The sequence below is a fragment of the Lolium rigidum genome, chromosome 2, assembly GCF_022539505.1.
Source record: "Lolium rigidum isolate FL_2022 chromosome 2, APGP_CSIRO_Lrig_0.1, whole genome shotgun sequence".
Lineage (NCBI taxonomy): Eukaryota > Viridiplantae > Streptophyta > Magnoliopsida > Poales > Poaceae > Lolium > Lolium rigidum.
This window is the reverse complement of record NC_061509.1, coordinates 130,724,395-130,792,547: the sequence shown is the minus strand read 5'-3', so window position 1 is coordinate 130,792,547 and position 68,153 is coordinate 130,724,395. Positions and strand designations below refer to the sequence as shown.

Here is a 68,153-nt window from a genome sequence, read left to right as displayed (position 1 = left end):
ACAAGATCTTATAAAGAATCTCAACATGACATTTCTAACAACAACACATGAATGATTGATTCAACTATAAATCTAAGAACACAAAAGAAACTACTTTTTACTTATCTTTTCCATGTCTTTTACTAAATAAATATTCCTACCATTATTCATATGGTATATCTGTTCAACTACAAGAATTGAATCCATGTCAAGGACATTCATATTCATTCTTCATCAACCCTTGACTATTCAATCTTGTACATGCAAACCTTTTCCTATTAAACCTCAGAGAAAGTAGAGAATTATCTATATATATTTACACCATCCATTGAGAAGAACTATAGGTTAATATTCAAATCCTATCTTAGTGAGATAAGTCCTTGATATTAATTAATGCTATAAGAAGTATAGGTCAAGTACTAAACCCTACTTGACCTAGTCAACACTTGATGGTAAGTGAGAACCTATTTTACTATTGATCCAAGAGAAGCAAGTGTTGTGATCATTACAACTTGGTAATGATCATAAACCCTAAAGGAACCTTACTTATCCCAAGATCTCAAGCTACATGTGCACACTCAAGTATATGGACTAATATTTGATCTTGAAGAGGAGAACCATGTTTCACCAATGAACCATTATAGGACCAATAATTTGATCATTACAAATTGGGTGATGATCATAAACCCTAAGAATCTAAGTGAGTATCGGCAATAGGATATATAATACCGGCTTCAAGAAGTCGTAATACCTCATTTCTTACCACATCTTTCATCTTGGGAATTAGACGACGGCGAGGTTCAACAACGAGGCTTCGCATCATCTTCCATATTAATGGCGTGTTGGCAAATAGAGGGAGAAATCCCCTTCAAGTCATCAAGAGTATAGCCAATAGCACCTCGGTGTTTCTTCAATATTTGCAATAATCTTTCTTCTTCAAACTCTGTAAGCTTAGAACTAATAATAACAGGATATATTTTCTTATCATCAATATGAGCATATTTAAGATTAGGAGTGAAGCTCGATGAACATGGGGGTACGTGAGCACCCCCTGACTGGCTGCCACGTGTCTAACACCGTTTACTATCCGTTGGAGATCACCCGCGTTCGTTCCTCCGCATCGCTCGCCTGACACGCATCCCTTCAGCGCGTGGATAGTAGACAACGTGGTGGGCCCGTCCCCCGCCGATGTGTCTCCGCCAGCCGCGATCCCATTGAGAGGATGGGATTTACCGAGTGGCGCTTGATGGTTAGCGCGTCCATGGTGATTCCACAGCCGTGCGGCGGGGAGGACACACGCGGCCTCTCCGATTTGGCTCGTGAAGGCTGGATCGGACGCTCCTCTCTCTAATTCCGCCCTCGCTTCGCACAGGTAGTTCGAACCCGACCATTGGAGGCTGCGGTTCGCCTCTTCCTGGCCGGACGCGAAAGAGATGCGAGGGCGCAAGGTGGCCGACGGTCCATAGAGGCGAACCACCCCTCGGCCCCCCGTGGAGCCAATCCGGAGCTAGCTAGCGCGTCGCGGCTGTAGGTCGCCGGATCGATCTCGATCTTGAGCTCCCACCTGCTCCCCGCCCATCTACGCAACCGTCCCCGCACCCTCGTCCCCGCCCGCCGCATTTTGGAGCTCGATGTGGAGGAGCCGCTTCGGGCGGGCTCAAATCGACGCGCGGCGGTGGAGGACGGACAGCCACACGCGGTGGCGGAGGACGGAGCCACCGTCGACCTCGACCGGCGTGGTCGGCTGACCACCGTCGGCCTCGACCGCTGTTGCAGCACGGGCGCGCTGGGGAGCACGGGCCGCCGGGGAGGCCGCCGATCTCACCAGCGTGGGAAATCGAGCGGGGGTCGTCCCAAGCGGCGGCGCCGCCATCCAAGCTGGTCGTCCCCCGCGGGACTCGTCCCCATCTCGCGCTCGCGGGCGGTCAACGGCGGCGAGGGCCAGGGACGGGATTGCTCCCCCGTCGCTGCTCTCCAATCGATCGCCCCCTCGCCCGATGCAGGAGGAGCAGGGGCGCCGCGCGGCCTCCCGTCTGGGCAGGAGGAGCTAGGCCGGCGCGCGAGCTTCTCATCGGTGAGGGATTTGCAGGGTGGGCGCGGCGGCCTCGCGCCGGTGGAGGGCGTCCCACGAGGAGTTGGGATGCGGATGGAGCAAGAGGATTCCACGGCCGTTTCATCTCCGTTAGCAGCTACTCGCGGAGAGCGAATCTAAAAGCAAATCTAACGGTATCTAGGGGGTGCTCACGTATCCCCCTAGTCACCAAATCCACTCTCTTTAAGATTATCAGGCAAAGGCTTTAAATCAAAAACAGGATCTTCCTTTGGTGGCGGTGTTGTACCCAAGTCTTCCACCGGTAAATCATGCTTGAGAATAGGTTGGCGAAGGAAAATCTCCTCAAGCTCATCTCTTTCTTTCCTAAAAACTTCACTCTCGCTATCCTCCAAATGTTGCTGCAAAGGATTATTAGGAACAAGAACAATAGATGCACACTGCTCCATTTTAAAATCATTACTAGGCAAATCAGCTTTATAAGGAGTTTTAGTAAATTTAGAGAAGTTAAACTCATAAGATTCACCGCAAATTTAGTCAAAATTTTCTCTTTCTTGCAATCTATAATAGCTCCACAAGTATTTAGAAAAGGTCTACCAAAAATGATAGGACAATAATCACTAGCGACGAGAACCAAGTACCAAAAAGTCAGCGAGGATATTTAATCTTACCACATAGAACTTCCACATCTCGAAAAATACCAATTGGAGAAATAGTTTCTCTATTAGCGAGCTGAATAACCACATCAATATCTTCAAGTTCACAAGAATCAATTTCGTGCATAATCTCCGTGTAAAGCTCATAAGGAATAGCACTAACACTTGCACCAATATCACATAAACCATAATAGCAATGATCACCAATTCTAACGAGATAGCATAGGAACACTAGCTTGTTTGGGTTTATTAGGATGTGAAACAATATTAGAAGCATCTTCACAAAAAATAATATGACCATCCTCCACATTTTCGGTCACAAGATCTTTAACAATTGCAACGACGGAGTTCAACTTTTATTTGTTCTTCGGGTTCTATAGGTTTCTTTTCACTTTTATGAACCGCACTATTTATAACGAGTACTCTTTCATTTTAGCAGGAAAAGGAGTTTTTTCAATATAAGCTTCGGGAATAACACGATCGGTAGTTTCAACTACAACACACTTATTAATAGATGAATCAATTTTATCTTTGTACGGTTCATGATACTTATCAAAATTCTTCTTAGGCAATTCATAATGAGAGGCAAAAGCTTTATAAAGGTTTGCTGCAACTTGAGAATCAAGACCATATGTAGCACTCATATTACGAAATGTATCGGTATCCATAAAAGCTTCAATGCATTTATAATCATAAATTATACACGATTCTCTATCTTTGTCGTTCTCCCAACCTTCGGTATTTTCTTGGATCCGATCAAGAAGGTCCCTTTTAAACTCTTCCTTATTGCGTGTAAATGATCCGAGAACAAGTAGTATCCGGCAAGGTCTTGTCTTGAAAAGAAAGTCTTGCATAGAAATTATCAATAATAACATTACCGGGAAGCTCATGAATGGGGCATTTGAGCATTAAAGACTTCAATCTCCCCCAAGCTTGGGCAATACTCTCTCCATCATGAGGCCAGAAATTATATATGCGGTTCCGATCTTTGTGAATTTCACTTGGAGGATAAAATTTGGAATAAAATAAAGGCACAATGTCCTCCCAATCAAGAGAATCACCATTCTTCGGCAATTTATACCAATGCGCCGCTTTACCAGATAGCGATATAGAGAATAGCTTCTTCCTAACTTCATTCATAGCAATACCTGCACATTTGAATAACCCGCATAATTCATGCAAAAACGAGTAAATGATCACCGGGATGGACGGTTCCATCCCCTTCATAGCGGTTATCCATAACATGTTCAATAATTTTCGTAGGTATTTTATATGGTATTACTTCCTCACCTGGCGCCTCATCCACTACCGTTGCGGTAGTAGTAGATTTCCCAAATAGAAATTGAAGAGAAGATCTCTCCATAATGACTTATAGCAGCAGGCAGAAATAAAATCAGCACAAACAGTAAAGGTTTTCCTTACCAATTCCACTTACCAATAGCGGCAGAAAATAGTCTTGATGACCCACAAGTATAGGGGGTGTATCGTAGTATCTTCGATAAGTAAGAATGTCGATCCCAACGAGGAGCAGAAGGTGTTGACAAGCAGTTTCGATGAAGGATTCACTGTAAATGCTCACGAGACAAGTATTCGGGGGTTTTGATGTAACAGATGAATAAAGTACGAGTAAGTAAAATGCGAGAGAAATAATTGCAACGAGTGGCCCAATCCTTTTTAGCACAAAGGACAAGCCGGTTTGTTTACTTGTAATGACCAAACGTTCTCGAGGACACACGGGATTTTAGTCTAGTGCTTTCGCTACATACGGCTGATTAATCTTCATTGTTTTGATAAGTGTTGTGTGGGTGAACCTATGCTAATGTACCGCCCTTCCTAGGACTAATACATACTTGTGATTATACCCCTTGCAAGCATCCGCAACTACAAGAAAGTAATTAAGATAAATCTAACCACGGCCTTAAACTGCGAGATCCTGCGATCCCTCCTGCATCGATATACCAACGGGGGTTTAGGTTTACGTCACTCCGGCAACCCCGCAATTGGCAAACGAGTACAAGATGCATTCCCCTAGGCCCATAAATGGTGAAGTGTCGTGTAGTCGACGTTCACACGACACCACTAGAAGAATAACACCACAACTTAAATATCATAACATTGAATATTACTCAACCATAATTCACTACTAGCATTTAGACTTCACCCATGTCCTCAAGAACTAAACGAACTACTCACGAGACATCATATGGAACATGATCGGAGGTGATATGATGATGAATAACAATCTGAACATAGACCTTGGTTCAATGGTTTCACTCAATAGCATCAACAACAAGTAGAAATCGAGTATCGGGAGAGTTTCCCCTATCAAACAATCAAGATCAAACCCAAATTGCTACAGCGGTGACGATGTCCAGCGGTGGAGATGGCGGTGATGATGGTGGAGATGATGATGATGGTGATGGAGATGATGTCCAGCTCGATGGCGGTGACGATGGCGTCGATTTCCCCCTCCGGGAGGAATTTCCCGGCGGATTCCCGCCCGCCGGAGAGCTCTTTTCTCTCGGGTGTTCTCCGCCCCGCGAGGCGGGCTGTAACCCTTCGTGAGGATTCCTCTGTGGCTTAGGTCTTCGGGACGAAGGGTTTCGCGAAGAAAAGGAGGCGAAAGAGGCCGAGGGGCCCCACACCACATGGTGGCGCGGCCGAGCCATGGGCCGCGCCACCCTATGGTGTGGGCCCACCACGGGTCCGAGTGGCTCCCCCTTCGGCTTCCTCCGTCATACTGGAAAAATAGGATTTTTTGTAAAACTTCCTTCCACAGTTGATCTTCCGTAATATTGCATCTCGACGGTGCTTTTTCCAGCGAGAATCCCGGCTCCGGTGCTCGATCTCCAAATAATCATGAAACATGCAAAATAGATGAAATAACATAAGTATTATGTCCCAATATGAAATATATCAATGAATAACAGCAAATTATGATATAAAATAGTGATGCAATTTGGACGTATCACATACGACCTTCGATGAAAAAGTGTTGTATATGAAAATAAATATGTAGAAAAAGTTACATCTTTGAATTTTAGATTTCTCAAATTCAAAAATAAAACTTGAGTTTTTAGATGATTTAGATTTCGATGCAAAAAATCTAAATCCTAAAATTTTCAAAAAAATCCTCCTATTTAATCTCACTTTTCCCTCTTTCTCTACTTCTTCTCCACCTTCTCCCCTCTTCCTCTTCCCCTTCTTCACCTTATTTTCCTCCTCATATTTCCCTTCTCCATCTTCTCCCCAAACACGACCACCACCTCTGGTGATCACCTCTTCGTCGGTGACCACCTCTTCTTCGGTGACAAGTACACCGTCACTCCGGCAACGACGACCACCTATGACGCCCTGCTGCGACGCCCACCTCCAGCGACTTGCTCGATCCTCTCCTAGATCTCGTCAATACCACAAAGAGGTGTCATGGACTCGATTGTTTTTTCTTTTTAGGGTGTTCTGTATAAAATCACGTTGACAACTCAACACTGGTCCAAGCTTTTTCAAAAAATTGCAAAAGAAAAATACACTCGTAGCCAACCGGACATGCGCACACTACTAGTATATAATTGGTAGCGCACCCAGTTTGACACGTGATTGGTACCTGGACTACCGGTTGCGTTCAAGGTGGACACGTGAATGGTAGTGAATACCACTAGCGAGGTATGAGTCGCGGGCCCCGGCCTACGACTGGTAGCCAAAATTGATACGCAACTAGTAGGCTTTTCCATACTAATGATTTGACTAAGCTCTAACTTTAGGGACCCTTCTACAATGGCACCATAACCACCGTAACAACAATGCCATTTGAACAAACTCTAACTTTAGGGACCTTTATACAACACCAAGCGGTAGGTCCGAGGTCCCAACCCCCTCCAACCCCCTCCTGCCGTTGGAACGGCTAGCAGAGGAGGCGGGGACCTGTCAATTCTTGTGTAGATAACTATGCAGATGGTGACGGCTGCTAAGGTTTCCACCCTAGCTACCACCTCTCTTTTCTTTCACGAGAGGAGGGAGATGGAGGGTTCTTAAAAAAACAATGTCTTGGATAAGACATCGAATAGAGAACAATGTTATTTTTCTTGCTAAGAGATGATCTCTTAGTTAAGAGGTTCATTCACTTGACAAATATCTTAGGTAGCACCACAAGATAACCGTTGTAGATATCCTAATTTACTCAGATTTATGTAAATTCGTCCGTCATATGTTTGCTTAGATGTATATCTACACAATCTAAATATACATATCTAGGAAAATCTGGGAGAGTTAATATGAAATGGAGGTAGTTAACTGTCGCAGACTTATCTGGATTTTTAAATCTACGGACTCGTTAATATGGAGTGGGGATCTTTTTTGCTTAAGATAATTTGCTGCCGCATATTCAAAAAAAAGAGCATGAATCGTGAGATCCGTGATGACTCTCCACGACACGATCTTATCGAGACCTCCTCACGTGGCATCGAGTCATCGCCCTCCGTGGTACCAAAAAAAGAAAAGAAACTGTGCAGAGAGAGGCAAAACCGTGAGATGAAGAAATCTGTGCAGAATCTTTTAGATGGCCCCACGCGTAAGCAGCCTCCCCCGAGAAACGACAGCCATGTGTCCCCTTGTCACTCTCACTGCCCAGCGCCTACCGACCTCCACGCACACCTCGTTCCCTCACCGACACACGGGGCCCACATGATACCCGGCCCCACGGATCACTGTCAGAATCAAAACCTACCCGCGGCGCCCCACCGCGTCCGATCTGCGCGAGACGGAGGAGCTGCGAGCGGCGAGCTGCGGCCAAGTATAAGTGCAGCCCCGCGGAGCCCTCCCAGCCGCCTCTTCTCTCCCTCGCTCCTGTCCTCCTCCCCAAATCTGCCAGAAATCCTCGGCCATGGTGGGGAGCGTGGGCAACGGGGCGGCGGATCTGGGCGCGCCCTCCATCGCGAACGGCAACGGCAAGGCGCCGCACCTGGAGGAGCCGGCGGCGGCGGTGGCGCTCCCGATGGAGATGGAGCCGGAGATGGTGGAGGGGGAGGGCAAGCGGGAGGTCGTCATGGGGAGGAACATGCACACCGCCTGCTTCGCCGTCAAGGAGCCCGACGCCGACGACGACGAGACCGGCGAGCGCGAGGCCACCATGGCCAGCGTACTCGCGCTCTACCGCAGATCGCTCGTCGAGCGCACAAAGCACCACCTCGGTACGTACAGTACTACCCATTGCTCTCTTTCTTTTCCGTCCTTCTCCTCCGATCTGGCTCGTGAGCGACCCGGTGTCGCGACGTCCGCGTGTCCCGGTTTCTGGGACGGGTCCGTTGCCTGTGGTTGTCCTGATCGCGACGTCATTCGTCTAGCTTGCGACATAGTAGTACCTTTTTTGTGTGATTTTGAGCCAAAAAATAAATAAAGATGCTGCCTTTGCCCGTCTCCTTCTCCGTAATGCGCTATCTACGGATGCTTCACTTCGGTGGTGGTGAATTAAGCGATTCGTTGCGCGCGTGTATCGTTTCAGCTGTGAATTTAGGACGAGCATGCTTCACTTCTCACTGTCTCCTTTTACATGTGCAACTAAAGAATGCTTCTGACTAAAGATCTCAGCATTGGATAAAGTACTGCTCTTTCCTGCATCCTGTAAATACTGCACTTATCTGGAGTATGATTTTAGTTTATTGTGTTGGTAATTGTAAATACCACTATAAAGATTAGACAAGTGCAGTATGCTCGACTGCCCTTTCATGCATCGTGAATTGTCTGTCAAACTCTTAAGGTGTGATTCGACCATGCCCGGAAGAAACCAGAGGCTCACTGAGTACGTCAGGCTCAGTTAAGCGCCACATGGTCTCAACATCTTGCTCCAGGCAGACATTGGATTGTCTGGCCAGCACATTGAGGTGCAGATACTCAATAATCACCGGCGCATCCAGGGTGCTGGTAATGTCAGTGACCCCAGCTCCACTTCATCAGAGATCTCCGCTTGACAGAACAAACAGTGACCACGGCAAGAATTACTGGTGCCAAGTCGGCGATAGATTGACTATCAATCCATCGATCCGACCGGGGTTCGTGGAACTCGCCACTACCCAGAATCATCTTTTTGGATGATTACATCATAGTCTGGCAGTGTCATAACAGGAGATCTTGTATTGAGCGCACAGTTTGTTTTGGTTTCTTCGTTGCATCCACAGCCAATCCAAGATGCAACAACACCCAACTCATATCCAGGGCTGGGCCGGCAAAATCTGGGGCCCAGTGCCAAATTTCAAAAATGGGCCCTATTTTCTCAAAAGGATAGAATTATAATCATAATTATATGTAGGCTATAATAGGAAATTAATCTGATAATGTAACACAATCCGAACCTCGGATAGTTGGTTAGCCCAAACTTGAATTAAGCGATGCGTTGTACGTGTGTATCATTCACCTGTGAATTTAGGACAAGCATGTTCCATGTTATTGTTCAGTTGGTCCGTCAGTTACCACTGTCTCCTTTCCATATGCTGCCTTGCAACTAAGGAATGGCTATATGCTTCCGAATAAAGCTCTCGGCACTGTAAACTACTACTCTTTCCTTTATCATGTAAATACTGCACTTGTCTGGAGTAGGTTTTTCTTGGGTTGATAATTGTAAATGTAAAGTTTAGACAAGTGCAGTATGCTCAACTGCCCTTTCCTGCAGCGTAAATTGACTCTTAAAAATGAGCAGTGATTCGACCTACCCGTGAAGAAAGCAGAGACTGACTTCGAGTATGTCAGACTCAGTTTAGGGCCACATGATCTGAACATCTTTCTCCAGGCAGACATTGGATTGTCTGATCAGCACATTGAGGTGCACATACTCAATAATCCTCAGCGCATTCAGGTGGTGGTGATGTCACAGACCCAGCTCCACTTCATCAGAGATCTCCGCTTGACAGCATGAACAGTGACCACGGCGAGAATTTTTGGTGCCAACTCGGCGATAGATTGGCTATCAATCCATTGATCTGACTGGAGTTCATGAAGCTTGCCATTACCCAGAATTATCTTTATGGACACTTACATCATTGCTGTGGCAGTGTCATAACAGGAGATCTTGAAGTGAACCCACAGTTTGTTTTGGTTTGTTCATTGCATCCACAGCCATCCCAGACGCAACAACACCCAGCTCATATCTGCAAGTACTCGCCCCTAGACCACCAATTCCATTGCATGGCATACATTCCTCCAGGTGGCATAGCAGCTATCCTTCCAAATGATGCCCCTTCATTTCTTGTCGATGACCACTCTGAGGTCTCTGAGCCACTTCAGCATATTGACCGCAAGCAGTCTGTGCATGCAAGGCGCAGCGGGGACAGATTTGACAGGAATAAGGTGGACCCGCTTCCTGTGCTTTCCTGTTTCTCATCCTGCAACCTTGACATAGATCTTCTATAGAAAAGGCTGATAGTATAGCTGCGCAACTTCCAGATCGACAGATCTATTCCATGGTAAGTGATCGGGAAGTGCTTCACCAGACACATAAGATGTTGAGTGGCAATGTTAAGCTCCACCTCCGCACATCGAATAGGCAATCTGGTTTGCAATCTGGTTGTTATAAATAATATAATACATTTGTGTGGCATCATTCATTCAGTCATATGGAATACATGTCTTCTAGTAAATTAGTGTCGTGACGACTATTGTACGTTGTTGTGACTCTTATTTTCTGTCTAAAAACAATTGCATAATGTGGAGTGCAAACAAATAGTACTATTGGAACGGTGGCAGCATAGACATAAATCAGGATTCCTGTGGAAAATTTGACCTATTTTATCTGAGTGCTTCACCAGTACCTATAATAAGCAATGCAATCTCACGTCATCTTTTTCTTCTCATGAAGGTTACCCATACAATTTGGATTTCGATTATGGTGCACTTGCCCAGCTGCAGCACTTCTCCATCAACAACCTTGGTGACCCCTTCATCGAGAGCAACTATGGTGTCCATTCCAGGCAGTTTGAGGTGGGAGTATTGGATTGGTTTGCTCGACTCTGGGAATTAGAGAAGGATGAGTACTGGGGATACATTACAAACTGTGGAACAGAAGGAAACCTGCATGGTATTCTTGTCGGGTTAGTACTTGAAAATGGCCCTGCTCAATTGATCTGTTATATATCACAGTTTGTTATGGAATGTTGATTCTGTATCAAATATTCTGAAAAAAACTGTTTTACAGGAGAGAGGTATTCCCTGATGGAATCCTGTACGCCTCTCGTGAGTCTCACTATTCAATATTCAAAGCAGCAAGAATGTACAGGATGGAATGTGTCAAGGTGGACACCCATATTTCTGGAGAAATAGATTGTTCTGATTTTGAGAGAAAGCTGATGCAAAACAAAGATAAACCTGCCATTATAAATGTCAACATTGGTGAGCTTGTTTGTTCTCCAATCTCTCAGATAATTCCTTCTAGTGTCGTGTGTGCTGCTTTGTAAACATATACTTGACATGCAGGAACAACCGTGAAGGGAGCAGTTGATGATCTTGACCTGGTTATTAAGACCCTTGAAGAAAGTGGCTTTAAAGACCGGTTTTATATCCATTGTGATGGCGCCCTTTTTGGGTTGATGATACCCTTTGTTAAAAAGGTAACTGTTTTTTCATCGCCAATTGTTCACACCTGTTTCGTATCAGAATTGTCTTCATAGTTCATTCTCCTGATTCCCATGTATTTCTGTTCACTAGGCAGCTAAAGTGACATTTAAGAAACCTATTGGGAGCGTGAGTGTCTCCGGCCACAAGTTTGTTGGATGCCCCATGCCATGTGGTGTTCAGGTAACAAGATTGAAGCACATAAATGCCCTTTCTAGCAATGTGGAATATCTTGCATCAAGGGACGCAACAATCATGGGAAGCAGGAATGGCCATGCTCCTATCTTCCTCTGGTATACCCTGAATCGGAAAGGCTATAGGGGCTTTCAGAAGGAAGTCCAGAAGTGCTTGAGAAACGCACACTATTTGAAAGATCGTCTCAACGCAGCAGGAATCGGCGCCATGCTTAACGAGCTCAGTAGCACAGTAGTGTTTGAAAGGCCAAAGGATGAGGAATTCGTCCGAAGGTGGCAGCTCGCATGTGAGGGAAACATAGCTCATGTCGTGGTGATGCCCAGTGTCAACATTGATAAGCTGGACTACTTCCTGCGCGAGCTAGTGGAGAAGCGGGCGGTCTGGTACAAGGATGGGATTTCTCAGCCTCCTTGTATTGCTAGAGACGTAGGTCAGGAGAGCTGCTTCTGTAGCCTTCACAAGAAGTGAGTTTACTACAAGGGACTTCAGTCGCGAATTGAGATAGTATTTCTAGTGTGTTTTGTTGTACCGATGTCACCTGTATGTAATAATGCGTTATGCAATGTAGCCTATCTGTTGTTGTGAAGAAACTAAGTTATATTAATGGATGGAGTTTGCATCATGTTTGCCCACTCTTTCTGTTATTAAGCATGCCAATTCATTATATGGTAATCATCTTCTGTAACCTTTATAGAATTGAGGGACAATCTTTGGCAAAAATCTTCAGGGCTTACTTTGATGAGACATTCGGTGTTTTTCTTTTGACAGCTTGACGAGAATTTCGGTGTTGTTGCTACAACTAGTAAAAAGAGCAAGGGAAACTATTTGGCATTCCATATGCCTGCTTGCCAGTCATATTGATCTTGTTACTGTTTCAGAAATGCATAAAAAAATGTTGCCTTCCTACTCTAGATTTGGCCTGAACAGCAAAATTTTGGTAAAAGAGCGTCATGGGAATGCAAACTTTGGTCATTGTTTACTGTTGTTAGGCTACAACTATGGCATGATCACTTTAAATTCACTTCGTTGGTAGAGTTTGGACTACTCTTCATAGTGGCTCCAAATGGGGGATATATATGCAGTATGCGGAAAGAAGTGCTTACTGGCGACCCCTCTGTCTTGTTTGGGCCATAGTTGACTCGACATAGTATCCAGATTGGGATACTCACATGCCACTAGTGCAAAAGGGTAATGTTTCTATCAGATAAGACTGGAAGCTCTGGTGCAATAATATCATACTCGTTATCATGTGGAGTCGATCTTGCAAGCTCAACAAACGCAGGTGCTTGGATATGCATCACTAATCAGATAAGCTTTTATCTCAAAATAAAATCAGATAAGCTTTGTGGTTTCTTTATTCAGAGATAATTGGGCACATTTTTATAATAAAGTCATCTAAGAGCATCTCCACCGGCGCGCCCATAGTGACCCCGACAGCGTTTTGGAGGTTAGGAGCGAAAATAGGCTCACGCCGGCGCGCCCCAAACGGCGCCGGCTAGTTTTCGAGCCCAATAGAAGCGCCGGCAACCCCATACCAGCCCCTTGGCCAAGAGCGCGTATCGGCCGCGCCGGCGCCTCGCGAGGCGGAAAATTTTGGGCGTGGGAGCCACCTGTCAGTGACGCCAGGGCGCCACGCGGGATATTTTACCGCCACGACGCCGGGCCGGAAACTCTCCCGCCACGACGCCGCGCCGGAAATTCTCCCGCCACGACATCGCGCGGAAGGTTTCCCGCCTCGCCGCCGGTCTATATTATCCCTCCTCCCCCGCCTCATTGGTACAAAAACCTTAGAAAATAGCACAATGTTTGATTCGTGGGACGAGGCGGCGCTAGAGACGGCCGTAGAAGTCGTGGAGGCGAACCCGCAGCTTGCAGAGTACGAGGTGTGGGAGGAGGCGGTGCTAGCGGCGACCGTAGATGCCTTTGTCGCGGACGAGCGGCGGGGCCAGGAGACGGAGCGGCGGGAGCGCGAGGAGGCACGGCGGCGGCTGGAGGCGCGGCGGGAGGCGGAGCGGCAGCGCCGGTGGGAGGTGCGCCAGCAGCAGGGGTGGGAGCAGCTTGCGCTGTGGCGGTTGATGCGGGAGGAGGAGCAGCGTCAGGATGAAGTCTACGAGCGGCGGCGTTTGGCGGAGATGCAGCTCCGGCTACGAGCCAGGAGTTGGATCACCGTCGGCGGCGGGAGGAGCTGGAGCAGTAGCTGCGTCAGGAGGCGGTGGTCGCGGATAGATCCGCCTACTTGACGTTCGTGGCGGAGAGAGCAGCGGGGGATCGACGACTGAGGAGCAGGGGAGAGAGCTAGCGGAGAGAGCTGTGGGCGATCGTCCACCTCCACAGAACCGGGTGACCAGTAGGTAGTAGGCTAGAGATAAGCAGTTTTCACATGTTATCCGGGGTCGAGGAGTGAATAATGTTTTACTCGGATTACCCGAAAATATTATTCATTCCTCGATCTGAATGACATTAAAATGAAACTACAAGTATAAATATTTAGTTTATGTAAAAGAACTCCTATCGGGCCGCCGGTTTGGGGGCGCCGGTATGGGAACAGCTCCCCCAAATAGAGGATGCAGTGCCGGCGTCCCCCATACGGAAGTGTCGGCGCCTCTGCCGGCGGCTATTTGGGGAGCGCCGGTGGAGATGCTCTAACACACAACTATTTTTTATATTGAAGTCTTCTAACATCAAAATTATGCTATCTGTTCAACAATCAAGATATAGTTCGTTATTTGTTTCCATCATAAGAAGTAGAAATAGTTCATTTCAAGACACTGTTTTGCAAAGGGAAAGCTAAATATGAGTGAAAGCCAAGGGAGCCTATGTCTCTGAATAAATAGACACATCAGTTCCATAATTGTTTTGCTTTCATGCTGTTCGATCTCAATTTTTTTAATGGATCGCATGTTCATGGAGGTTGTTGTTTTCCCCTGTATATTTTTTCTTGTTCAGATGTAGCATAACTTCTAAGCATGTGGACCAACCTCCATTATACAACTGCTGACCGTGCCTCCATTTCTTCTCCTTTTGGAAGAATAATTTTTTCTAATGTGTACACGTGAACTGCAATAATCAATATGCCACAAGAAATGCATATACCTCAGATATTGTGATAACATAAAGAACAAGATAGATAGAAATGGTATGGTGGAAATTACCTTTATTGGAGCTAGATCAGCATGCCAACTGCGAGTTCCAAGAAAGAAGAAATTGTGGAATCCAGTGAAGATGTGATAACTGATCAATGATTGTTAGTAGGATGCTATTGCAAGTCTCTTGCCCAAATCATTACTAGATTCGCCGAACTGTAGATAATATCAAATGCTTTGCTGGTACAGAAACTGTGTTTCACTAATGACAGTAGCAAATAAATGAACTCACGTTTTCACTTCAGACAGAGGCATTCTTGTAGTACTTGCAGCCTTTTCCTTCTTTTCCACTTCTAATGTTTTTTCTCTCTTTCAGGAATCATGGTTGCATAAGAATATAACTTGTTTGCTTATTCCATTATGATTTTGGCATCACCTGGATAGTCCAATTAGTTGCAAAGCTGTGAAGTGTGGTGTGCATGACGTGTTGTTGCTCACCACATATGCCATGTGGTGTGAGCATGGTGTGTTGTTATTGTGCATGTGCATGTGAATTTGCCTATCACTTTCCCGTCTCAGTTATCTGCACACTGCCGATCAGTATCTGGATCCTGCACTGACTGGTGTAATTTTATCTTTGCTTCCTGGGTTACCTCTGGACCTGATGATATCCTCCTATTTGGATAGATAGCGCACCCGACGAACCGTAGGCCCGAGCCTTTTCAGCTCGGTTATATGGGCTACACTGTGTAGCATAAAGTAGGGACTTGAGATAACGGTCTTGTGACAGCTTGGAAAGATCATGACTTCCACCTAGATCTCAACAGCTTCATCACTGAATAGGTTTTAGTGCAGTGTGCTTGTGACTGACATTCTGTGAGCTTACTGAATATACATGGTAAGACATGTGCAATGATCATTTTATGAGAAACTGGATCGATTCCTTTTGTATTTGTATTTTAACATTACCTGACATTAGAAGCAAAGGCCATATGCATCGCTCGATGCAGAGGCTGGGGCATATCCCCTTTTTGAAAAAAAACATTAGAAGCAAGGCTATTAGGCTCATGCGCAGTTATCGGATAACTGGTTTTGCTTAAGTGATTTTCTTGAGAAAACGAAGAGGTGAATCTTCAAGTTGTCCTTAAGGCTTAGCCACCTGAGACCTCTTTTATGTTTAATAAGCAATGTTAAAGAGTGCAAAACAGTTCCCTTGATGCAATGCCATGAGTAAATTTCTGGTGCCTTGTGGGAGTAAGTTTTCTTTGAAAGGTTGCAACCTCTTTGAAGTTTGAACACATTAAACCAGCAAACCATCGCTCTGTTGTTTCATCGGTTGCCGTCAACTTTTAAGGTTCAAAGTCTATAATCCCTGACTCACTAGAAACCACCCATTTAACCAGTGCTTTGTCAAGTAGGATTGCAGTTGATGGCCTGAGCACAACCAAAACGACACATCAGGGGCTGCCGGCGCTGATTGGCTCGCTCAGGTGCACTCAGAGCGGACGGCTGAGCATATTCCAGTATGATTCATGAGTGCTAAGTAGTTGTTTTATTAGCTTCATCGTTGTGCTGAAATGTGCGCATCTATCAATACTTTAAGGCCTTCATGATTGTTCCAGAAGATATGATTTATTACAGACAGGGGTGAGTGTTGGTGTCAAAACTAGTGAATGTTCAGAATGAGAGATTGCTCGGATCTTTCGTGCGATCTCAACCTTGCCAACTATCATCTTGGCAAAAATCAAGGCTGAGCCAGCAAATTGGGCCATTGCGGGCGCTAAGCATTGGGAGAGCTTCTTGCCACGAGATTAATCACGGTTGTAATACTTTTTATGTCCGTCTTTTCTCCTCATGTTGTGACTCTCTCTTAATTGATGGAATGACAAGTGTTGTGCCGCTGTTCCAAAAGTGTCTAGTGAATGTTAGCTCATTATTTCACTCACTCTGTATTTTCCTTTAGGGAGAACCCACAGTCAATACAGGATGATCCTGCTTGGAGAGAAATTTAGAGTAAATTCCTTTTTTTTTACCCTCTAGTTTCACATTTGTGACAATAATTACCCCATTTCACAAAAAGTCTTCCAGCTTACCCCATTTAGCAGAACCTGTACCAACTTTTACCCCATTTAATGGTTTACCATGTTTTTTAGCTGGACCAGGTTATCGTGCACTATGTGTCTTTTAACATTGGAGGTATATTTTGAACCTAGCATATTTTATCCTTTACAATATTTCCCTCATAGTCCTCTCCCATTTTGTTACGTCACCGTACCGCACAACGCGTCCTCTCTCGTCGGTCGCTGCCGTAGCTTGACCAGTTTTCTTGCCCTCATCTCCTAGCTGCTCCTACCATTACTTGCATCAACCGATTGGCTGAAACCTAGAGAGAAGCTAGCCCATGCAAATGCCGGGTGTGCTATTATGTACTGAACAAGAAAAGTTGCCTGTATTAAGAGTACAACCAACATATACGCTACATCAATATGTAGACTACAACTAAAGAACTAGAATGATGAAGCTAAATATTAGTCTTATTTAGTTGTCCCCAGCCAGCAGAACAAGACTGAGGTGCTACGCTCCGTCGACCTGCTCCTGGAAGGTACCAAGATGCTGGGGCGCCCTCGTGTGGTGGATGAGGAGTCGCTGGCGGTCCCGGACGGCCCAGTGAGGATGCTCTTCCACACGCACGCCCCTGACAAGATCCCTTCCTCGATACTGTTGTTCATCAACATGCAAGGCTTTCGCCTCGGGGTGTCTGTGGAGTGCTCCAAAGCCAGTGCTAGCGAGTTGTCCAAGCCCCCTCCCCCAGGCCCGAGTAACGGGGAGGATGACCAAGAAGATGAGGACACCGAAGATCAGAGCCGCTCTGCCCCTCACTGGAAAAGGAGCAACCTGAAGCGCAAGGATAAGGGACCAATGGTTGATGTTACGAGCAACAAGGCGGGTGGCGCCGAAGCTGGCAAGGATGGGTCGGCGGACAAGAGTCCGCCACCGACAGAGCAGCTGCAGAAGCCCCTCCCCTTCCAGCCGCAGGTGTTTCCCTCCAAGAAACCTGGCTCCAAGTCTTCGGTGGGGAGCAGCAGCGTCCCTATCCCCTCGATCAAAGACCACTCAGCCACAAAACCGGCCTCTGCCCCACCCAAGTCCATCCTGAAGCCGATTCCGTTCAACCAGTATGGCTCTAACCTGACTGAATCGGAGCTGTTCCCCAATGCTAAGAAGTGCCTCTCTCCAGTCCCACAAGATGAAGAACCACCGTCGGAGAACCTGGCCCAAACCTCCAGCGAGTCAAAATCAGAGGAGCCCATCTCTCCAACCATCCTTAAGCGTCAGAGGCTGTCGGAGGAGGACAGGGAGGAGGTGGGTTGGGAGAGCCCGGAGGACTGGGAAGCTGATCAGGAGACGCTTGCGGAGAAGATCGCCAAGCTCAAGCGCAAGCAGGATGGCGAGGTGGACAACCCACCATCCCGCAACAAGAAGAAACCTGGCGTCAAGCCCACGCGTGCCGCAGTGACTTCTTCGCCAGTCACTACGACGCGCCGCAGCACCAGGGGCAAAGGGGCGAGCTCGGAGCATGTGCTGGTTACAGCCTCCAAGCGGGCGGCAGAAAAAGATCAAGGTACGCCTTCTGCGCCATCTGCCCCTGATGCTTTCTTGGTTCTTCCTTCGGTTTCGGACACACATCTCTGGGGAGTTGCACGGGATGCGGGTTTGGGGTTGGATCCCTCTGCTGGTTCGCTTTCCCCTTTGTTATCCCTTGTTCGTGCGAAGGAACTTGCCCAAGCTAGGATCACCGAGGCTATCGTGAAGGCCAAGCTGAAGGAGGAAGAAGTGCAGAAACAAAAACTCGCAGAAGGCGTGGCCAATCCAGCAAGTGCTGCGCAGGATCTGGCCACGGACGACTCCTCAAACATGGCTGGGGCTGATCCAGAGCGGATCACGCTCGCAGAGATCGCGCGTGCCTCAAGAGGCCCCAGGAGGAAGAAAGAGGTGACGTTCACGGGCCCCCGGCCCAATCTGAGGGATACTCCAGCTCGCCAAGCACGAGCTTCTGCGGGGGTTGCCAAATGAAGGCCCTTGGTTGGAATTTCCGGGGATTTGGTCGGAGTGGCCGAAAAACCCAGCTTAAAGAATACATTAGAAAGGAAAGGATCGATATTATCTTCCTACAGGAAACTATGCGCCAGGACTTTACAGATCAGGAACTGCGTAATTTGGTGGAAGGGGAACAATTTGTGTGGCATTGGGCTCCTGCCAATGGTCGATCAGGGGGCATGCTGATGGGGATCAGAGATAGTATGTTCGAGGTGGGCGCGCTGGCTCAGGGTGAGTTCTTCCTCAGCGCCAAGCTTTTCCATAGACCGACCAAGTCCAAATGTGAATTTATTGGGGTCTATGGGCCAACAGATCATTCCCGCTCTGCTTCTTTCCTCCAAGAGTTGGAAGGAAGGGTGGATAATAGTCAATTCCCGATCATGTTGATGGGGGATTTCAACCTGATTCGGGGAGCCCAAGACAAGAACAATTGCAATATCAACTGGGCGTTGGTGAACCTTTTCAATGATGCGATCGCCAGATGGGCCTTGCTAGAAGTGGTAAGAACGGGTGCTGCCTACACTTGGACTAATAAGCAAACAAACCCGGTGAGGAGTGTCCTGGACCGTGCGTTTGTCTCCCCAGAGTGGGAACTTCGTTTCCCTTTGGCACGCCTAACCGCTGAAACCAGGATCGGTTCGGACCATACGCCGCTGATTCTGGATTCAGGGGAGAATGCGCCTCGTAGGACGGCCAGGTTTGCATTTGAGAACGGCTGGCTCGCGGTGCCAGGTTTTTCGGAGAAGGTGAAGCTGTGGTGGGCGGAGTTGCTCGCCACCAATACGAATCCTAGGGATCCTATCGACATGTGGCATCGGCAGGCCAGTGGGCTGCGCCAGGCGTTGAAGGGCTGGAGTGCCAACCTGGGAAAGGAGCGAAGGGTGATCAAGGAGGAGGTCCTAGCCCGCATTCAAAGTTTGGATAGAATTGCTGACGAGCAGGGTTTGGATGAAGGGGGTTGGGCGTTGCGTTACCACTTGGAGGACCAACTGATCCAGTTTTTCAGTGAGGAAGAGGAATATTGGAGACAAAGGGGGAAATTGAAATGGACCCTCCAAGGGGATGCAAATACCAAATATTTACATGCTGTGGCCAACGGCAGAAGGCGCCGGTGCCACATCTCTAGCCTGAGAACAGAGGATGGGGTTATTACTGATCAGCAGGCGATCACGCAACACGTGTATGACTTCTACCGAGCTTTGATGGGGGCTGAGGAGCCAAAAATGCTGTGTCTACGGCAAGATTTCCGGGCAGCAGGGACCAGGGTCACGGAGCAGGAGAATGAGGCGTTGCTTCGTTCCTTTTCCATGGAGGAAGCTGGAACAAGTGCTCAAGGACACCAAAGCCGACACAGCCCCAGGCCCAGATGGCTTCTCCGTGAGCTTCTTCAAACACTTCTGGCCTGGACTCAGAGGGTTGGTCCTACAGATTGTTAACGGTTTTGCCCTGGGAACGGTGGATGTTGCCAGATTGAATTATGGAGTTCTGTCTCTTATCCCAAAGGTAGTGGGAGCAAGACTCGATTAAGCGAGTACCGCCCGATTGCGCCGATCAATGTAATCTTCAAGCTTGTGGCGAAGGCGTATGCTACAAGACTCTCTCCTGTAGCGCACGGGATTGTATCCCAAACCCGGATCTGCGTTCATTAAAGGAAGATTCATTCATGATGGAGCCCTTGCGCTCCATGAGATCCTTCATGAGATCACCGGCAAGAATTTGCGAGGCTATAGTGCTGAAACTCGGACTTCGAGAAGGCCTACGATAGGGTGAATCGGGACTTCTGAAGGAAGTGCTCCTTAGGAAAGGCTTTAGTGGGGCCTACATGCATAGAATCTTGCGAGCTGGTTAGTGGTGGCCGGACTGCCATTTCGATTAATGGAGAGATTGGCCCATTCTTTCGTAATAAGCGTGGAGTAAGGCGGGGGACCCAATTTCCCCGTTACTCTTTGATCCGGTGGCGGATGCGCTTGATGGAATGCTCACCGGGGCAAAGGAAGCTGGTCACTTTGCGGGGTTGTTCCTCATCCGATTGAGGGGGAGTGTCCCACCTCCGATACGCGGATGACACCATCATCCTCATTCGGAACACGCCGTTGGGCATCACGAACCCGAAATTCCTTCTCATCTGCTTTGAGCTGCTCTCCGGCATGAAGATTAACTTTCACAAGAGTGAAGTACTGGTGCTGGGGGCGCCACATGCTGAACAGGCCAGGGTGGCCAACCTGCTGAATTGTACACAGGGCACCCTTCCCTTCAAATACCTCGGCTTCCCGTTGTGTGATCGCAGAGTTACTATGGCTGAGATGGAGCCATTGGTGAACGCAGTGGCTCTTAAGATGGAACCCTGGCAGGGCAGGTTTTTGTCGTCCGCCGCCCGCCTAACTCTAATCAACGCTTGTCTGTCAAACCTCCCGATCTACTCCATGGGATTGTTCCTGCTTTCGGATGGTACACATGATGGTTTTGACAGACACAGATGCAGATTTTTCTGGGAAGGACAAGGAAACAAGAGGAAATACCACATGGTGGCCTGGGAGGACATCTGTAAACCCAAGGCCCAAGGTGGACTTGGCGTTATAAACACTAAACTTTTGAATCTCGCCCTTATGACAAAATGGATCCGGAGAATGCTCACGGAAGATGACAACGAAGCTGCTCTGGCTGCAGCTGCTTAAGGCCAAATACCCCGTGGACCAGTTCTTCTCGTCTTCAGCGGTGGGAGGTTCGCCCTTCTGGCACAGTTTACACAAACTTAAGGTTGTCTTCAAACAGGGTGCGAGATTCTTCCCTGGTAGCAGCTCTGATGTCCGGTTCTGGACTGATCACTGGACTGGGGAAGACACCCTCAGTGTGAGGTACCCTAGGCTGTTCCAAATTTGTGCGGATCCAGAGATCACAATTGAGCGTGCCTATGAAGGTGACGGTTGGCGCATCTTCTTTAGGCGCTCTTTTGGTCAGGAAGAAACCACCCTTTGGTTACAACTGGTTCAGGAATTAGAGGACGTGGTTCCGTCGGAAGGAGGAGACAAAGTGCTCTGGAAACTGGAAGCCGCTGGCCGTTTCTCGGTCAAGTCCCTCTACAACTCTTTGGTGCAGGGTCCAGTGTCGCCGTTGAGCTTGGCGATTTGGAAAGATAGGATTCCCACAAAAATTAAAATTTTCTTGTGGCAGTTGTCCAGAGGCCACCTACCCTCCAATGACCAGATCCTTAAGCGCAGAGGTCCCTCCGATGGGCTGTGTGCTCTGTGTGGGCTCCCCGAAAACGTTAATCACATCTTCTTCCAATGCGTCTTGGCGCAATTTGTCTGGGCTGGAGTTAGGGACATGCTCGGAGTGACATGGAACCCCTCCTGTGTTACCACCTGGGAAAGCAGTATTCAAAACTTGAATATCAAGTCTAAACGCATTCTGCGAGTTCTTTTCGCGGCAATCTGCTGGGCGCTTTGGAAAATCCGAAATAAATTCACAATCGAAGCTGTTTTTCCCAAACAACCAGCAAACTGTTTTTTTCTAACCAGACTTAACTTGCAGCTATGGCGACCTCTCCAAAGGGACAAGGACGAACCACTGTTGACCCAGCTGGAGGCAATGCTTAAAGCTCTCTTTGATCAGACCTGTGCCCCACATCCACCTCAACCTCGCCAGCCAAGCAGGCCTACTTAGCTGTTCGCTTTTTATCGTCCTGGGTTGTAATATGCTACTTTCGTGGCCAGTGTGGCCTGAATCTTCCGTCCTATGTGTTATGTGGGGTGTACCCTAAACTTTGTACCTGTTTGCGCCTCAGGGCTTTATTAATTTAAAGTCGGGCACTTTGTGCCTTCGGTCTAAAAAAAAAAAAAAAAAAGCAGAACAAGACTGCGTTGGGGTAGTTGCCAACACAACTATTGCGGCAACGTTTGGTTGCACAATCCGATAACGAGTTTGTTATTTTACCAATGGACGGGAGCACAATGCCAGTGCCGTAGAGTGGTACTAATAGCCTAATAGGAAGACTATAATACCAAGGATTGCATGAGAGAGAGAGAGCACAACACGATGTGAACGTGTAAAACTGACTAAAAGGGGTAAAAACTGACACAAGTTTCACTAAATGGGGTAAATGAGAAGAATTTCTGTTAGATGGGGTAATTACCGTCACAAAAGTCAAACTAAGAGGTAAAAAATGTAATTCACTCAGAAATTTAAGACGCTCCCAAACTATAGATAGTTTATTGCTTGTGATCCGACAGTTGACATAAATGTAGTACTTAGGTTATTGTAGATTTTGTAGTATCATACACTTTCGAATGGTAATATCATATTTCTTGTTTTCATTAAACCAAAGGAGATATATGGGGTGTCGTTAGTAACGTGGTCGCAACAAAGATTAGTAGGGGTGTACGCTGTCTTATAGAGATCATTGTACACTGATATAATTGACACTTCGATATCTTTTGAATAGGTTTAGTGGCCTTGATAGAGCGCGGCCTAGACCTATGTTACAAAGGCGGCGAGGGAAGTTAAATTGAAGGCTCGAGTCGTGCAATACTCCAAATTTCTCTTCCTCAATGTTGGTTCGATCCGTATAGAAAATCCTAGGCTCCTGAGTAAATCATGGAGTTCTGATGTCATCCACTTGATTTCATTCAAGTGTGTCTGAACTCTGAACAGAGTACATGTCGATGGGAGGGATTTATTGGATTGGAGTATTGGGCAAAAGACCAAGGCTATCGTTAGTGGTGGTATGTAGGAGTGGTATAATGGTAAAGATTGGTTCACTGGTGCATCATGGACTAAGGGAAGAGGATGTCTATAGCCAATGACGAAGCAAGCCCTCTCATCCATCCACCGAAGTGAACTTCCTTCATCTTGGGCAGTCCTTTGATCATCTCTTATCTTTCTGGTTTGTTGATCATCGATAGTAAATTAGACTTTTGTTGACTTGGGTCATTTTCTATGTAGGATTAAGGGCCTGTTTGATTTGTAGGATCCTTAGAACACGGGAATAGGAAAAACGCAGGATTAGAATGTTGAATTCTATAGGATTTGGAACCTACAGAAAATAATAGTGTTTGACTCACACGAAAAACAAAGGAATTGTAGCATGAGGTTTGAGTGGATGAAATTTTTTTCTCCAAAGCATAGTGTAAGGCAATCTTATAGGAAAAAATCATATGCATTACTAAGAATTCCAATCATGCAAATCAAATAGCGTACATAGAAAAAAAATATCATAAGAATGAAAATCCTACAAACTTCCTATGCCAATCCTTTGAATCAAACGAAGCACTAAGTAGAACTTGGTCGAATTAACTATTCCCACAACAATTTTTTTAGTTTTTAGGTTCTTGTGCTCCTAAACAAATACTAGCTTTCCAGGCTCAGTGAATGTCATATTAGTAAGATAGTAGTGACCCATTAACTAAATTATATTCTTCTGATGAATTGTTGGTAGCATAATCACCACTTTAGAAGGTTCTAGTTATTCCTTTCTGTAGATGATCAGGATTATAAGTGTATCTTACCTATAGAGAGGCAATGATGCACCTTTAAGAGAGCTACCATTTAGAGCATAGGAAATTCTACCTCAAGTCGAAGTATAGGTCATTTTTTCAGACATTTACATTGCCTTCAAGATGATTCTTTGAACTCTCTGAATATATGCCGTCTTGAATAATATACTCCCATCCGTTCGAAAAAGAAGATCTACATTTATTGTAAAAAATCAACCTCTTGTAAGTTCGACCAAAGATAAAGATATGAATATCTACAATATCAAATCAATAATACAGTAGATCAGGCCATCTTAGAATATATTTTAATAGTTTATTTATACAATATTATTTATGCTTATATTTTTTCTATAAAACTATGATTCCAACTTATAATTGGTAACCAATGACGGTGAGACATCTCCCAAGAAATTAAAATGGCTAGAGTGGTAATTTTAACTTGTTACAACACATTACACAAAGTCGAAATATATCTCACGCCGAATAAATCTAATAGTATAAATTTGGTGTTGTAGACGCTGGTAGTTTTCTGAAGTCATTGTGAAATCTAAAATGTTTAGCTTGCTTAGGTTCTAGTAAAATGGAGGGAGTAGTTAGTATATCCCGTTGAAATTTGGACATCAACAACATCACAAGTACCATCAACGTCCCTGTGAAAGCTAGTACCCTCTCCAATCCATACTATTTCTTGCTAATTTAGTACAAAGTTATACTAAATCAGCGACAAGTAATATGGATGGAGGGAGTACTACATTTTATTAGCCGCATTCAGGATTCAGATCCAGTGCACTAGGAGGATCGGAATCAGATCAGTTTCACCAGCTTTGTGCGGTGCCACCTTGTAAGGCTGAAAACCATGCCTATCTGCTCTGTTGGCTGGACCAGACGATGTTTGACCCGAGTCCACTAGGCCACAGCACTAAGCTATCTAGCAGAGGTCAAAGATGCAGGCTCCCCCACACAACCACAAGGCTTTTGACGTAAAGGACAAATAATTCAGTGTCTTCTCCTTTTCTAATCCACTCCTGGCTGCACTTCATTAGGTGCATTATCGAACTTTATAGTAATAATGATCATGCAGACAGGATCTGGTGCTGCTAGCTAGCTAAGCTAAGCTAGTGCCCCTCTGCTCCTCAGAAAGCCACTACTGTTAATCACACAAGTCACAGCTTCAGTGCTCCACTCGTTAATTGCCTACAGTTAGAATTGCAGCCTATATATACAACTTCTGGTTCAGAGTAGCAGAAACTTACTACTACACTCACACAGTCACACTTGCGGCTGCATAGTCAACTTGCATCGATCTTACCTGCGTGTGCAACAACAACCAAGAGAGACGAACGGAAGGCATTGACTTGACTTAACCTGCAGAGTGCAGAGAAGTGGAAACCGATCGGCAGGCGAAGGAAAAAGAAAGAAACATGCAGGTTCATGGCGGGAACTTGGCGGTTCAGGGAATGCATCAAGGGTACGTGTACTCGAGGAGGGTGCTGCTGCACGGCCACAGGGAGAGCTACGCCGTGGCCCGACAGGAGGCTCCGGCCGGCGACGGGGCCCCCGTCGCTGGCAGCACCTTCGACGCGAACGTGGTGATGATCCTGGCCGTGCTCCTGTGCGCGTTGATCTGCGCGCTGGGGCTCAACTCGATCGTGCGGTGCGCGCTCCGGTGCTCGAGCACCCGGATGACGCCGGCGGCGGCCGGCAGCCGGGAGCTCGGGTCTGTGGCGCGGCTGGCGCAGGCCGGGGTGCGGCGGAAGGCGCTGCGGGCGATGCCGACGCTGGTGTACTCGGCGGGGCAGGCGCTGGGGCCGAGCCCGGCCCCGGCGTGCGCCATCTGCCTGGCCGACCTGGAGCCCGGGGAGCGCGTCCGGGTGCTGCCCAAATGCAACCATGGCTTCCACGTCCGCTGCGTCGACCGCTGGCTCATGGCCCGCTCCACGTGCCCGACCTGCCGGCAGCCGCTCTTCGGGGAGCCGCAGAAGGCCTCCGGGTGCGCCGAGGCCGTCCACCAGGACGACGGCGGCGCCGCGCCAGTCCGGTCCTTCTTCGTGCCGCTACCGCCGGAAGGCTTGGTCACGCCGTATGATTTTTAGGTCTAAGTAATAGCTGTAGTTACATCTGGGATGGATCATGAAATGTGCATTGTACATGTGCAGCCTCTTCTCCTTTATAGAAAACCAAGATTCAAGTGATAACTTCTGTGTTGCCGGTTTGTACGTGAGTGAGGGATGTCCATGTGATTTCAGGTTTGCCGTGCGATGCTAACAACGGAATACGTTGTAGCTTGTAGTGACACTCAACGGCTCAGATGAATAGATTACTGAAGATCGCAGATGATCCTGATCTTGGGGAAAGCAGGGTTAGTTCCTGATCATCCGGGAAGAGTTCCCTCAATTATTCTCGCGCCAAGTGATGAAGAAAAAGGATGTTGGCACCGAGTCTCAAATAACTTTCCCTCCATATGCCCACTATAAGATGTCATGTCACCTAAAACTAGTGGTTTAGGCTGCAGAATCTAATTTGCACCGGTCTTTTTCTTTTGAGCAGTCTCCATACAAATTACACTCTAGAAATCCGCATGAAGCGAACAATCCACCTAGCTTCCCTAGGCTGGGATCATCGCCGGACCAAAATTCCACAATATAGCAAAGGAAAGCCACCAGAACCGCCAATGCGGGAGAAAGAAACCAAACCAGATTCATATGCCAAGTGAGGTAGGCAGATATGTCAAAAAAAAAGTGAGGTAGGCAGATATGGGCCTCCCCAAACACCAAAGTGACAATAGAAAAGCGCCTTCACCGACGACACCTCATCGATGATGATTCTCCGTATCCTCGAAGCCGCCACCACTAGCCAAGCACAAGCCAGCCTCATAGACGATGTCTCCAAGAGGACACCTCCAAGGAGGGTGCAAGAAGGACCCCTCTGTTCTCACCCGATCCAGTTGACATAATATGAGGTTTTTACCCGGAGAACCACATCTGTGGGGACGGAAAGGCTACCGGGGGGGGGGATGCGATGACATTTCCAAGGTGAGAAAGCATAATTGACAAAACGTATCATACCACGGGATCACTTGATTACAGGTGGTATAATTTTCTATGCGTTGTGTGTTGACCAACTTAAATCTAATTTTTGCTCTTTGCCTTGGTCAGCCTTATATCTTCTATGCTCTATCACAATCTCTCTAGGTGCATACATAATTTTTCACTTAGAATCATACTCACGAGATCTTGATCCTTATGGCTTAACATATAGCTAGAGCTTGGCTTCCTTTAAGTTCCACACAAGAACTTAATCTTATTTAGCTTTTTATTTATTATACCGAATTCGTCTCTTCAAATTGATGATCTTGATGCCAAAACTCAACATGCATCTTTATCTTCATGGCATCCACCCTTGAATCCAACACATAGTCTTTAAACATTACTTATGTAAGATTCCTTCATACGAAACTCAATGAAAACATTAGTTCGTAGAAATTGTCATTAATTTCCAAGATCGGAGAAGTTGGACCGCACTGCCCCCAGCACAATATATGGCTACATCAAGCTCCGCACCTGAGAGTCTAGGGGCAAACCCATGACCTAAACCCTAATCATATATCCATGTGAGGCATGGTCCGATTTTTTTATGTTCTACAAGTGTATCCCAATAGTTTGTTGGTCATACGCCCTAGGGAGCTGCACGGGAGGAGTCAGATATGCTACCATGCATGCGGGCACATTCATGCGTGAAGGCTAGATTCACTTAGTTTCAAGATCGAAGAAGCCGCCAACCGAAAACGTCACCACCCATTAAAAGAATATGGCAGTACACTTGTATAGTCATTATTTACATGGATATGCATATGACCATATTCTAAAGGTATGCATATATACAAGTGAGCGACTCACATTTCTCTGCACATACAATCCAAGATGAAATGGCGAACCACGGTAGATTCGCATTCCAAGCACAGAACATATCACGTGTGAGAGGCTCGACAGGGTTTTACTGCTGCCGTCTGCGTCAACTAATCAGGCGAACTATTAGTGGTAGAAAAGAATGGAGAGATCTTGTGTCAGGTTAGTGCTAGAGGGGCTGTATCACTTTGACTTGTGTCTTTACAGTTGAGAGAGACGGAGCCTCTGCCCAATCGGGACAAGTAATCTTGGGTTTGGAGGATGACACAGCAACCGTCTCGAACTAGGAAACTAATCTACTCCCAAACACTTTTCAGTCATCAAACACAACTCTTCATTCTCAAGCTTTGAGACGAGATATTCACTTACGAGCTAATTAAGCCTGTGAAATTTCCAAGTAGCAACAAGTCAGACTATAATTGGCAGAATAGATTACCCCACAAGTCAGACCCTAATATTTTTTTTGGTGTAAATCGTGAGCTTTATTAATCAACAAACACGGAGTTACAATCAGCAACAATGCTGTGAACTAAAAACTGGGGGCAAACCGTCGGCCAAACCTGTGACGTCCCATTTGTGCAAGCAAATTTGGCACAATTGTGAGCCACACCATTTGCCAAACGACCTACAAAACACAAACTAAAAGAAACAAAATTCAACCTTAACTCGCGAATGTCATCTAAGATAGGAGAGATCGGCGAGCGATCACTACTGCCAAGCTTCCAAATACGAATGATCTCAGAGCAGTCAGTCTCAAAGATCACCCGAGGGAATTGTTTTTCCTCCGCAAACATCACCGCGTCCCGGAGTGCATATGCTTCGATCATCAGGGGATCTGACAGCCCCTGGTACACCTTGCACCATGCGCCAATGAAACCATTACGGTCCCGGGCAACTCCTCCTCCTCCCGCAACTCCAAACTGGACAGCCAAAGCACCATCAGAATTGATCTTGATAATTCCATCAGGTGGTCTCTTCCATTTGCACTCTAATCGGCTCTTAGGAGTTTCCTGCAAGACCGGGGGCAACTCCAAGGACAGGAGCGTGTCCCGTACATACTCCATGGACAAGGTTGGATTAAATCCGCTCTCTCCATGAGTCCATTTATTCCGCGATAGCCAGATCGAGTACATGATTGTGATGATCTTCGGTCTATCCTCCTCAGTGATAAGATTCTCACAGATAATATCTCTAGCCCATGTTTGTGGATGAAGGCGCGGTAATTTCAAACATAAAATTTCCTTTGCCGCATCCCAGAACAACTGAGCATGAGAGCACTCAATCAGTGCATGCATTAGATCCTCAGGAGCAGTTTTGCAGATCCCACAAGTGTTATCATCTCTGACATGGCGCCGGGAGAGAGTCATATAAACAGGCATAAAACCTTTGATAACCCTCCACCAAAAGGTCCGCACTTTGGGAACCACTCTGATCTTCCACAAATTTTTCCACATATCGCCGTCGCCCACCGACGAGGACGTCGTATTCGAGTTGTGAGCCAGCTCTTCTTCGCCATGGAGCACTAGTGCTCGATACGCCGAACGAACCGTGTACATACCCGACTTCTCTTTGGCCCATGCTAGCCTATCATCACCTGCTCGCACTCTCAGCGGAATCTGCAAGATTGCCTCCGCATCGGGCGAAAAAAAGGTAGAATTAACCTTCGCCACATCCCATTGGTGATCGGCTGTAATAAGCTCATCCACAGTCTCAACATCTGTGTCAATCAGCCTCCCCATTGGGCGCATTGTACGTACTTTGGGAATCCAACTATCATTCCAAATGGACACTGTATCTCCAGTTCCGATTCGTTTGATAAGTCCCAACTTTAGAGCTTCTCTGCCGGCCAATATAGCCCGCCACGTCCGCGACGCCGCCCGTGGTGCTGTTGCCTCCATGAAATCACGATCCGGGTAATACCTCCCCTTGAGCACCTGAGCACATAAAGAATCTGGGCTGGTTAATAAGCGCCATCCTTGCTTGCCAAGCAACGCCAAGTTAAATGCGTGCATGTCTCTGAAACCCATGCCGCCCTTCTCCTTTGGCACCGCTAGCTTATCCCATGCAGTCCAGTGCATCGACCGCTTTTCAAGATTACCACTCCACCAGAATCTAGCCATCAATGATACCAACTTATTGCAAGATCCTTTGGAGAGCTCAAAACAGCTCATACTGTATGTAGATTTAGCCTGAATAACTGATTTGATGAGCACCTCCTTTCCCGGGTAGGCTAGAAATTTTTCCGCCCACCCATTCATCTGCCCTCTAGCACTATCTGTGATATACTCGAAGGCTTCGTCCGTGATCCTCCCAACCGCAGTCGGAAGACCCAAATATTTCTCGCAAAAAGCCTCCACTGAAATGTTTAGAACTTGTTTCACTTCCTCCCTTTGTGTCTCAGACGTACAGGGGCTAAAATAGATGGAGCTTTTGCTTCTATTCACTTGCTGGCCAGAAGCTTGGTTGTAAATATTCAGTATTTCATTCAACCTTGTTGCACTAGCTTCACAAGCATTTATAAAAATCAAACTATCATCCGCAAAGAGTAGATGTGTAATCCATGGTGCTCTGTTACATACCCTCATACCCCTGTCGATGTAGCCTTGATTATATACGTTTAGCAGAGCTGAAAGACCTTCCCCACAAAGGAGAAATAGATACGGTGACATCGGATCACCTTGTCGTAAACCTCTTGATGGTGAAAATGAATCAAGCAAATTACCATTCACCTTCACAGAGAACTGCACCGACGTCACACATTGCATAATAAGATTGATTAACCGTGGGGGGAAACCAAGCTTATGCATAATTGCCTGAAGAAAAGGCCACTCGACGCGGTCGTATGCCTTCATCATATCGAGTTTAACCGCGCACAAACCTTTCTTCCCCTTCTTTTTCCTCCTCATTGAGTGTACGCATTCAAACGCCACAAGCGCGTTGTCTGTGATCAAACGCCCCGGCACGAAAGCACTCTGTTCCACACTAATGACCTCTTCCATCACCGGTCTCATACGGTTCGCTATAGTCTTGGTACAAATCTTGTAAAGCACTGTACACAGCGAGATCGGGCGGAATTGTGAGATGGACTGGGGATTCCTCACCTTTGGGATTAGCACAATTGTCGTGTTATTTAGTATCACTGGTAGGTCCCCTCCATTTAAAATACCCAGCACCGCCGCAACCAGATCTTCACGGAGTAGCTCCCAGTGGCGCTGGTAAAAACCGGCCGTAAAACCATCCATCCCTGGCGCCTTGGACGGGTGCATTTGGAACAACGCACACTTAACTTCTTCTTCTGAAAATTCCTCATCAAGAGATACCCTCATATCATTAGATACCCGAGAAGGCACGAGTTCCAGGATATCGTCCATCACAGGCACACCTTGTGACGTGTATAGATGGTGATAGAAGGTCTGAATTTCAGAATTTATCTCCTCTGGACTTTCACACCAAGAACCATCGCTACATTGCAGACTCGTAATAGTATTTGATCTCTTCCTTCTTGCAACCTGAGCATGAAAAAAAGTTGTATTCCGGTCCCCAGACTTCAACCAATTAACTCTAGCCCGCTGTTTGACCCAGATTTCTTCTTGGTACAACACCTCGCTGATACGCTGCATAATCTTGCGTTCTTCAGCTGATGGACCCATCCCTACTGATCTTCTCCTTACCCGGTCCAGCTCTTTTCTTAAATTTGCTAAGCGCCTTTTAAAATTTCCAAACGTAGCTGAACCCCATTTACTAAGGCCATCCTGCATATTCTTGAGAGAGGACAGAAAACCAGGGAGTCCCTGGCCACGGCGCCCTCCTTCCCAGAGCTCCTTCACGATTTTTCCATAATCACCATGCGACTGCCAGACATTTTCATACCTGAACGCCCTTGCACTTCTCCTCAAATCCGGAGTTTGATGTGTACTAAGCTCGGCCACTAACAAACAGTGGTCCGACTCGACCATATTAATATGACGAACTTTGATGATTGGAAACATATGCAAAAGAGTGATATCACCAAAAGCTCGATCGATCCTTGCCTTGACATTGGATGCACCAGATTGCCTATTGTCCCATGTGTACGGGGCTCCCGAGAAGCCTAGGTCCAACAGCGCGCAATCCTCTGTCGCTTCTCTAAAAGCTCTCATTTGCCATTCATCCCGAGCATGCTCACTGTAGTGTTCTGTCCCATACATGGTTTCGTTGAAATCACCCATGCATAGCCACGGTAAACTACGGAGCGAGTGGAGACGCCTAAGAAGCGTCCAACTCAGATGTCTTTTCTCCCGCCTCGACTCACCATAGAAGCCAGTGAATCAGACCCTAATAGTGAAGCGTTCATTTTATAATAAAATGCTTTGTTCAGGAAACGATTCAGGTGCTTCTGTGCGAACAGCTACAAGTATTTACCGGAACAACAGTGGCACATAATATCCGATCTTGGACAGCATGCTCCAACCCAGAAGAATTCTATAATTGTCTGTATTTCATAACGTTTAGAAAGGAATACTCGAAGCACAATGTTGTTCACCTTCTTTCAGACACTGGGAAGTGCAAGATAACGATATGCTCTTCAAACATGAAATGAAAGGTGCCAAAAGCAGTGGCACCACAGAGTGCACACAAAGAGAGGTGCGAAAACAACAACAGGTCCATTCCATCAAGTCAGCCAAAAACAAGCATATGCGATGTATGAAGAAAATCATGGCAGGCACTGGAGATAACTCGTTTAACATTTCGATCAGCCGATATCTTTCACAAGTTGCCTCATGTCAGTCGTCGCCATGGCAAGTTTAGTGGTTGCAAACAGGGCACACACCACACAACACGCACCATGCGAATGAGAACCAATCCGAACTAGACAATTGACAATGGGACTCGGACACCATCAGGCAATGTCAAACTTGATTTTACCCTTTCCAAAAATGTACCAGACAGTTCCATGACGAGGGTTCACATAAACAGAATGAGTTATTTTTACCTGAACACACCTTATAAACAACTAAACAGCATAGCCTGGATGATGCCAATGAAAGCCTATTGCACTGGTGTCGTGAATATGCTGATAGAAGACAGATGAGCATAATTACCACGCATCAAGCACAACCACGTGTGTAAGATCTCTCAGCCACAAGTGGGCATCCATGTTCACGGCACCATTTTACTGTGCTTTTGTTTTCATCTAATTCACAAACCCAGATAGTTGGTTATACGCGCAAAAAATTGCACCACAAAAGCAATAGAAAAGAAATCAATGGCAACATTTAGTCCTCAGTCACGATCCTGGGAATATCTCAACTCAGAACAGAAATATATCCTGAGCCAACAATGCCTTTGGCAGCAACAAAATGTAAACTTGCTGCGGAAAAACTATTGTGCTGAGTTACAGGCAAAACCGCAAAACTTTTTTTTTTACATATAGGAATAGGCACCTGAATTGTCTATAACGCGTGCAAATGATATGATTATTACCACCGTTGAGCAAAAAGTAGCAAGAGAGAACAATGTCCTCGTCACTTTAACCTATCAAAGAGCTTCTCAGCAACCTGTAGGAAAGAAGTAATAACCGTAAGCAACTTAGTTTAGTTCAAGAGCTGGAAGGAACAAAATAATACAGGAACAACTGGCTTCTCGGATGGGCTATGCGCACAAGCAGGAGCACAGCCAGGAAGGGAGCACTCACATGCTTGTCCACGCATTGCCAGTAATCGAAGTATTGGCCAGTACAGTGCTTGTGCCCAGTCTCATCATCTGCAATTCTCTTCACGCAGTCCTGTGCACAGCATAAGTGACATAAGTTTAGGTTCCAGTGGTAACAAAGAACAGGTATTCAAACAAATAGTATACAGCAGCCAAGAAGTATTTCTTAAAATGTTCGGTCAACTGCCAAAACCAAGTTCACTATAAACACAGAACATGTGAAACAGTTGCTGAATAAGAATTGTTTAGAATATAAATTGTAAACACTAGACACGTCCTTCGAACTTGGCCATTTGCTAGTTCAATGGGTCGTCGTACCTAACACGTGAGTACAGATAAAACAGAAACACATTTTTACAGGTAACAGAAAATAAAACTCAAAATTTAAGGCCCTTGAGGATGCACTTGAAGTACACGAAACCTCAGTTAAACACAGCTGGAGATATATCCTAGTAATCATGCTGCTCATTTCTGCGTATAAATATTACAGGATACATAATAACATCTGAGTGCATAGCTGTATATAAAGATCAGAAAGAATTATACATTTGCAACGAATAATACAGCGCATTACCTTATAGAGATACCACTGGCGGACACACTTAGCCTTCGTCTGAGCCTCTAGGAGTGCCTTTGGGTCAGATGCCTCCTCATCCTCCCTGAAATACAATATGAGATAATAGATTATGAACAAAACGACCTGGAACAGTGAAACCCTTCCATTGCATAACTACCACAAATAGGCACTGCTGTAAATCCATAACTATTGCAAAGTGAAATTACCAGGAAATGCTTGATACCCACACATTTTAATAAAACACAATGGCAATATACTAAGTTCTCATACATTAGATCACAAACTTATGTGCCTATCTTATCTGCACAATGTGTCAACCTCCACAGGAGAACGCATGGATGCAAAAAGGAATGTTTAATGTTGATTCATCTATCAAGGCTGATTATACCTATAGGTATCTGCATAACTTGTGAGTACTGAGAAAGGTCAAGGTCATTTGAATCAGCCAATAATCAGCTTGCATAATTTACCAGAGCCAGGATATATCATGTGAGGAAATGCCTAAACTAAAGTTATTACAGAGGACGTTATAGCTTTGTACATATGCAGCATAGTAATTATTTGGTCGGTTTTCACCCCAAAATAAGTTTGTGGGCAGCAGTTAATAGCAGAAGTAGCCATCAAACAATAACGCCTCAACGCACGCTGATACAATAATCTGAGGAAAGTGCTGTGCAACTAGAACCCGCACTGATGGGCCTGCCTAGCCCGAGCGCACAAAATTACAGAACATCAAAAATCAGACAAAACAAGCAGGAATCTTCCTCGACACCCCGAGTGTCAATTTCCCGATTCTTTGCCATGCCTGATGGTTCAGATTTTTGCAAAAAGGCAGGCCATTGGAACCGCTGCACGAGCTAGCACGGAGGCCTCAGCAGCCATGGGCGGTTGGTTGCATTGCATAGAATTCGTAAGACGCATCATGCACCAGAACACCGTCGCTCAATTCCACGGATCCCAGGCGTATAAATAGACAATTCACGAATACAAGTGCCATATAATCCCTAGCTAATTGAATCACGCGATCGGCGGCGGCGTATGGATCCGCACCCACCCCAACGCAGCGATCTGCTCGACCCGCGTGTGACGCCTGCGCCACAAATCAGCGATTGAATACGGCAATAAAAATTGGTTGGATCGGATCACTCACATGCGCGCGACGCTTCCGGTAACCCAACACGATGGCGCTTCCAACTGCAGAAAAGGGCGGCGATTATTAGACCTAAAGAGAACGAGATTGCAAGGCGCCGGGATCGAGTAGAACGAATTTCGGATGGAATCGGATCTGGGAGGAAGACCGTGTGTTACCGGAGGAGGGGACGAGGACGGCGAGGTCGGAGGCGGGCACCGAGAATGAACGGGGGTCGAGGGTTGCAGACTGAACGATGGAGGAGGAGGCGATGAAGAAGCTTCCCGAAGGTCCGGGTGGAGCTGGAGAGCAGGCCGTTGGGCGTTGGGCTTGGTCAGGGCGGCCCAAATAGCTTCTTTTGGGCCATAGTTACGCAGGCCAGTCTAGATATAACTGGGCTTTGTAGATCCTGTTTGGTAAGGCCCAGCGCCCTTTTAACCGCATATTATTTTCTAATATAATAATTCAAATATAGAACAACATACATCAAATAAATTAATGGGCACACTTGGTGTCGGGCGACCAATTTGGAGGGAAAAGCGGTTGCCTGCGCACCATTGTATGGAGGTCGTGCGGCCGTTGGATGCTCTAGACGAGACACGTCTTCCTAAACCCTAAATAGGATTGTCGCTTTCCAAACATTGTTTCCCCCCATGTGTGGACCTAGTGAGAGCCTCTTTCTCCTCTCACTAAACACGCAACCCACTCGGTGGAGAAAAACAATAATATAGCATTGCAATAAAAACTACAACTATTAAGACTATTGAAACAAGAACCCCAACATAATTTCTGTACTTTTACAAACAAAAAGAATATGTAGCATTGCAGGAAGAATTCAGATGGCAATCAGAGATGGCCACAACAAATTATTTATGTATTTACAACAAAAAAATCCATGCTTGTACAATAAAAATCTGCTTATTTTACAGCAATTATCAGCGGTGCTTTCAACATTTACTTTAGCAAATTTAACATCGCAGCCATGTGGGAAATCAAATTACAACATATTGCAAAACTACTCTCAATAATAATCTTCGATGCTTCCAATAAAAAAATTCAACAAATCCAAGAAAATTTCCTTGTGGGAAATCCTTTACAACATATTAGAAAGATGTATTTAACAAAAAAATACATACGCTTTCCCACAAAAGAAACTAACAATTCAAGTATCACGTTGCAACTTACATCCGATGGTACGCGCCGCCACCTTGCAACACCCCCCCCTCTCCATTGTGTGTCTTGCAACATCGACCACGTATGCTTACTGCAACGACAACGATGTTCTCCAGCACCGACGGTGATATGGGCATGGAGGCCTATGTGGAGCCCAGATTCAGGATTCCACCAGCTTAATTATCTTAGTTTATGTAATGGTCATATATGGGCCAATTGGGGATTTTTAATAAATCGAGTTAGTCTTGGTTTGGGCCTGTCCAACCAAGTTAGGTAGGCCCATAGAGGGGCGCCCCAGCCCAGCAAGGGCTGGCCGGCCACCTCCCCCTCATATAAGGAGGTGGGGCGGCTAGGGTTAGGGATAGACAAGTTTAGACTAGAGATTAGGGTTTTCCCCATTGCGTGTGTTCACGTGTATCATCCCTCCGGGTTCTTGTGTTCATCAAGGATTGCCTAGCTCAGGTTTGAGGCGTATCGTTCATCGATCCGTTGCTTGCTGGATTCGTTCCCTCTTCTCCAGGCTGCGTTCATCGCGTTGTTGGGAGGAATTACTACCCCAGGTTCTCGCTGTGAAAGATCGGGCATCAACCTAGGAGGATCTCCTGGGATCCCCCTTATCATGTGGTATCAGCTTTCTGGGTTGCTCACGGCGAGGTTTTGTTGATCGATCGCATCTAGATCGGTTTGCATCGGAGAAGATTGGTTCTAGATCGGAGGAGATTGGCTCTCGGTCGAAGAAGGTTGAGTTGGAGGATGTTTGGAGCTGTTTCGGTACAGTTTCCCTATCATCTATGGTGGTTCCAGGTGCCAAAATCGCGTTTTCGGGTGTTTGGTCTCGGGAAGAAGAGGCAGATTCACGACGCGCTCCAGCACCAGGGCCGGCCGACCGGACCCAGGACCGGCCGGGCCGGTTCTCTAGCCGGTCAACCGGGCACAGCCGGCCTAGACCGGGCCCCGGGCTGATGCCAACCTGGCTCTGATACCAAGATGATAAGGGGTTGCCCGATCTTCTCAGTAAGCGACGGGTGGTGATGAACACGCAATGGTAGCAGCGGATGGAATCGATGATATTTCAGTACATGTGGCGCAGATGCGCGTGGGAGGAGTGGGAGGCGAGCGCGTCAGTGGAGACAGTGGGCAGCGGCACTACCATGCTAGGAGTACTGCAGTCCAGTTTTCCGCGACACCGCGGATGCATCGAGGCAAGGATGGACGTGTGAGACATTTATGTGGCCCAGGAATTACACATCTTGTGCAGGGTCATGTGCAGCGAGGGGTCCATCAAAACCTCGCAAGAGGAAGGTATTGGTGCCGAAGTCCAAGCTCATGTGGAGAAGAAAGGAGGCGCCAAGTGCTGTATCAAGTCAAGAAGGCCGTGAGGGAGGATGTGGTGTGGAAGGAAAGCAAGACTTGAGGACGGCGAGGACGTGTCATGTTCATATCACGTCACCTTTTCCAGAAGACCCTCACGCGTTGGGGACAACGCTTCTTGAAGGGGGTGAGGATGATACGGGCATGGAGGCCTATGTGGAGCTCAGATTCTGGACTCCACCAGCTTAATTATCTTAGTTTATGTAATGGTCATATATGGGCCAATTAGAGATTTTTAATAAATCGAGTTAGTCTTAGTTTGGGCATGTCCAACCAAGTTAGGTAGGCCCATAGAGGGGCGCCCCAGCCCAGCAAGGGCTGGTCGGCCACCTCCCCCTCATATAAGGAGGTAGGGCGGCTAGGGTTAGGGATAGACAAGTTTAGACTAGAGATTAGGATTTTCCCCATTGCGTGTGTTCACGTGTATCATCCCTCCGGGGGTACGGCGCTGCCGTTTATCTATTATATCTGCTGCGAAGGTTCTTGTGTTCATTAAGGATTGTTTAGCTCAGGTTTGAGGCGTGTCGTTCATCGATCTGTTGCTTGCTGGATTCGTTCCCTCTTCTCCAGGCTACGTTCATCGCATTGTTGGGAGGAATTACTACCCTAGGTTCTCGTTGTGAAAGATCGGGCACAAACCTAGGAGGATCTCCTGGGATCCCCCTTATCAGACGGTAACGGTCGGTGATACGTCTCCGACGTATCGATAATTTCTTATGTTCCATGCCACATTATTGATGATATCTACATGTTTTATGCATACTTTATGTCATATTTATGCATTTTCCGGCACTAACCTATTGACGAGATGCCGAAGAGCCAGTTGTTGTTTTCTCGCTGTTTTTGGTTTCAGAAATCCTAGTAAGGAAATATTCTCGGAATTGGACGAAATCAACGCCCAGGGTCCTATTTTTGCACGAAGCTTCCAGAAGACCGGAGGACTTACGAAGTGGGGCCACGAGGTGGCGACACAACAGGGCGGCGCGGCCTGGGCCCTGGCCGCGTGGCCCTGGTGTGTGGGCCCCTCATGACGCCCCTTGACCTGCCCTTCCGCCTACTTAAAGCCTTCGTCGCGAAACCCCCAGTACCGAGAGCCACGATACGGAAAACCTTCCAGAGACGCTGCCGCCGCCAATCCCATCTCGGGGGATTCAGAGATCGCCTCCGGCACCCTGCCGGAGAGGGGAATCATCTCCCGGAGGACTCTTCACCGCCATGGTCGCCTCCGGAGTGATGAGTGAGTAGTTCACCCCTGGACTATGGGTCCATAGCAGTAGCTAGATGGTCGTCTTCTCCTTATGTGCTTCATTGTCGGATCTTGTGAGCTGCCTAACATGATCAAGATCATCTATCTGTAATGCTATATGTTGTGTTTGTTGGGATCCGATGGATAGAGAATATTATGTTATGTTGATTATCAATCTATTACCTATATGTTGTTTATGATCTTGCATGCTCTCCGTTATTAGTAGAGGCTCGACCAAGTTTTTACTCTTAACTCCAAGAGGGAGTATTTATGCTCGATAGTGGGTTCATGCCTCCATTAAATCTGGGACGAGTGACGGAAAGTTCTAAGGTTGTGGATGTGCTTGTTGCCACTAGGGATAAAACATTGATGCTATGTCCGAGGATGTAGTTATTGATTACATTACGCACCATACTTAATGCAATTGTCTGTTGTTTGCAACTTAATACCGGAAGGGGTTCGGATGATAACCTCGAAGGTGGACTTTTTAGGCATAGATGCATGCTGGATAGCGGTATATGTACTTTGTCGTAATGCCCAATTAAATCTCACTATACTCATCATATCATGTATGTGCATGGTCATGCCCTCTCTATTTGTCAATTGCCCAACTGTAATTTGTTCACCCAACATGCTATTTATCTTATAGGAGAGACACCTCTAGTGAACTGTGGACCCCGGTCCATTCTTTTACATCGAATACAATCTACTGCAATACTTGTTCTACTGTTTTCTGCAAACAATCATCATCCACACTATACATCTAATCCTTTGTTACAGCAAGCCGGTGAGATTGACAACCTCACTGTTTCGTTGGGGTAAAGTTCTGTGATTGTGTTGTGCAGGTTCCACGTTGGCGCCAGAATCCCTGGTGTTGCGCCGCACTACACTCCTCCGCCATCAACCTTCAACGTGCTTCTTGGCTCCTCCTGGTTCGATAAACCTTGGTTTCTTTCTGGGGGAAAACTTGCTACTGTGCGCATCACACCTTCCTCTTGGGGTTCCCAACGGACGTGTCAACTACACGCATCAAGCATTTTTTCTGGCGCCGTTGCCGGGGAGATCAAGACACGCTGCAAGGGGAGTCTCCACAATCCAATCTCTTTACTTTGTTTTTGTCTTGCTTTACTTTATTTACTACTTTGTTTGCTGCACTTATATCAAAACACAAAAAAAAATTAGTTGCTAGCTTTACTTTAATTTACTGTCTTGTTCTCTATATCGAAAACACAAAAAAATTAGTTACTTGCATTTACTTTATTTAGTTTGCTTTATTTACTACTGCTAAAATGGGTACTGTTGAGAATACTAAGTTGTGTGACTTCACTAGCACAAATAATAATGATTTCCTATGCACACCTATTGCTCCACCTGCTACTACAGCAGAATTCTTTGAAATTAAACCTGCTTTACTGAATCTTGTTATGAGAGAGCAATTTTCTGGTGTTAGTTCTGATGATGTTGCTGCCCATCTTAATAATTTTGTTGAACTGTGTGAAATGCAAAAGTATAAGGATGTAGATGGTGACATTATAAAATTAAAATTGTTTCCTTTCTCATTAAGAGGAAGAGCTAAAGATTGGTTGCTATCTCTGCCTAAGAATAGTATTGATTCATGGACTAAATGCAAGGATGCTTTTATTGGTAGATATTATCCCCCTGCTAAAATTATATCTTTGAGGAGTAGCATAATGAATTTTAAACAATTGGATAATGAGCATGTTGCACAAGCTTGGGAAAGAATGAAATCTTTGGTTAAAAATTGCCCAACCCATGGATCGACTACTTGGATGATCATCCAAACCTTTTATGCGGAGTCGAACTTTTCTTCGCGGAACCTATTGGATTCAGCTGCTGGAGGTACCTTTATGTCCATCACTTTGGGGGCGGCAACAAAGCTTCTTGATGATATGATGATAAATTACTCTGAATGGCACACGGAAAGAGCTCCACAAGGTAAGAAGGTAAATTCTGTTGAAGAAACCTCCTCCTTGAGTGATAAGATTGATGCTATTATGTCTATGCTTGTGAATGGTAGATCTAATGTTGATCCTAATAATGTTCCTTTAGCATCATTGGTTGCCCAAGAAGAACATGTTGATGTGAATTTCATTAAAAATAATAATTTCAACAACAATGCTTATAGGAATAATTCTAGTAACAACTATAGGCCATATCCTTCTGCTAATGGTAATAGTTATGGTAATTCTTATGGGAATTCTTACAAAAATAATAGGAATGTACCCCCTGGTCTTGAAGCTATGCTTAAAGAATTTATTAGTACACAAACTGCTTTTAACAAATCTGTTGAGGAAAAGCTCGATAAAATTGATATTCTCGCTTCTAAGGTTGATAGTCTTGCCTCTGATGTTGATCTTTTAAAATTGAAAGTTATGCCTAATAGGGATATTGATAATAAGATTGTTACTACAGCAAATGCCATCCAAGTTAGAATTAATGAGAATATAAGATTGATGGCCGAATTGCATGCTAGGTGGGAAAGAGAAGAAAATGAAAAACTAGCTAAAGAAGATAATATAGCTAAAGTTTGGACTATTACCACCACTAGCAATGCTAATGCTCCACATGTTTCTGCACCTCCTACTAATAATGGTAAAAGAATTGGTGTTGGCAGTGTTTCCACTTCTAATGCAAAGCCTGCAAAATTGCCTGAAACTGCTAAAACTGCTGAAATTGATAAAACTGCTGAAATTTTTCAAAATATTGGGGATGATGATCCCATTGCTTTAGATTATAATGGTTTGGATTTTGATGATTGCCACATCTCTGAAGTTATAAAGTTCTTACAAAAACTTGCTAAGAGTCCTAATGCTAGTGCTATAAACTTAGCTTTCACAAAACATATTACAAATGCTCTCATAAAAGCTAGAGAAGAGAAACTAGAACGTGAAGCTTCTATTCCTAGGAAGCTAGAGGATGGTTGGGAGCCCATCATTAAGATGAAGGTCAATGACTTTGATTGTAATGCTTTATGTGATCTTGGTGCAAGTATTTCCGTTATGCCTAAGGAAATCTATAATATGCTTGACTTGCCACCATTGAAAAATTGTTATTTGGATGTTAATCTTGCTGATCATTCTACAAAGAAACCTTTGGGGAGAGTTGACAATGTTCGCATTACCGTTAACAATAACCTTGTCCCCGTTGATTTTGTTGTCTTGGATATTGAATGCAATGCATCTTGTCCCATTATATTGGGAAGACCTTTTCTTCGAACTGTTGGAGCTATCATTGATATGAAGGAAGGTAATATTAAATATCAATTTCCTCTCAAGAAAGGTATGGAACACTTCCCTAGAAAGAGAATGAAGTTACCTTTTGATTCTATTATTAGAACAAATTATGATGTTGATACTTCGTCTCTTGATAACACTTGATATACACTTTCTGCGCCTAGCTCAAGGGCGTTAAAGAAAAGCGCTTATGGGAGACAACCCATTATTTTACTTCTGCACTTTATTTTATATTTGAGTCTTGGAAGTTGTTTACTACTGTAGCAACCTCTCCTTATCTTAGTTTTGTGCATTGTTGTGCCAAGTAAAGTCTTTGATAGTAAAGCCAATACTAGATTTGGATTATCGCGCGAAACACATTTCTTTGCTGTCACGAATCTGGGCCTAATTCTCTGTAGGTAACTCAGAAAATTATGCCAATTTACGTGAGTGATCCTAAGATATGTACGCAACTTTCATTCAATTTGAGCATTTTCATCTGAGCAAGTCTGGTGCCTCAATAAAATTCGTCTTTACGAACTGTTCTGTTTTGACAGATTCTCGCCTTTTATTTCGCATTGCCTGTTTTGCTATGCTTGATGGATTTTTCTATTCCATTGACTCTCAGTAGCTTTGTGCAATGTCCAGAAGTGTTAAGAATGATTATGTCACCTCTGAACATGTAAATTTTAATTTTGCACTAACCCTCTAATGAGTTGTTTCGAGTTTGGTGTGGAGGAAGTTTTCAAGGATCAAGAGAGGGGGATGATACAATATGATCAAGGAGAGTGAAAGCTCTAAGCTTGGGGATGCCCCGGTGGTTCACCCCTGCATATTTTAAGAAGACTCAAGCGTCTAAGCTTGGGGATGCCCAAGGCATCCCCTTCTTCATCGACAGCATTATCAGGTTCCTCCCCTGAAACTATATTTTTATTCCATCATATCTTATGTATTTTGCTTGGAGCGTCGGTTTGTTTTTGTTTTTGTTTTTGTTTTTGTTTGAATAAAATGGATCCTAGCATTCATTGTGTGGGAGAGAGACACGCTCCGCTGTTGCATATAGACAAATATGTCCTTAGGCTTTACTCATAATATTCATGGCGAAGGTTGAATCTTTTTTGTTAAATTGTTATATGGTTGGAATCGGGAAATGCTACATGTAGTAATTCTAAAAATGTCTTGAATAATTTGATACTTGGCAATTGTTGTGCTCATGTTTAAGCTCTTGCATCATATACTTTGCACCTATTAATGAAGAAATACATAGAGCTTGCTAAAATTTGGTTTGCATAATTGGTCTCTCTAAAGTCTAGATAATTTCTAGTATTGAGTTTGAACAACAAGGAAGACGGTGTAGAGTCTTATAATGTTTACAATATGTCTTTTATGTGAGTTTTGTTGCACCGGTTCATCCTTGTGTTTGTTTCAAATAACCTTGCTAGCCTAAACCTTGTATCGAGAGGGAATACTTCTCATGTATCCAAAATCCTTGAGCCAACCACTATGCCATTTGTGTCCACCATACCTACCTACTACATGGTATTTCTCCGCCATTCCAAAGTAAATTGCTTGAGTGCTACCTTTAAAATTTCCATTCTTTACCTTTGATATATATAGCTCATGGGACAAATAGCTTAAAAACTATTGTGGTATTGAATATGTACTTATGTGTCTTATTTCTTAATAAGTTGCTCGTTGAGCGGTAACCATGTTTTCTAGGGATGCCATCAACTCTTTTACCTTTGTTGAATATCATGTGAGTTGCTATGCATGTTCGTCTTGTCTGAAGTAAGGGCGGTTCTCACAATCAAATGGTTTGAGTATGCATACTGTTAGAGAAGAACATTGGGCCGCTAACTAAAGCCATGATTCATGGTGGAAGTTTCAGTGTGGACAGCTAATCCTCAATCTCTTATGAGAATAACTGTTGTTAAATGCTTATGCATTAAAGAGGAGTCCATTATCTGTTGTCTATGTTGTCTCGGTATGGATGTCTAAGTTAAGAATAATCAAAAGCGAGAAATCCAATGCGAGCTTTCTCCTTAGACCTTTGTACAGGCGGCATAGAGGTACCCCTTTGTGAAACTTGGTTGAAACATATGCTATGCAATGATAATCAGTCTTAATCCAAGCTTATTAGGACAAGGTGCGGGCACTATTAGTATACTATGCATGAGGCTTGCAACTTGTAAGATATAATTTACATGATACATATGCTTTATTACTACCGTTGACAAAATTGTTTCTTGTTTTCAAAACCAAAGCTCTAGCACAAATATAGCAATCAATGATTCCCTCTGCGAAGGGCCTTTCTTTTACTTTTATGTTGAGTCGGTTCACCTATCTCTCTCCACCTCAAGAAGCGAGACACTTGTGTGAACTGTGCATTGATTCCTACATACTTGCATATTGCACTTATTATATTACTTTACATTGACAATATCCATGAGATATACATGTTATAAGTTGAAAGCAACCGCTGAAACTTAATCTTCCTTTGTGTTGCTTCAATACCTTTACTTTGATTTATTGCTTTATGAGTTAACTCTTATGCAAGACTTATTGATGCTTGTCTTGAAAGTACTATTCATGAAAAGTCTTTGCTTTATGATTCATTTGTTTACTCATGTCATTACCATTGTTTTGATCGCTGCATTCATTACATATGCTTACAATAGTATGATCAAGGTTATGATGGCATGTCACTCCAGAAATTATCTTTGTTATCGTTTACTGCTCGGGACGAGCGGGAACTAAGCTTAGGGATGCTGATACGTCTCCGACGTATCGATAATTTCTTATGTTCCATGCCACATTATTGATGATATCTACATGTTTTATGCATACTTTATGTCATATTTATGCATTTTCCAGGCACTAACCTATTGACGAGATGCCGAAGAGCCGATTCGTTGTTTTCTGCTGTTTTTGGTTTCAGAAATTCTAGTAAGGAAATATTCTCGGAATTGGACGAAATCAACGCCCAGGGTCCTATTTTTGCACGAAGCTTCCAGAAGACTGGAGGACTTACGAAGTGGGGCCACGAGGTGGTGACACAACAGGGCGGCGCGGCCTGGGCCCTGGCCGCGCGGCCCTGGTGTGTGGGCCCCTCGTGACGCCCCTTGACCTGCCCTTCCGCCTACTTAAAGCCTTTGTCGCGAAACCCCCAGTACCGAGAGCCACGATACGGAAAACCTTCCAGAGACGCGCCGCCGCCAATCCCATCTCGGGGGATTCAGGAGATCGCCTCCGGCACCCTGCCGGAGAGGGGAATCATCTCCCGGAGGACTCTTCACCGCCATGGTCGCCTCCGGAGTGATGAGTGAGTAGTTCACCCCTGGACTATGGGTCCATAGCAGTAGCTAGATGGTCGTCTTCTCCTTATGTGCTTCATTGTCGGATCTTGTGAGCTGCCTAACATGATCAAGATCATCTATCTGTAATGCTATATGTTGTGTTTGTTGGGATCCGATGGATAGAGAATATTATGTTATGTGATTATCAATCTATTACCTATGTGTTGTTTATGATCTTGCATGCTCTCCGTTATTAGTAGAGGCGCTGGCCAAGTTTTTACTCTTAACTCCAAGAGGGAGTATTTATGCTCGATAGTGGGTTCATGCCTCCATTAAATTTGGGACGATGTGACGGAAAGTTCTAAGGTTGTGGATGTGTTGTTGCCACTAGGGATAAAACATTGATGCTATGTCCGAGGATGTAGTTATTGATTACATTACGCACCATACTTAATGCAATTATCTGTTGTTTGCAACTTAATACTGGAAGGGGTTCGGATGATAACCTGAAGGTGGACTTTTTAGGCATAGATGCATGCTTGGATAGCGGTCTATGTACTTTGTCGTAATGCCCAATTAAATCTCACTATACTCATCATATCATGTATGTGCATGGTCATGCCCTCTCTATTTGTCAATTGCCCAAGCTGTAATTTGTTCACCCAACATGCTATTTATCTTATGGGAGAGACACCTCTAGTGAACTGTGGACCCCGGTCCATTCTTTTACATCGAATACAATCTATCGCAATACTTGTTCTCACTGTTTTCTGCAAACAATCATCATCCACACTATACATATAATCCTTTGTTACAGCAAGCCGGTGAGATTGACAACCTCACTTGTTTCGTTGGGGAAAAGTTCCGTGATTGTGTTGTGCGGGTTCCACGTTGGCGCCGGAATCCCTGGTGTTGCGCCGCACTACACTCCTCCGCCATCAACCTTCAACGTGCTTCTTGGCTCCTCCTGGTTCGATAAACCTTGGTTTCTTTCTGAGGGAAAACTTGCTACTGTGTGCATCACACCTTCCTCTTGGGGTTCCCAACGGACGTGTCAACTACACGCATCAGTCGGCATACACTTTCGTCGGCACAGAACATCGGCGATGCAAAGAGGCTGCATCCTCGCAACACCACCGAGGATCCCTTGCACCTTCGAACCCTCGACAGCTCCTGACATCCACCGTCGTCGCCCTAGAGCGCCACCATCGGGGATGCAACGAGGAAGCATCCTTGCAAGACCACCGAGGATCACCTTGCAGATTCGGGCCCTTGGCATCTCCATGTGCATGGAGTAGAAGCATACGATGGTGTAGGGTTCATAGCATAGAAAACAAAAAAAATCGTACCGCAAGAACGAATAAAACCAAGATCCAATCTATCAAAAAGCCAAGATCCAATCTATGAGATCTATGCAACGAGATACATGAGAAACGAACCCTCGTAGATCCAAAGTATTAACGAGATCAGATCTCATGGTTGATGTAGATGTACACTTGACGAACTCTGGTTCGTGTTGCAGTCCTTTCCAGTGTTGCGATCGGGCACCACTTCCGTACTAAATCACACATACGGTGTCGATGATGACGCGCTCTCCCCATTCCAGCGGGGCAACGGATGTAGTAGATCCCCTTAGAATCCCAGCAGCATGATGGCATGGTGGTGGTGGTGGTGGAGGAGAAATCATGTAGGGCTTCACCAAGCCTGCGCATGAAGAAGGAGGGAGAGAGGGGTGGCTAGGGTTTGGGGGTGTTATGTTGCGCCCCAACCCTCACCTCCCTCTTATATAGGCATGGGGGGGCTGCCTTGACCCCTCCTCTAAACCCTAGGGTCGGGGAAAAAAGGGGGGAAACTTCCCCCCCCCCCCAAGTTAAGTCCATATTTTCAAGGGATTTGATCCTATCCACTTGATCCAGCCGTATGGGCCTTGGGGGCTGGTGTGCCTGGCCCATGTGGGCCTATCCCTACGGTCCATGTTGGTTGTCCGGGATAGGTGGGCCCCACTATGGTACCTTCTGGAACCTTCTAGAACCTCCGGTACAATACTGAAAAATCCAGAACTTTTCCGGTAACCCTGAAAATGACTTCCTATATATGAATCTTATTCTCCGGACTATTCTGGACCTCCTCGTGATGTCTTGGATCCCATCCGAGACTCCGAACAACATTCAGTCTCCATCTCATATTCCATATCTACGTAAACAACATCGAACCTTAAGTGTTACCGGAACTATGCAGACATGATCGAGACACCTCTCCGACCAATAACCAATAGCGGCACTTGAAGATCCATAATGGCTCCTACATATTCGTGATCGAAAGAACCATAAACATAGGTTACCAATTCCCTTTGTCGCGCGATACTTTACTTATCCGAGATTCGATCATCAGTATCTCCATACCTAGTTCAATCTCGTTACTGATAAATACTCTTTACTCGTTCCGTGATACGAAATCCCTTGTGACCTAGTCACATGTTTGAAAGCTAATTGGATGCCATTCCACCGAGAGGGCCTAGAGTATATCTATTCATCATTTGGATGGATGAATCTCACTCTTGATCCATGCGCCTCAACACATACTTTGAGAATACCCAATGGCACTTTTATAACCACCCAGTTACGAAGTGGCGTTTGATGTCATGCAAGTATTCCTCCGGCGTTTGTGATTAAAATGATCTCATGGTCGAAGGATTAGGTTACTATGCATTTGAGAGCTGCAGCAAATGAACTTTAATGATATTCTACATACCTTTTGTGGATCTATACGCGCATACATTTTTCCTTGGCTTTTTCTTAACTCTGTTTTGTTATGGCCAGTACCAATTTCCTATGCTAGCCTTGCTTCCATGTGGATTTCTATCTATAAATGTTCCAAGACTACTCGCTCATTGGAGGGCTTCAAAGGGGCACATCAATCTGGTTCGTTGATTTTGGCCAGGCCGTACCAGCTTCACCCCCACTTTTCACCTCAAAAGTTGGATAAGTGATTACTTTTGCTACTTCTTGCTTCTCTGGATAGTCAATGACGAGCGGGACCGGATCGCGCACGGGGCCGGCGAACAGAGGCAGCGGCCCGTGAGTTTTTGCGTCGCTCGTTTTCGTGCCAAGCGGTGAAACCCTAGATCTCACCGTGGGAAAATATCTGCCGCTAGCTCCTTCCTTCTCCCAACCCACACCTCCTCTCTCCCCGCCTCCCCGCGCCTACCGCCGCCCGACCCTCGCCTCTGCTCCCGTGAGTCCGTTGATGAACCGCCGCCGGTCCTTCGTGGCGGGCTAAGCCATGGGGAGCACCGTGGTGGCGGGTGGGACTAGGCGGCCGGAGGAGGGAATCCCCGCGGCGGGCGGACGGCACCGGATGTGATGGCCATGGTGGCGCGCCGCCTCTGGCACATCTCATCATGTCGCGGAGATGCTCGTCGCGAGGCGGGAGGCAGCGCAGCCATGGGGAGGGAGAAGGCACGGTGTAGGGTTAAGAGCCAGGACAAGGAGGGACGAGAAGGGAAGGAGGAGGGCTCGAGGACGGGAAGGCGTCCGCCGTCTCCGCGTGAAGGAGGGACTTCGCCGCGGGAACAAGTCTGTCGTCTGGCGGACTGATCTCCTTCACCGCTGCTTCATCTTCCACGCCCGCGTGTCCTCTCCGTGTGAGCAGCAGCGACCTGCGGCCGCCGATGCAGGTGAGGTTCCAAAGCTTCTCGCCGAGCCATGCCACCGCTGGCCCTCTCCTTGGGCCGGCCTAGATTAGATGGAGTGCCGAGGGAAACTTCTTTGGGAGATAGATGCCCAAGTGAGCAGTGAGCCTAAAATATGTTCCCCCTCTCTCTCTCTCTCTCTCTCTCTCTGCTCCACTTACTTTCAGGTCCTCTAGGATTTTCTCCCCTCTTTATCCGTGTCCAACTCTCTTTGCCACTAAATCCAGATTCTGTGTGCTTTGGTTTGAACTGGAAATTATTTTTGGGGTACAGATTCTGCAATGGTCGATGCAAGCCAATGATCTGCTCCGATGATTCGAGTTTTCCAAGCTTGTCGCCGAGCATTTTCTTCTGCTGGTAATATATTTGTCCTCCTCTTTAGTATCTGCTAGGTTGTAATTTGTTATCTAATCACAGTTTTGGTATTGTGCGTTATGGTTCAGTCAAAAGCTCACGAAATAGAATGCATGAATATTGGTGTTGTTCCCCTTCCCAGGATAGCTAGAAGATGTGAATATTGTGAATATTTACTGCAGGCATGAAAAATTAATATTAAGGGGTGGTCACAGCATGGCGTAGCAATCGGAAACTTAAGATTTGATGTTAAGTTGAAGCATGTGGCGACCCTTCCCCTGTTGTACTGCCTGCAGGTGCAGCTGACGCCCATGGCCTCACCGTCTAGGTCAGACTTGGGTAAGAATAGATAGTTCAGAGATTTAATATAGTTGTAGAGAATATCCCTGCGAACATCGAGTATGCTGGCGGTGGCTCGAGCCATGTGGGACGATAGTGAGCACTGGTGAACGCAGGGTGCAGTGCAGCAGTCTAGACAGACGGTGGGGTGGAAACCAAAGTGAGCTTCTGTCTCTCGAAACTTGTGCGATGTGGCCGAGTGGCTGACCTTCAGTTCTTGAGAGTGTATGGCTGATTATGCTTAAGTTTCATTTGGCGAGAATCATTTGCTTTTCCTGGTCATAGTATAGTTAATGTGAAATCTGAACTCTATTATCCTTGTCATTTTGTAGTTTCTGTCAGGTGTGACCTCTGTTTTCTGTTACTTTATTATTTTTCCTGGTAGGAAAGTGTGAGCTCTCTCAGCATATATTGTTTAATGTTGAATTGTTCATATAATCTTGCACCTATTTTTTGTACTAAAATATTTTAGAAAGCTTTATCATGACGTTAATATTGATTTTACCTTACTGACATGCAGAGGTTGGATGGAGCATCGAACATTTCTGTCTTGAGTCTTGAGGGTGGCCACAGGTATATTAGGATAATTTGAATGTGTTCTTCAGAGCATAGGTGACCTTGTTGCTGACGGGTACCTAAAGTATATGCTACTCACTTGCATAGCTGATTTCGCTTAGCTAATAGGGTGGTGAAGAAGCTAAATGTGTGGATTACCAATGAAATTTTTAATAATGTGGCTCTTTTACTTACCCATCAATGGTGCTCTTTTTCCCCTCTTAAGTTCTTCTCCGAGATAGCGATGTACATTAGCTTGGACTGTGGCGTTACCAGCAAAGATTAAGAACGCCTCTATAGCGGTACTAGAGATTTTGTCTGTTCATTGTCTATGCTGAATTGTGTGCTGGTGTTTAGGATTTTTTTTTTCTTTTTCATCTTTTCCTATTAAAAGTTTTAATATCATGATTCATGCATATATAAAAGTACATTATTTTCCCGGCAGATTAACTATTAAGATCCTAAGTTTATATATGCCCGATTTTTACTATGTTGAGTATGTACGCCTACCACCAATTACCAAGGAGTTCGAGTATATATAGTTCATTTCAATGCGTCTTGAGTGTGCAAATTTTTCAGAATGGTAACAAGGTAACTGCTCATTAGTATGGACATAAATATATTGCTTTAAATCCTACCAATTGTATTTCATAGCAACGCTGTTTTCAAGCTTTACAAGTTCAAATCATATAACTGCAATTTAAACCTTGCAGGTCATAATATTTAGGCCTTTTGAAGTTTTTAGTTTGGATTAGCTGCATGCATTCTGAAGACTCAGGGAAACATGAAGGAGCACTGCCAAATGGATGATTTTTCTTGGGACTCTTGTGCGGTTCAAACAGCTCTAAAGATGGTACCTATTCAGTAAGGTATATCCACTTGCACCATATTAGTCAAATATAAAGAGAATATTGGATTGTGTGGTGCATATTTCAAAGAAATGGAGGTTATAGATAACCTACTTTGTGGCTAATCTTTCAGTCCTAAAGATAATATTCTTTCGAGGTGCTTATTCTTAGTCGTGTGAAAATTGGATCGTGTGGTGCATATTTTAAAGAAATAGAGGTTCTGCTCGACAAGCTCTTGATGCTCAAGCTGGAAAGTGGTTCATATTACAACCAGGTGATGCTTTGCGACCTTCCCATATCCGCTCCTCAATTATCACATATTGGAGTAGATGTAGAGATAAACAAAACATCACATCTGAATACATGCTGAATGCGGTGTGTCATGAGTGGTTTAGTTAACTGCATAATGGAGTTCGTCTCTTGCCCCATCTTTAATTACATGTTTAAGCTTTTCCATCCAAACTCGAGCCTCATCCAACCAAGTGATTCTTGCAGTCTCTGCTTGGAGATGGGTGCGTGGTTAAGAGATGGTTCTTCATTTTGTCGTCTTCTCTTTATTCGAGGATTTATAGTCATTCGTGTCTACGATTCAACTTGTTTGTTTCTAGGTGCTTTCGGAGCTAATATATGAGTTTTCCTCTTTCCAAATTTCTCTCTGAACCTATTAATTTGTGTGATAGTAGATGTAGTGGGAAGCTAATGTGCATAAGCATTCATACTAGGCAATTTATTCCCATGACAATAACATCTTGTTATCAAGAAAGGCCACCATCATTGATGGGAGTGGTGACTGGCGACCTGCATAGCACAACGTTTTCAGAAAATGCCACACGTTTAGCATTTCTTGAATTGCTCCTAGAGATTTATTTTTGATAGAAAATGACCGCAGGAAATTCACTCTTCAAAGAATTGGGTATAGTGTGGTTTCCTTCTCCCAGGTTTGCCAACAATTTGATCTTTTCTTGGTGCATTGAAGGTTTACCAAAAAACATTTGATCATTTCTTGTAAGCCGTATGGTCAAATTTGGTTGCCAACTTTAGCAACTAAAACAATATTTGCTGTTGGAGACGAGATATGCATTTGATTGTGAGCGAAATATTAGTTTGTGCTGCTTCCGCAAAGTATCAACTCAGCCGCATGTCCTCCTTGCTCAGGTTCGTATATATACTTCAGCCTCTCTTTTTTCCTTTACGCGTGTGTTGATTTTCTTGGCATTATGTTAGCTAGCTCTGCCTCTTCTTTTCTAAATGCATATGTTGATTTCTCTGAACATTGGTTGGACATTGCCCATGTAACACTCCAGCTCCTATCACCTTAACCCCAGGTGATACCGATGCATCACGTAGGTGTGTATTAGGCTAATATCTACCATGGTATAACTTCTCTTCATGATAATATTTTTTTCGGTGCTTTGATGTGTTATCAGGTGATTTCTCTGGTCAGACATGAATATGCTATTGAGGATGTACTCAGTGGTATTCCAAGCAAAGCATGACCAATATTTTTATAGGTACAGCGCTGACTATTATTTCCTTACCTTTCAAAACCATAATTCTAGCAGTGCTTGAAGTTTTCCTTGTTCTCCTTTTTTTTGTTCTTTGGATTATCCCAGAAAAAGGCAATTATGTTACTCTAGCTAATGTACATACCAATTGGTTCGATCTGAAATTTATATTGTTTGTGGTGTTGGTTTGAAGCTAAAAGTGAAAGTGATCAGTATGATGCATTTTGGTTTGATTGGAACTGTAGCCTTCTTTTGTATTTTGGCTCAGTTGAGATGTTTAAACAACTATGTTGCTTCCGAAAACAAATGCTGATGTAATGTCTCTGAGACAAATATAATATTTGCATCCCTCTTTATCCTAATATTGTTACCTTTGGCAGCAAGACGGAAGCGACATTGTATCAGAAGACCCCTGATGCAGCCCGCGGAGTCGAAAGGTAAGTCATGCTACAAGAAAAGTTACTCCAGTATTTCCATTTATTCAGATTCAAGTCGATTTGGCTTGTCTGGATGGCTACTGCTGCCCACTGACTTATCCAATTTCATGTTCATCGTGATATCCTTGCAAGATTAATAGTAATTCTTATCTTTGGGTTGCATGATGAGCTTGTAGGTCAGATTCTTTATTTGTACCGATGTACATGGTTCTGAATAATGCAATTTCTGTGTACTAGAAGATATGCATTTCTTGACATGGTCCTGATGCATTCCCTGACATGGACCAAATGCCTATTTTTAATAGAGCATTGTTGATGGTTTTTAGTCCTATGATGCTTGAACTCGAGCATTGTGGATACTTGTTAGTCAAATATATTTGGATAGGGCTTCTCACATAATATGGCATTGAGGCATGTAAATAATAAATGAGTTTTGCCCAACCAGTTAGTTCTATTAATGCTCTGCAATTACTCAATGGTTGTAGTGCTTTCAGATGATCGGTTACTTTTCCTTGCAGAACAGTGGTGTGAGATGTTCTCAGTTTGTGTACTCCACCTAGGATTAAACTGCAGAGGCTGCTGGCTCTTGAATAATGTATGCCATGGTGCAGTACAACCCACTCTAGCAGCGGCACTCCTCCGTTTGTTAGTCATGGCATGAGTACTTTTGTCTATATTGACTTGATATGGCGGAGACTCCTGTGACTCTTGGGTAGGTGACCTTTCGTTCCGATTCTTTGTACCAATTTGTGAGGACCTAACGAAAAGTGAAGTATCTTTAGGACTATATTTTTTCTGCGATATTTGATGTTTTTTCCAAGGCCGTGAAGATTTTTAACCTATTAGTTGCCTTCTGTTTTTTTTTCCGCAACTCTTCATTCCCTAGAAGTACTTGATGTTGTGACATCATCAAATTACGTCGGACATTAATTCTCACATGGCTTCTTAGGGTGGCTTCAATAATCTATGGGGTGCAAAGAAGTGCTAGGTCTAGGGCCATAAAAGAAGAGATCCTTGGTAGGAAGTCGAGGTAAGATGATTCGTTCCAGTTCTCGTGATGGAAAGACTTGTTATCCCACTCTATCTTTTAAACAATAGGCATAAGATTCCCATGATATACCAGCGGAAAGTGCATGCCACAATTAATAATTATTTGGTGGACCCTATGGTCTCTAGAAATCAGATTATTGTGCTTGTATGTTAGATGATTGTTCCGATCGATCATGCCCTTTATATGTGAAACAAACATCATACGGATATTTTTGTTCTCCTTCAATGAAAAGAATGCAATCTTCTAGACAATCAATCCTCGAAGTAGTAAGTTTTGTTCAGTCCAATGCTAAGGCATTCAGCAACCAAACACACTTTGTTTGCCAAGGGAGATAATCATAGAAATAAAAATAAAATGAAATTATTTAGTGTAGACGATCTATATATGTGTACTATATACTCCCTCCGTTCCTTTCTATAGTGCCTATAGATTTTTGGCATTTGTTTCAAAATATAAGGTTTTAGCTTAACTTTTTTTCAATTACCCCCTCCCCGTTCAGCTCCCAAATCGTTCAGCTCCCAAAATTGTTATGGTAAGTTAGGAAGATATGGATTTCCCAAATTTTACATTGATCTCAAATCGTTCAGTTAGGGGTCTTGTGTACAAAGTACTCTTGCGCTAATTTCCGTGCCAAAAAACAATAGGCACTATAGAATGGAACAGAGGGAGTAGTATTTAATGGTGAAAATTTCAAAAGGGTTGAACACTAACCAGAAGTTTTCCTCTGGTTAGAGAAGCGGGGATTATATACCTTTGAATTGACTCTTTTTCCTGCACCAATAGTTGATAATTTAATTACAAAGTTTAGCCAGCTTGTTGAAAAATAATTCTAGCAGCACCCTGTTCCTGACTTAGATTTTCTGTAGATGTTTAATTGCTGGAATTGTAATTGCGCCGACATTGATATATAATCTGAATGCTTGATAGTTTTCGTTGTGCAGATCTCCATGAGCCCAATGGCATAGTATGCTATCTAATGAAGCTGATTCAGCCCGAACTACTCATGCTTATTCTCTTCACTTTATCAGGTTTAGGATAGCTTACTGCCCTTTCCACGCAATATTAATTTGTAGTGTTTTTCTATGTTTGGTCGCATTTCTTTTTGTTAGGGAATATATATGGTTCTAATTTCACCACTCTTCTCAAATTTCAGGTTGTTTTCAAAGGTTGCAGCCAAGCACATTATCACCATATGTTCTAGAGCCTTTTTGGGAGGTGACGGAGTAGAATGTTCTTGCTAATCAGTTTCTTGGGAAGGTTTGGTTTTGTGCTCATGAACCATTAGATGATGTCCTGAACATATGCTGTAAAGTAGTTCCAGTAACCTGATGCCGAGTAGTACCAACGGGTATTCCAGGTACTCGTGCTCTTATACCCATCCTAACACAACAACACTAAATTAGTTTTAGTTCTTTGTGTAAGCCTGTGTCATAAAATAGATTATATACTTCAGCTTTGCATGCGGTATTGTGCTTATGGTGTTACTGTGCAGATGTTTCTTGGGCAGACATATTTCATAAGCTTAGCGTCAGATGACTTCCGAAATACTGGCTGCTGGCACAAGGGCACCACCCCATTGTATATGCATTAAGATCTCTGGTGAAGTTTTTCACTCCTTGTTAATTATATGAGCTTAGCAGAGCTTCGTTCCTGGTATATATGTTATTGGTTATGATCCATGTATAGTGAGTTTCAGTATATCAATGTTGTATAAACTATTCCTTGTGAAATGTTGCATATTCGCACATCGTGCAATTCAGTAAATAATATAAAGACGACTCCGTCCCAAATATACAACTGCAGCCTTCTGAATGGAAGTTCGGTGATTGTTCAACGAAGTTTATTACTTGGTTTTTTTCTCCTGCAAGATTGGACACCAAGCCTAATACTTGGCTTTCAATATATACCAGCTATAAGTCTATAACAAGATAAAACTTATGGCTTCTATTCTGGCCTGACTCTGTCTTTAGTGACGCATCCGGCTCTTATAAATTCAGTTCACATAAACTCTGGCCTTTGAGGATGGATGTGGCCCTCGATTTGGCTTTTCAATTTAACAGGAGATTAAAAATGATGCTTGCATTTTATCAAAGAAAGGTTACTTCTTTATAAACAAACATTTCATTCAAAGTGATGTTTTCCCACCTGTGTTCACTGATTTTCATACAATACTTACATGTGATGATTTGTTAAACATTTATGCTATATTGTTAAATTTATTTTGCAGACAGGATACATAGCCTTGCAGTTTTTTTTTCGCTCTACATGTGAATAGAATTCATCGGAGGTACTTCCGTTATGGCAAGATCGATCAACTTTTGAAGGTCTATACTGTTGCCTTGGATGGTGCTCACATGTTATCTATCCTCTATGGTGAACCCGATCCGATCGTACGAACATTTCATGCAACATTTTTAGTTGTGAGATCGTGTTCTTGAACCTTTAACTAAATTTCCGTAGAATGTGCATAGGAATTTCATAAGACAAATTTTCTCTTTTTTACGTAGACCACATAAAATGTTGGTTATTCGTGAAACTTGATGAACACACATTTATTATGGAGATGTACATGTAGATTTTTTTTTCAAATTTTTTCGACATTTCTAAATATGATTTTTTGGTAGAGGGAGCATACGCACCCGAGAGCCGAATTAAATTTCCAGTTAATGTCCACCTATTTAAATAAAGTAATATGCCAACCTATAAAACTTAAGACCAATTAGTGTAAACCTTTGGTCTTAAAGGCACTAAAACAGTTAAATTCTAGGCTAATTCTTAATACTAAAATAAGCTAAATTTTATATGATTTAAATTATGACTTGATTTTGCCGTTGCGCTACATCTAGTATAGGTAAAGAATACTACCCCGCATGAGCATACCCACACTACCTAAATGCCTAGATCTCTCGATGCATCACGGCTTCGAAAGCAAATAAGTAGACAAAGAGTGGCCTAGACACAAACAAGGGGCGAAGCGAAAGGAAGCGCAATCCGGTAAAATAACCAACCTAGGTTTCCCGCTTCGGATTACTAAAGTGCTAAACCTACCTCACCTGGGTGCACTCGATATCTATCAGCTCCATAGGATGTATAGGCTTCTCTTCCTCTCATGTTATCTTATTGCTATGTTTACTATGGATGTGTGTCCATCATATCATTCTCCTAATGACATGATCTTGTTATTAGCAACATCCAATGTTCATGATCATGAAACCTTGATCATCAATTAATCAACAAGCTAGTTTAAGCGGGAGGCTTACTAGGGACTCTGGTTTGTTTACAAAACACGCATGTATCAATGTTTCCACTTAATACAATTATAGCATGGGATGTAAACATTTATCATGAACACTAAGATATAACAATAACCACTTTATTATTGCCTCTCGGGCATATCTCCAACAGATGGGTGGTATTTTTGCTACCACGAAGGACTCGCGTGTGTCATGGGCATACCCTTCGGGTACCCATTATTAGTATACCTGGCTCGGCCCAATATGGAGAAGGCCCAAAAAGGCAACCCGAAGAAGTAGTCGACTATGACTCTTGTAAAACGCTAGGCTGGTTGCATATATAGAGCTAGCCAGGGCACCCATATGGAGGCCATATAGACAACATAGTTCCGTCTACGGCGGTCTTCCGTAAACATACTTGTGATCATATATTAGATTGCTAGCAGCACATAGGGATCCTCCGCCGAGGGGACCCAAAGCTAGGTATATCGTGTGTTCAAACTCGCTCCCGGAATCTCCATCGTCGCTCTCTCCCGAAACTCAAATCTACAATACGTAGGCATTGGCGAGGTGATCCCTCGTCAATTGGCGCCGACCGTGGGGAACGCGACGACTGAATTTCGTTATCCAGGCGGGATCTTCATCGTCAACGACAGTGAGATCGATCGGGAACGCGGTCGGCCCATCCGATTCGTGAGCTTCCTCGTCAGGATGCAGCTGCGACCAACGTGTTTTCTTCATAGTCGACATGCACGTGGAGTACAAGGAACAGAGAACCGGTCGGACAAAATCGAGTCACTCCATGGCAGCCTCCACGTTACCTGGACCCGCAATATTGGATCTTGGCGGACGAACGACCTGAAAAATTTCAGGGATTCGCCTAGGTCGTCCGGCCGGAGGCTCCGTGCTCGGACGCTTCGCTACGAACACAGTGGTCTACTGTTCGGAAAACCCTCCGTATACATTATCGCCATGAACTAGAATTTTCATACCGACACCATCCGCGTCGCTGCAGCATCGACTCTTCAGGTGCTATTTATCTAGTTATTTTTTAGATTTATTTTTCTTGTATTGCGGACAAATATACGTGTACTTGTCTCGGGTTTTGCCTACTTTTCTGCGCACAGAGTAATGCACTTCATCATCATGGACTCCGCCACCATGGACCCGTCATCCTGTATGAGCCACGCTCTGGGGCTCGTACGTCGTGAACTCGCCGATCTACTCCACCGCATCGACTACATTCGCCAAGTAGCTGTTCGCCGAATTAAAGAGATATAAACCAGATGGAAATCTACTACTACAACGTTAGCAGCGAAAAGCAAAGCTAAGTGCCTAGTTATATTAATATCATATGCGTATATCCTATGGTTAACTCTAGTTGATAGCAATAATTTTTTGAATTTGCTTGATTGATATTATTCATGAGAACCATGATCAGACTAATATGCAGCATCGCTCAAGTCCTACCTGGCGGGGGTAAATACTAGACTGATTTCATTAATCAATATTTTACATCGCGTCAAAAACAAGCAACTGCTACACATCAAGATGAGGCGAATTCTGAAGGAAGGATCAAGTTCAAAAAAATACTGAAGGAAAATTATTGAGTTCGTCATCGGCCACTTTGTCTCGCGGTTGGTCGGATTTTTCGCCTATTGCGGACTCGCCTCACCCGGAGGTTCGCCATCACATACTCGTCGTTGCAGAATTATCAGTTCATACCGTCAGCGCGCACTTGGCTATCGTGGACCATGAGTGAATTTTTTTTTGGATGAGTGGATATTTCTTCCCTGATACAGTGGATTTATTTTCTTCGGCTCAGTGGATTTATCTTCTTCGGTTTATTCGATTTGTCTTCTTCGGGTTCATCTTATAAGGTTATCATTGGTTTTCTCTAATATAATACTACCCGACGCATTTCCGGGTCAGTGGATTTATCATCTATGATTATTACTGGATTTATTTTCTTCGGGTCAATGGATTCATCCTCTATGATATCGGCGAATTCATCTTCAATATATGTTTTATATTTAATGGCGTAATCTTCAATGTGGATTAATCTCAAATACTGATTCATCTTCAATGCTTTATCTCTCATGGCGTAATCTTCAATGATTTAATATTCAAACGATTTCATCTCCAATAGCGTAAATTTATATTATATGATTGTCAATGGCTTCATCCTAAATGGCTTCACCTTATATGACGCCGCGACTCCATCAACTTCTTCCGACATCATGACTAACACTCGGGAGCTCGACAACAACTTCGACCCGAGTAATAACTATGACACGGTGTAAGGGTATATTGCCCCTATGTGTGGTTTTGGTAATTAATGACAACCCCTGTGGACTAATGTTTTCATTGAGTTTATATGAAGGAATATTTCATAGGTACTACTTGTATTCCATGTATTGGATTCAAGTATGGATGCCAAGTAAATACAGATACACCTTGTGTATTGGCATCAAGATCATCGATTTGAAGATATATATGTGATATGATCAAGAAGAAGAAATGAAGATGGAGTTATTATGTGGAACTTAATATTAGCCATGCTCTATCTTATGTGATAAGCAATGAATGATCAAGATCTTGAGAGCTTGATTTCAAGTGAAGAATTCTTTATACACCTCAAGATATTATGATAGAGTATGAGAAGATACAAGGTTGAGTTGGGCAAGTTCAAGATGAGCATCTCAAGTGGATCACATGCTTGAAGCTTGCCGTCCATTTGGTGATAATGGACATGTGAAGATGTGCATCAATGTAGCTTTCCCATCATAGTGTGTGGGGGGAGCATTTGCGAGTCTTCACGAAGCAACAATGATCAAGTGAGGCATTCCGGCTTGAGTGGAGCTTGAAGAGCTATCATCAAGATCAAGCGGGATGCGCAAGGCAAAGGTATGGCCTTGATAGGTTTTCCTTTTACCGGTCTCAAGGTGGATGTTGGGAGACCAGATTATAGGATATATAGCCGCACTATCAAGAGGGGCTTTCGGTTGGGTAACTTGATCGCATCGTCTTAGAGAGCTCAATCCTTTGCATACTTTGCATATCCCTATTTGTTCTTGGTGTTTCTCTGTGAGAGGTTCTTGAGCTTGTTGCTAGCTTTACAACAAGCCCAAGTTTATCGAAAACGGAATCCACATGCATCTTCTATTGCGTTTTCGAGTTTGGTCGTCTTCACCGTTTCTTGACGGTGGGAGACTCCCTCTCTAAAAACATCTAAAAATATCATGTGAGGAGTCTCCAACAAAATTGGTTTCATGTCAATCGGGGTCCGGACACAAAAGTTATCACAATTTTTGTATAACATGTTTTTCCTGCTGGCCCGGTTTCTCACCCGGTTGACCGGCCATCCCACCGGCCAGCCCGGTTCAAACCGGCCCGTGGACTGGTGCCAACCGGGCCATGTACTGTAAGACACAGAAGTGTCCCGGTCACAGGCCCGGTTTGGACCGGCCGGGTCCGGCACCTCGTCCGGTCTGACCGGGTGGTTGACCGGCCTTCCCGGCGCACGTTCTGCGCGAGAAAATAACCCGCTCCGGTCACTCGCCCGGTCGACCGGTCTGTGGACCGGATGGCCCGGTCTGACCGGGTCCTGAACCGGACGGCCCGGTCCCAGGCCCGGTTGACCGGCCTCCTCGACAGTTGACTCAGCCCAATTTTTTCCCAACGGTTATATTTGCTCTTGGGCTATAAATAGCCCTTCTTCCACCTTGGGCTGAACAAGTTCTTCCACTCTCTCTCCTCCATTGTTGACTTTGAAGAACTTGCCCTCTCTCTTGATTCCCCCCATGATTCTTGCTCATTCTTGAGGGATCTAAGAGATGAGATCTAGATCTACAATCCCCACCAATCCATCTCTCCTCTAAGCGAGGGGAACCCTTTGGATCTAGATCTTGGAGTCATTTGTTGATTTCCTCTTTTTCTTCCTCTCTAATCTCATCCTAGCATTTGTTAGTTTGGTGTGATTTGAGTGTGAAGGATTTGAACACCTCTAGTGTTCTTGCTTTGCATCATTGCATAGTGTTGAGCTCTCCACCACGATTAGTTCGAGTGAGAGACCGTGAGCTTGTTACTTGATACGTCTCAAACGTATCTATAATTTCTTATGTTCCATGCTACTTTTATGATGATACTCACATGTTTTATACACATTATATGTCATTATTATGCATTTTCCAGGCACTAACCTATTGACGAGATGCCGAAGAGCCGATTCTTTGTTTTCGTTGTTTTTGGTTTCAGAAATCCTAGTAAGAAAATATTCTCGGAATTGGACGAAATCAACGCCCAGGGTCTTATTTTTCCACGAAGCTTCCAGAAGACCGAGAGAGATACGAAGTGGGGCCACGAGGCGACGCCACACTAGGGCGGCGCGGCCCAGGCTCGTGACGCCCCCGACTCTGCCCTTCCGCCTACTTAAAGCCTTCGTCGCGAAACCCCCAGTACCGAGAGCCACGCTACGGAAAACCTTCCAGAGACGCCGCCGCCACCAATCCCATCTCGGGGGATTCAGGGAGATCGCCTCCGGCACCCTGCCGGAGAGGGGAATCATCTCCCGGAGGTCTCTTCATCGCCATGATCGCCTCCGGATCGATGTGTGAGTAGTTCACCCCTGGACTATGGGTCCATAGCAGTAGCTAGATGGTTGTCTTCTCCTCATTGTGCTATCATGTTAGATCTTGTGAGCTGCCTATCATGATCAAGATCATCTATCTGTAATCCTACATGTTGTGTTTGTTGGGATCCGATGAATATTGAATACTACGTCAAGTTGATTATCAATCTAACATATATGTTGTTTATGTTCTTGCATGCTCTCCGTTGCTAGTAGAGGCTCTGGCCAAGTTGATACTTGTAACTCCAAGAGGGAGTATTTATGCTCGATAGTGGGTTCATGCCTCCATTGAATGCTGGGGAGTGACGAGCAACCTCTAAGGTTGTGGATGTCGTTGTTGCCACTAGGGATAAAACATCGATGCTTTGTCTAAGGATATTTGTGTTGATTACATTACGCACCATACTTAATGCAATTTTTTGTTGTTGCAACTTAATACTGGAAGGGGTTCGGATGATAACCTGAAGGTGGACTTTTTAGGCATAGATGCATGTTGGATAGCGGTCTATGTACTTTGTCGTAATGCCCTGATTAAATCTCATAGTACTCATCATGATATATGTATGTGCATTGTTATGCTTTCTTTATTTGTCAATTGCCCAACTGTAATTTGTTCACCCAACATGCTATTTATCTTATGGGAGAGACACCACTAGTGAACTGTGGACCCCGGTCCATTCTTTACATCTGAAATACAATCTATCGCAATTGTTCTTTACTTGTTCTTCGCAAACAACCATCATCATCCACACTATACATCTAATCCTTTGTTTACTGACAAGCCGGTGAGATTGACAACCTCAACTGTTACGTTGGGGCAAAGTACTTTGATTGTGTTGTGCAGGTTCCACGTTGGCGCCGGAATCCCTGGTGTTGCGCCGCACTACACTCCATCACCAACAACCTTCACGTGTTCCTTGACTCCTACTGGTTCGATAACCTTAGTTTCTTACTAAGGGAAAACTTGTTGCTGTACGCATCACACCTTCCTCTTGGGGTTCCCAACGGACGTGTGTCAATTACACGCCAGCAAGATATTTTCTGGCGCCGTTGCCTGGGAGATCAAGACACGCTGCAAGGGGAGTCTCCCACATCCAATCTCTTTACTTTGTTTTTGTCTTGCTTTGTTTTATTTTATTTACTGCTTGGTTTGCTCTTATATCAAAAACACAAAAAAATTAGTTGCTAGTTTTACTTTATTTACTGTCTTGTTCTCTATATTAAAAACACAAAAAAAATATTTACTTGCATTTACTTTATTTAGTTTGCTTTATTTACTAATGCTAAAATGGGTACTGTTGAGAATACTAAGTTGTGTGACTTCACTAGCACAAATAATAATGATTTGTTATGCACACCTATTGCTCCACCTGCTACTACAGCAGAATTCTTTGAAATTAAACCTGCTTTACTAAATCTTGTTATGAGAGAGCAATTTCCTGGTGTTAGTTCTGATGATGCTGCTGCCCATCTTAATAATTTTGTTGAACTATGTGAAATGCAAAAGTATAAGGATGTAGATGGTGACATTATAAAATTAAAATTGTTTCCTTTCTCTTTAAGAGGAAGAGCTAAAGATTGTTGCTATCTCTACCTAGAAACAGTATTGATTCATGGACTAAATGTAAAGATGCTTTTATTGGTAGATATTATTCTCCTGCTAAAATTATATCTCTGAGAAGTAGCATAATGAATTTTAAGCAATTAGATAATGAACATGTTGCTCAAGCATGGGAGAGAATGAAATCTTTGGTAAAGAATTGCCCTACCCATGGACTAACTATTTGGATGATCATCCAAACCTTCTATGCAGGATTGAATTTTTCTTCGCGGAACCTATTGGATTCAGATGCTGGAGGTACCTTTATGTCCATCACTTTGGGGGCGGCAACAAAACTTCTTGATGATATGATGACAAATTACTCGAATGGCACACGGAAAGAGCTCCACAAGGTAAGAAGGTAAATTCTGTTGAAGAAACCTCCTCCTTGAGTGATAAGATTGATGCTATTATGTCTATGCTTGTGAATGGTAGATCTAATGTTGATCTAATAATGTTCCTTTAGCTTCATTGGTTGCCCAAGAAGAACATGTTGATGTGAATTTCATTAAAAGTAATAATTTCAAAAACAATGCTTATAGGAATAATTCTGGTAATAACTATAGGCCATATCCTGCTGCTAATGGTAATAGTTATGGTAATTCTTACAACAATAATAGGAGTGTACCCCCTGGTCTTGAAGCCATGCTTAAAGAATTTATTAGTACACAAACTACTTTTAACAAATCTGTTGAGGAAAAGCTTGATAAAATTGATATTCTTGCTTCTAAGGTTGATAGTCTTGTCTCTGATGTTGATCTTTTAAAATTGAAAGTGATGCCTAATAAGGATAATGATAATAAAATTATTACTACAGCAAATGCCATCCAAGTTCGAATTAATGAAAATATTAGATTGATGGCTGAATTGCATGCTAGGTGGGAAAGAGAAGAAAACGAAAAACTTGTTAAAGAGAATAATGTAGCTAAAGTTTGGACTATTACCACCACTAGTAATGATAATGCTTCACATGTTGCTACACCCCCTACTATCAATGGTAAAATAATTGGTGTTGGCAATGTTTCTACTCCTAGTGCAAAGCGGGCAAAATTGCCTGAAACTGCTAAAACTGTTGAAACTGTTTGTGATAAAACTGCTGAAATTTTTCAAAATATTGGGGACAATGATCCCATTGCTGTAGATCATAATGGTTTAGATTTTGATGATTGTCACATCTCTGAAGTTATAAAGTTCTTACAAAAACTTGCTAAAAGTCCCAATGCTAGTGCTATAAATTTGGCCTTTACAAAACATATTACAAATGCTCTCATAAAAGCTAGAGAAGAGAAACTAAAACTTGAAACTTCTATTCCTAGGAAGTTAGAAGATGGTTGGGAGCCCATCATTAAGATGAGGGTCAATGATTTTGATTGTAATGCTTTATGTGATCTTGGTGCAAGTATTTCTGTTATGCCTAAGAAAATTTATGATATGCTTGACTTTCCACCATTGAAAAATTGTTATTTGGATGTTAATCTTGCTGATAATGCTATAAATAAACCTTTGGGGAGGATTGATAATGTTCGTATTATGGTTAACAATAACCTTGTCCCCGTTGATTTTGTTGTCTTGGATATTGAATGCAATGCATCTTGTCCCATTATATTGGGAAGACCTTTTCTTCGAACTGTTGGTGCTACCATTGATATGAAGGAAGGTAATATTAAATATCAATTTCCTCTCAAGAAAGGTATGAAACACTTCCCTAGAAAGAGAATGAAGTTACCTTATGATTCTATTATTAGAACAAATTATGATGTTGATGCTTCGTCTCTCGATAATACTTGATTCACACTTTCTCGCCTAGCTGAAAGGCGTTAAAGAAAAGCGTGTATGGGAGACAACCCATTATTTTACTTCTGCACTTTGTTTTATATTTGAGTCTTGGAAGTTGTTACTACTGTAGCAACCTCTCCTTATCTTTATTTTATTGCATTGTTGTGCCAAGTAAATTCTTTGATAGTAAAGTCAATACTAGATTTGGATTACTGCGCAGGAACAGATTTCTTGCTGTCACGAAATTGAGCCGCCCCTGCTGTAGTAAATTTAGAAAAATCTGAAAATTTACGTGCGTGATCCTCAGATATGTACGCAACTTTCATTCAATTTGGGCATTTTCATCTGAGCAAGTCCAGTGCCTCTAAAAAATTCGTCTTTACGGACTGTTCTGTTTTGACAGATTCTGCCTTTTATTTCGCATTGCCTCTTTTGCTATGTTGGATGGATTTCTTTGTTCCATTAACTTTTAGTAGCTTTGTGCAATGTCCAGAAGTGTTAAGAATGATTATTTCACCTCTGAATATATGAATTTTCAATTATGCACTAACCCTCTAATGAGATTGTTTTGAGTTTGGTGTGGAGGAAGTTTTCAAGGGTCAAGAGAGGAGGATGATACAATATGATCAAGAAGAGTGAAAGGTCTAAGCTTGGGGATGCCCCCGTGGTTCATCCCTGCATATTTTAAGAAGACTAAAGCGTCTAAGCTTGGGGATGCCCAAGGCATCCCTTCTTCATCGACAACTTATCAGGTCACCTCTAGTGAAACTATATTTTTATTCCATCACATCTTATGTGCTTTACTTGGAGCGTCTGTTTATTTTTATTTTTGTTTTTGTTTGAATAAAATCGGATCCTAGCATTCTTTTTTTGGGAGAGAGACACGCTCCGCTGTTTCGTATGAACACATATGTTCTTAGCTTTATCCTTAATGTTCATTGCGAAAGTTGAACTACTTCATTCATTGTTATATGGTTGGAAACAGAAAATGTTGCATGTGGTAATTGGTATAATGTCTTGAATAATTTGATACTTGGCAATTGTTGTGCTCATATAGATCATGTTTAATCTCTTGCATCATGTACTTTGCACCCATTAATGAAGAACTACATAGAGCTTGTTAAAATTTGGTTTGCATGATTGATCTCTAGAGTCTAGATATTTTCTCGGTTAAGGTGTTTGAACAACAAGGAGACGATGTAAAGTCTTATAATGCTTACAATATGTTCATATGTGAGTTTTGCTGCACCGTTTTATACTTGAGTTTGCTTCAAACAACCTTGCTAGCCTAGCCTTGTATTGAGAGGAATTCTTCTCGTGCATCCAAATCCTTGAGCCAAAAACTATGCCATTTGTGTCCACCATACCTACCTACTACGTGGTATTTCTCTGCCATTCCAAAGTAAATTACTTGAGTGCTATCTTTAAAAATTCTATTCCTTTGTCTTTGCAATATATAGCTCATGGGAAAATAGCCTTAAAAACTATTGTGGTGAAGAATATGTACTTATGTGTCTTATTTCTTAATAAGTTGCTTGTTGAGCGGTAACCATGTTTCTGGGGACGCCATCAACTTTTACCTTTGTTGAATATCATGTGAGTTGCTATGCATGTTCCTCTTGTCTGAAGTAAGAGCGATTATCATGATCAAATGGTTTGAGTATGCATATTGTTAGAGAAGAACATTGGGCCACTAACTAAAGCCATGATTCATGGTGGAAGTTTCAGTTTGGACAATTAATCCTCAATCTCTTATGAGAATATTATCTGTTGTTGAATGCTTATGCATTAAAGAGGAGTCCATTATCTCGTTGTCTATGTTGTCCCGGTATGGATGTCTAAGTTGAGAATAATCAAAAGCGAGAAATCCAATGCGAACTTTCTCCTTAGACCTTTGTACAGGCGGCATAGAGGTACCCCTTTGTGACAGTTGGTTGAAACATATGTTATGCAATGATAATCCATGTTAATCCAAGCTAATTAGGACAAGGTGCGAACACTATTGGTATACTATGCATGAGGCTTGCAACTTATAGGATGTCTTATACATAACACATATGCTTTATTACTACCGTTGACAAAATTGTTTCATGTTTTCAAAATGAAAAGCTCTAGCACAAATATAGTAATCCATGCTCCCCTCTGCGAAGGGCCTATCTTTTACTTTATTGTTGAGTCAGTTTACCTATTCTTTCTATCTTGGAAGCAAACACTTGTATCAACTGTGTGCATTGATTCTTACATGTTTACCTATTGCACTTGTTATATTACTTTGTGTTGACAATTATCCATGAGATAAATATGTTACAAGTTGAAAGCAACCGCTGAAACTTATATCTTCCTTTGTGTTGCTTCAATGCCTTTA

At 44.2% G+C, this 68,153-nt stretch overlaps 3 protein-coding genes and 1 long non-coding RNA gene across 4 annotated transcripts; 3 read left to right on the top strand and 1 right to left on the bottom strand.

The window, feature by feature from the left end:
- The first annotated feature begins 7,549 nt into the window (after positions 1–7,549).
- On the top strand, positions 7,550–12,097 carry LOC124692358 (serine decarboxylase 1). Its single transcript, XM_047225713.1, has 5 exons — positions 7,550–7,871; positions 10,529–10,760; positions 10,865–11,058; positions 11,143–11,276; positions 11,374–12,097. Exons 1-5 carry the CDS (start codon positions 7,565–7,567, stop codon positions 11,941–11,943), a joined length of 1,437 nt encoding a protein of 478 aa, XP_047081669.1. The 5' UTR covers positions 7,550–7,564; the 3' UTR covers positions 11,944–12,097.
- A 13,289-nt stretch (positions 12,098–25,386) lies between these two features.
- Positions 25,387–26,545, top strand: LOC124687250 (RING-H2 finger protein ATL74-like). Its single transcript, XM_047221050.1, has one exon. It carries the CDS (start codon positions 25,570–25,572, stop codon positions 26,239–26,241), a length of 672 nt encoding a protein of 223 aa, XP_047077006.1. The 5' UTR covers positions 25,387–25,569; the 3' UTR covers positions 26,242–26,545.
- A 6,741-nt stretch (positions 26,546–33,286) lies between these two features.
- LOC124687249 (cytochrome b-c1 complex subunit 6-like) lies at positions 33,287–35,724 on the bottom strand. The gene is made up of 5 exons (XM_047221049.1): positions 35,630–35,724; positions 35,472–35,515; positions 34,319–34,403; positions 33,728–33,817; positions 33,287–33,590 (listed from the first exon to the last, which is right to left on the bottom strand). Coding segments are annotated over exons 2-5 (210 nt in total). The 5' UTR covers positions 35,474–35,515; positions 35,630–35,724; the 3' UTR covers positions 33,287–33,557.
- A 16,280-nt stretch (positions 35,725–52,004) lies between these two features.
- Positions 52,005–53,524, top strand: LOC124687248. Its single transcript, XR_006998161.1, has 4 exons — positions 52,005–52,068; positions 52,533–52,711; positions 52,984–53,067; positions 53,442–53,524. It is a non-coding gene; the product is annotated as an uncharacterized LOC124687248 (long non-coding RNA).
- The last annotated feature ends 14,629 nt before the right edge of the window (positions 53,525–68,153 follow it).

Excerpts from the sequence above, each read along its gene's own strand:
- LOC124692358 (XM_047225713.1), top strand. The coding sequence starts at position 7,565 with ATGGTGGGGAGCGTGGGCAACGGGGCGGCGGATCTGGGCGCGCCCTCC. Across the intron at positions 7,872-10,528 it reads GCGCACAAAGCACCACCTCG|GTTACCCATACAATTTGGAT; the intron begins GTACGTACAGTA and ends CTTCTCATGAAG. Across the intron at positions 11,277-11,373 it reads TGATACCCTTTGTTAAAAAG|GCAGCTAAAGTGACATTTAA; the intron begins GTAACTGTTTTT and ends TCTGTTCACTAG.
- LOC124687250 (XM_047221050.1), top strand. The coding sequence starts at position 25,570 with ATGCAGGTTCATGGCGGGAACTTGGCGGTTCAGGGAATGCATCAAGGG.
- LOC124687249 (XM_047221049.1), bottom strand. Across the intron at positions 33,818-34,318 it reads GCCAGTGGTATCTCTATAAG|GACTGCGTGAAGAGAATTGC; the intron begins GTAATGCGCTGT and ends TGCTGTGCACAG. Across the intron at positions 33,591-33,727 it reads GGCAATGCGTGGACAAGCAT|GTTGCTGAGAAGCTCTTTGA; the intron begins GTGAGTGCTCCC and ends TCTTTCCTACAG.